The sequence below is a fragment of the Engraulis encrasicolus genome, chromosome 13 (genome assembly GCF_034702125.1).
Source record: "Engraulis encrasicolus isolate BLACKSEA-1 chromosome 13, IST_EnEncr_1.0, whole genome shotgun sequence".
NCBI lineage: Eukaryota > Metazoa > Chordata > Actinopteri > Clupeiformes > Engraulidae > Engraulis > Engraulis encrasicolus.
In genome coordinates, this window is record NC_085869.1 from 540289 (window position 1) to 612377 (window position 72089).

The 72089-nt window shown below is 41.3% G+C and overlaps 1 protein-coding gene and 2 long non-coding RNA genes across 4 annotated transcripts in view; all 3 read right to left on the bottom strand.

The window, feature by feature from the left end:
- Positions 1–3212, bottom strand: part of LOC134461450 (protein DR_1172-like) — a 3965-nt gene extending 753 nt beyond the window's left edge. The window contains exon 1 of the mRNA XM_063214380.1: positions 2985–3212. Within this exon, the coding sequence (XP_063070450.1) occupies positions 2985–3212 (228 nt within the window). The remainder of the gene's footprint in view (positions 1–2984) is intronic.
- Positions 3213–8382: 5170 nt separating this feature from the next.
- LOC134460609 (uncharacterized) lies at positions 8383–15292 on the bottom strand. Its single transcript, XR_010037117.1, has 3 exons — positions 15202–15292; positions 14049–14152; positions 8383–8476 (listed from the first exon to the last, which is right to left on the bottom strand). It is a non-coding gene; the product is annotated as an uncharacterized LOC134460609 (long non-coding RNA).
- A 17100-nt stretch (positions 15293–32392) lies between these two features.
- LOC134460605 (uncharacterized) lies at positions 32393–40337 on the bottom strand. 2 transcript variants are annotated; one of them, XR_010037112.1, is made up of 4 exons: positions 40245–40337; positions 38678–38747; positions 33160–33264; positions 32393–32561 (listed from the first exon to the last, which is right to left on the bottom strand). It is a non-coding gene; the product is annotated as an uncharacterized LOC134460605 (long non-coding RNA). The 2 variants fall into 2 exon arrangements; XR_010037111.1 differs by lacking the exon at positions 40245–40337 and having other exon boundaries at positions 38678–38813.
- Between the last annotated feature and the right edge of the window lie 31752 nt (positions 40338–72089).

The window sequence follows — 72089 nt, forward strand, 5'->3', positions numbered from 1 at the left end:
TGTGCATGGGCACAAAAGTGAATACACCCCTCACATTTCTGCAGTTTTTAAACTAGACTGCCTGTGCAGTCGCCTTCGACTGCTTAAGGTATATCCCCGAAACGCGACGCTTCCAGTCCCCCATCATTCCTACCACTCCCGTCCACCATTTCGTAAACGTATATACAGACGTGACATGACGCGCATAGGCTTAAAACCAAACGACTATTGTGAAAATGAAGCAAAAAATGGGGCAAATGGTAATACTGTTTTAATGGTTCAGTGGATATACCACATTAGGTACAGTGTAATAACCAGTGTAACAATATTTAATACAATGTAATTTTTTTACTTACATCATGTGTTTGTGCGTAAGTGGTATTACATGGTATTGCATATTGTTACACTGGTATTACACTATATTACATGGTATTGCATACTGTTACACTCGTTACTACACTGTACCTGATATTGCATATTGTTACACTGGTATTACACCAGTATTAAATGGTATTAAATATTGTTACATTGGTTATTACACTGTACCTAATATGGTAGATTCACTGAAATGGTGAACCATTAAAATAAGGTGTTACCGGGCAAATCAATCCACCCAGTCAGAAGTTATGGGCCAAATGAAAATTCCGCCATTTTGAAAGTGTTGTCTTCCAAACTCGAATCAGTTCCTCGAATCATGAACCTACCCTAGAGCATTCACACACCAAATCTGGGACAAATCCATCCACCAGGTCAGAAGTTATGGACCAAACAAAAATTCGGCCATCTTGAATTCAGCCATCTTGAAAGTGTTGACCTCCCAACTCGAATCAGTTCATGAACCTTCCCTAGAGCATTCACACACCAAATCTGGGACAAATCCATCCACCCGGTCAGAAGTTATGGACCAAACAAAAATTCGGCCATCTTGAATTCAGCCATCTTGAAAGTGTTGACCTCCAAACTCGAATCAGTTCATGAACCTGTCCTGGAGCATTCACCCAAAAAATCTGGGACAAATCCAAACATCCGTTCAAAAGTTATCGCGTTAACACGAAAGACCTTACGCGGCGGCGGCGGACGCGGCGGCGGCGGACGCGGCGGCGGACGCGGCGGCGGCGCACGCAAAACCATTACATCCCCGACGCTCCGCGTTTCGGGGATATAATAATTTACCTTAATCGTGAATAAAAACGTATTTCTGTCATTTTCAAAATATCAAATTTATTAATAGGCAACATGTCAGTTGTTAAAGCAAAGCAAAATCTATTGTGTACATGTGACAATGCGACCCGAGTACGCCTTGTCACGGTGTTTGAGGTGACAGCCGCCATCGTATATTACAGCTGAGTTCAAATCTTTCCTGCGGTGCTCCTGTTTGCTCAAGGATTCAATGAAACGTTAATGTGTAAGATTACACCTGTTGTGGGGAGGAGGGATTTGTACAGGAAGGTGTTACATCCTGCTGGGCATTGCAGCCTGTTGCACCTCCTCTGGTGCCCATGGGTCAGCTGCAGGGTCATCAGTCGGGAACCACCGTTTCATCAACGTTTTGGCCCTTTAATCCCGAAACGTCTCCGGTGGCGAGGCAGTGACAGGGACGTCTCCCTGTCACCCCCTGCAGCTGATAGATGTTATCCCTGCGGCTGTTTTCTGGGGGTTAGTTGTTATTCCCCCAGCTCCTGTCCTTCCTCCGCAGCCAGAGCCAAAAGCTACCTTTTTCTGCCTCCTCTGCCAGGGCCTTTGTTGTCTTCTTTAGCCTTCCTCCAGTGACTCCCACATCCTTCAGAAGGCGTATGGTCGACAGCCCCATAAAGCCTCGGCATCCAACTTCGACTGGATATATGGAAGTCTTCCAGCCCGCCTCCCGGCACTCCGCAGCCAGTTCGGTGTACTTGGCCTTTTTCCGTTCAAAGGCTGCCTCAATCCCTTCCTCCGATGGTACAGTGAGCTCTATGAGAGCTACCGCTCTTGCCTTTGCAGACCAAGCCACTATGTCTGGCCGGAGATATGTGGTGGTGATCTCTGTGGGAAAGTGAAGCTTTCTATCCAAGTCAACCTTCATGCTCCACTCCTGGCCAGGACTGAAGGGCCTTGATGTTTCTCTTTGCCTGATGCTTTCAATTCCTCCTTCCACAATAAAGATGGTAGAGTCCTCTGCAGGGGATGGTATTCTGCTACCCTGTCTGTACTCCTCCAATACCTCGGTTAGCTTTCTCAGGACCTGGTCATGGCGTCATCTGTAGTGGCCCTGAGAGAGCGCGATTTTGCAGCCTGACAGGATGTGCTGGAGGCTTGCGCTGGGAGCACTGCAGAGTGCACAACATTCCTCCTTTCCGAACCACTGGCTGAGGTTCCGAGGACAGGGAAGTGTGTCATACGTTGAGCGGATAAGGAAGCTGAGTCTTGCCTGTGGGATCTTCCATATGTCTGACCAACTGATGTTTCTGTTTGAGATTCCCTCCCAGGTTGTCCAGCTTCCTTGCCGACCTTGAGACACGGCCTTGATCTTGTAGCGGTCTTCCTCCATCCTTGTCACCTCCGCCACCACCATCTCCTTCCTTTCCTTGCGGTGGGCCTTGGACCAGAAGCGTGGTGCATCTCCCCATCCTAGGCCTGCTCTTCCTACCTGGACTCTTCCCACGATTTCCTTGTGTTGCAGCTGACTGACAGCTTGGTCGACCACTGTCTAGGCATTCCACTTGTGGCCAGTTAGGACCCTGGCATTGGCTTTCCTCACTGACTCATCTGTGGACTCCCGAAGCTTGAGCACCAACCTGGTCTTTTCTTGCCTGTAGCCCAGCTGCAGAGATTTCAATGGTAGCTGGAGCATGTTTCTCCCGAACAGGCCAGTGTCAGAGAGGCACCGTGGCAGCCCCAACCACTTTCGGATGAATGAGTTGGCTTTCCCATCCATCTTACTCACGGTCGATGAGGGGATCTCGCTCATTTTCAGGGGCCACATTACTCTCTGGTAGAGAGTGAATTGGTAGCACCAGACCTTGTACTTCCCCAGGAGTTAGCTTTGGTCGATCCTCGCCATCTGAGAGCTGCTTCATGACAGCTTTCCCCATCTGCTTATCGGAAAGCTCAGCAGTGTACTGCCTCCCCAGGCTTCTGATGGGTTGCTCTGCGAGTAGTGGGATCTTTTCTCCTCCGATGACAAAGGTGGTGCTGTCGTTCCTGACTCCTTTCCTGAGTGACAGGCTACGGGACTTGGAGGGCTTGATCTTCATTCTTGCCCATGACATCAGCTCATCAATCCTCTTCAGAAGCCTTGATGTACATGGCGCTGTCTGAAGAAGGGTGGTGACGTCGTCCATGTAGCTCCTTAGCGGGGGAAGCCTCTGGCCAGTTGGCAGTTTGATTCCTCCTGCGATTTGCCTAGCACAGATGAGAATGATATCAAATGCTGCGACAAAGAGTATCGGAGAAATGGCACACCCCATCGCTATTCCGACTTCAAGCCGCTGCCACCTCGTGGTGACGTCTTGGGTAGAGAAGCACATCTGCAGGTTGTTAAAATAGCATGCTATCATGTTCCTAATACAAGTGGGCATGTGGAAGAACTCCATGGCGTAAGTGATCAGCTGGTGTGGGACTGATCCATATGCGTTCGCCAGGTCAAGCCAGATGACGTGCAGATCTGTCTTGTCCCGCTTAGCTCTCTGGATCTGATCCCAGATCATTGTGGAGTGCTCAACACATCCTGGGAAACCTGGCACTCCTGCCTTCTGGCAGTTGGTGTCGATGTAGTTGTTTTGGAGCAGGTAGTTGGTCATCCTTCTGGCTAGCACTGAGAAGAAGATCTTTCCTTCTACGTTGAGGAGGGCGATGTTACGGAATTGGCCAATCTCTATGGAGTTTGCTTCCTTTGGGATGAACACTGTTACCGCTCTTTGCCACTCAGATGGAATGAGCTGTTTTTTCCAAATGGTTCTCATTAATTAATTGTAATTGTAATGTAATGTATTGTAATGTAATTGTGTTCTGTTTCCTTGCATTTTAGTTCATGGGTCGACACATGTCTAAATTGGCTAACAAACTAACCTTTTACATTACATACACAACTGCTAATTCTCACTGTAACAATTTGGCTTTTAAATGTTTAAGATCATTAATGAGTGTTCCTTTAGTGTTTTAAAACTGTGATCTACCAGTGTTGCAGCACTTACTTTGTTGACAAAAAGAGGTACAAGCCTGTAGTAAGAAGGCTTTAGTTTGGGGCAGGTTGGTGTATACACAACCTTGCACCCGGAGGAAATTGACCTAATTAATTGAATGATTGGTTAATTGGTTATGGTTATTGGTTAATTGGTTATTGGTCTTTGGTTATGTCTTTAATCAGCATAGTCTGTGTACGTGTTTGTGCACTACCATTTTGTGAGAGGCCTCAAATAATTTGTATGGTACCATTGTGTGGTACCAATTTACCACTGAGGACATCATGTTTAATGTCTGATTTCCTGTAGTCACCCCTGCTCTTTGTTAAAAATGGAATGGTCCAATTTCAGGGCGTGCCCAGGTGTCCTTTATAATGACTGATGTTTCTCAGTTAGGGAGAGCGCTTCTTGGTGAAAGGTGTGATCCTTTCTGCTCCTCCAATTCATACTCAGCTGTGTGAGGTTAGTCAGGCATCTTAGTCTGCACTTTGGGCCTTTGACTATGGGCCTTTTTTGTGTGTTTATTGTAAATAATATACAGTTTACTTCAATTTGGTTTGTGGAGTATGGCGTGCTCTTATCCAGATAGTTTGTTGGCTTCTTGGGTTTGGGTGCTCTTTAGTCCAAGGTATAGTACTTCCAGGATCAAAAATGAGAATAAATTCTCTGACTAAGGCACTCCAAATTAAAATGTCTTTATTAATATGACAGGTCCTACATGGACATATTAAAAACAAGGCCCACGCGTAGCGGCATGAGTGCCTTCTTCAGGACAGTGCCGAAGGGCAGAATGCACTCATGCCGCTACGCGTGGGCCTTGTTTTTAATATGTCCATGTAGGACTTGTCATATTAATAAAGACATTTTAATTTGGAGTGCCTTAGTCAGAGAATTTCTCAGAGGGTTTCTCTTGCTTTATTGTCACTTGTTCACCGTGGACTGAAAAATAACACAAAAATGACATCTTGTGCCTCTGTTGGAACTGCATTTTATCCTTTAGTAGAGCAAACATGTTGCCTTGGTACAAATGTGCCTTTTCGCATTCAAGAATTGCTGTTCAAGGCTAAGCGGAAGATTACTGGACTGTGCGAAGACTTTATCTGTACCAGAACGATGGAATGCCCAAACACAACAAAGTTACATCTACACATAGCAGGCCAAGGCCTGTGTGTTTGTGTGTTTGTGTGATTGTGTGTGTGTGTGTGTGAAACAAATCTCTATCCGGGTGATTGCCCCCCCTCCGTAGCGGGTAGAGACCAAATGTAAATCAGGGACAATCCTTCAATAAAAACGGCTTGGAATGCGGAGAGCAGTTAGAGCGACTGGGGAAAATTGTAGCTGACGGTTCTCCCTACTCGCTCTCCAAGCGAGCTTGAAACTTAATTAACGATTCTCTGTGTCCATTCATTTCAGGTGTTTCATATTACAAATGTTAAGGGTTTGAACCTAACAGCCTCTTGAATCTGTGTGTCACTGCTCTAAGACCCTCGACATTCTACTTTTTAACAGTACAGTATGTATGTCGAACATCGTCTTATAACCTTGGAGATCATTATGCAATTCTTTCTTTCTAGTTATTTTGTTTTTTCTTTTGTTTCTGTTTTCTTTTTTTCAGTTTTTTTTTTCAGGAGGTGCCATAATGATCTTTCATTGATGGAGTGTGAGAGCTCTAATCTTCTGGGCGCCACAATCAACTTTTGTCGACGAGATGCCGTATTGAATTATATATATCCATATATGTGCAGCGCAGCCATAGGAGAGCAGAGAGAATCATTAAAGACCCACTCCATCCAGCTAACTCTCTGCTCAAACACAAGAACTGCACATACAAACTGAGACACAGTAGAGCGGACAGCATTCCTACCAGAAAGGCAAGGTTTTTCAACAGTTTCTTCCCAGCAACAGTGAGACTGATGGCAAAATGAACATTTGATCCACCTTTTTTTTATTATTATTTTGATCTCTTTGATTTTTATCACTTTTTAATGTATTTTGTCTTCATATTTTTCTATTTAATTCTATTTATTGACTCAGAGGTGCTGCACAAGAGTTCCTATGTGCCTGAACTACAGGGCTAGTTCATGCACAAATGGCAAATAAAGAACTTTGCCTTTGAACTTTGACTTTGAATTGAATTTTCCAAATAGGATATCAAATGTAGTTCAGTTTGCACCGCATTAGGTTTTGAATACATTGGGCAGCCCCGATGTCGTCTGTGACTATAAATGGCAGCGTGCACCTACGCACATCCTCTTGGTACCACCATCCTGAGCTTTCGAGAAGGGCGAAGGAGAGGGACACTATCCCTCCATTCCTTTAGAGAACAGGGGACATATACAGTACATGTCCTAATGTTCTCTTTCAGTCACTCCATTCTAGTGTCCCTATGGGAGTTGTAAACTCTGTTCGAATCATCGGGTATGGGGACTGACCGGAGGTCAACCGCATAGAAGAACAACCCAGGAATAAGTGGAGACCCATAGGGCACAGCCAATAGCCTTCGGACATGTGTCAGACGCCTGGAGAATGGGGCAGTGGCCCCCTCACTGACACCCGCTCAGCCTTGAACGGGCCACACCATAGAGCCCACAGCTCTGGATGTGGGTGAAAGATTTCACCACAGTCCTGGAAGAGCAGGTCCCTCCTCAGAGGAATCTCCCAAGGGTCACCCATGAGCAGGCTAGCAATCTCCACTAGCAAGTGTTGCACCACCCATAAGCAGGGTCACTGGTGGAAAGGCGTACAGCCTCCCACTGGGCCACGAATAAGCCAACGGGAGGCGACTAGCAGCAGAGACCGACATTCTAGACAAACTTTGTGTGCCAGGGCAGCAGTGGCCAAGGCAGCATCACATGGGTCTTTAGAGAAAAACAACCTGCACTGGGTGTTTTCTGCAGACGCAAACAGGTCCACATCGGCCTCGCTGAAGCGGTCCCATATCAAGCTCACAGTCTCGGGATGGAGTCTCCACTCCGCCGAGCACGGGCCTTGTCTGGAGAGCATGTCAGCTCTGTTGTTCAGGGCTCCTGGCATATGCAAAACTCTAAGAGAGAGCAGTAGTCGCTTGGCTAAGGAGTGCACCTATCTAGACCGCAAGCCGCCTTGGTTGTTGATGTAGATCAGAGTCATATTGTCCGTCCGGACTAGTACGTGATGCCCGGTCAGAAGGAGGCAAAGATGCCTTGAGCCTAGGAACACCGTCAAGAGTTCCAGGAAGTTGATGTGACACACACGCCACTGCTGTCTAATAATGCTCCCCATCCAGTGAGAGATGTGTCCGTACGGAGAACTTTTCGAGAGGACACCGTCCCCACCGGGGACCCACTACTAAAGACATCCTGCTCCCTCCATTGCTCTTAGGAAGAGAGACAGCTATCGGACACTGTGACTGTACAGCGTCTGTAAAGGACTGGGCATAAATGCAGCGCATTAACCCACCGTTGCAAATCTCTCATGAAGAGATGGCCGAGGGGAACCACATGGATACTTGAAGCCATGAGTCCCAGCAGGCGTAATAAACGGCGTAAGAAATGGAAATCGCCGCGAGTGGTGAAATCGTGCCAAGCAGGCCCTGAAGGCTGTCACCCTCGCTGGGGGGATGAACTACAACCTTAGAGACGTGAACATCCGCACTCACAAGCTTAGTCTCGATTATTTATTCATCAAAAACCACCATGTCCACAAGCAGCGCTACGGCCCTTAAACCATCATCAGTGTATAGTAGGCTACCATGCAGATTTTCTCCTCTCCATTAACTCTTCACCAACTAAAAATGTTTTAAGTGTATTCTTTTTCCCTTCATAGACTACAGTAAATGGACAAGCACAACAATATTGTTATCCATCGTTACACTGTAACTTGACATATTCATAATCTTGCTTGTATGTTATCGTTTATATAACAACATACAGTCTGCAATACATCATGCATCAATATAAGACGCAATAAGTAAAGACGGCAGGCTGTCAGTTCTAAAAAGCCCCTGTTGGTGTCGCTGGCTAGCATTAGCATTATGGCTTATAGGCTTCAGCTTACCGTCATCGGTTCGCAAAAGTGAAGTGACGTACGGAAGAAATATTGCATTCAGGTTGAGAGTATTACTACAACACACATTAGATTTGACTGAATTAAATACATATAAACACATTCATAAGTACATTAATATCAAAAAGTGACCTCACCAGCAGTTGGTATCATACAAAACAATAATAAATAGACAATAGATTTGATGACTTACCTCGATGTTATCACGTCTCCAAGTTCAGCGTTTCTCTTCCTCGTCCTTGACGACCAGTTTGACTCGTTTGTCTTTCTCCTCCCAGCTGGCAGATCTCCACCTGTCTCACACACATGACAACAACAGGCTTTAGTTGTATAACCCTGATGTCTCACACAACAACAGGCTGTAGAGCATTATGATAGGTGATATCTAGCTGACGTTTTTTATCCAAAGCAGCTTACAGATATTACTAGTGGTGTGCATTGGCACTGCCCTTACGATTCAATTTGATTAAGATTCGGGACGTAACGATTCAATTCGAAACGATTCAGTCCGATTCTACGATGCATTGCAATAAATCAATCATGAGGCAATACAAGTAGTCAGATACTGGACAACATTTTATTGGCTGTTGTGTATCAATCCTGCAGCTTTCAATACTTTCAAGTGCTTTAATTTAATGTAAAGTTCATTTGCTCTGGAAATGCCCACGGAAGTAATTGAAACTCGATTATGGCATTTGCAGAATCGATTATTGAATTGCCCTGCCCCACATTGCGATGCGTTGCCAAATCGATTATTGTTGACAACACTAGATATTACAGGGTAGGCTATTGGTTACAGTCCATGGACTAGTGTGCTCAAGAGCACTTCAGCCATGGATAGAGGAATGATTTGAACCTGCAACCATGTGATGTATAGTTCATCTGCCTAATCACTACACCTTGGCTGCTCCAGACCAGCAAAGATGACCAAAGATTATGAGCATTCAGCTAGCGACCTATGGGCCAAATGCAGCCCACACGAACATGCTGCACCGAGTCCTCATACTCAACAACTGCAGCACTTTGCATGACACTGGAGTTATCATCTAACATGGGGCAGGTAACATGTTATTGGGAGCATTGACTGTATGTGGTGAGCAAAAAGTATTGCGAACCTGAAATCTCAGACACCTGCTGCAGCTGTGTAATGGAATAGATGTTTAATTCTCTTAGTCTTTTTTCTACTAGGTACAGATTGAATAATCTGGCAGGCCGCATGCGGCCCTTGTGCCTTATGTTTCACACCCTGCTGTTGAGCATAAAGATATTTGATATTGATTTGTATAACACACCAACAAAGATTATAGATGTGCATTCAGCAACTACCAGCTAGTTACTCCTTTTTTGTTCTCTTTTCTTTCTAGGTCTTTGTTTTTCATGAGGTACCTTTCAGTGTCCAGAATGATGGTGTGTGAGGGCTACAATGCCAAATGGAACACCCCTGCTTACTATTCAAACCAGAAACCGTGTAATACTGATGACGACACTTGAGAGCAGCAATGACTAACTGTCCACAATATATATGAATTCACTTTTCACCTGGTAGGGATGTAATCAATTTTGTTACTGGCTGTATATTGACTTAATTGCAGCTATGGCCTATTGCAGTGGGGTCATTCCAGCTAGAATCAGCAAATTTCTGAAAAATCTCCCACTCGACCCCATCGGATTTGCCTGAAAAAAATGTATGTGATGGCTTAAACATCCAATAGATCATGTCCACAATATCAGAACTCAGCTCTGGATACTTTTGGCACAAAAAATCTGTAAATAAGTACACCCCCTATGCTTATTTTAGCGACATTGCATGAGTGACCATGTTCAGACTCAATTATCTTCAGAGCTATTTGTGGCAGATTCATTATATTTTCAGGGCTAAGAGTCCCAGAGCTGAATATCATATATTACAATTTGCAGCACTGTAAGTCAAATCACACCGTAATAATGTGCCTCTACTTTTTGTAGATATCATATGTTCTAGGGTTTCCAAATGTCTGTAAAAACCTCAAAGTTCTACATGTAAGGTTCATCCTTGGTAAATGGTCTGATATGTACCATGACTTTCACATCATAGCATATCTAAGAAAATGGTCCAATGGTTGTTGAGATGCAGATGTCCAAAGATGGGAAAAAATTAATTCGCACCACAGTTTGGAGCAATATTTCCAATCTATGACACCAGTTAGGAACTTTCTGTTTGGTGTTTCTGAAAGAGAATGTTCTTTTTAACAACATATAAAAAAATTGGGATGGTGTTTTGCCTCATTCTTTTTATAACGGACTTCAAAATCTCAATTGGCTACAATTACTTGAAGCTATGAGGACCATGTCACCAACCGACTTGTCGCAACTCTCAAATCCATGGCTCTGATGTCACCTTAATAGTGAAAACAAGATGGCTACCCTGTGAATGACAAAGCAAATTCTAGGGAAACCATAACACTTGTAAATTAATTGATTGATGCCACACAGCAAGAATAGCACATTGCACATGGCTTTGATAGACATTCATTATTTTAATTGTAAAATCATAATAATCATCATCATCATCATTTTAGTAGTAGTAGTAGTAGTAGTAGTGGTAGTGGTAGCGGTAGTAGTAGTCTTGGAATAAAGTGATGAAATAGGAGAGGATTAAATAATTGTAGCACTCTTGTTTGCAACAAGGACTCCCATCCTAACTAGTCTTTCAATCAGCACCTGTAACTTTATATTTGATATGAAGCTTGTGTCTTACTCGTTAAGTTATCAGCTGTATTGCAAAATAACTTAATTCATACTGGCTAGAGATTCCCTCAGACTATTTTGACAGCATGGTCCTGGAGTTTTAGTTAGAAGAGTTTGCTTGCATGCAGTATTCAATACCAGTTGAATATTGAAGGCACAGAAGTTCATATTGGCACCAGACAACCATGTGGTTCTTGTCACATTGTTGCGATTTAATTCAGCTGCTTGCATCATTGTAATATTATTCCACTGCAATGCTGACAAGTAGATTGCAAGTTGGCAGCAGTGATTACAACAATAATGATTTGGATACTTGTAGACAATGTTCATTACTTGTAAAGTTCATCATCACATTGATCCAGTTGAGATGATGGAAGCCGAAAGGAAGCTTTGCAGCATGCAAAAGCGTTCAGATATGGTGGTGGATTGGGGGCGGGGCACAGTTCTACAGTCAGGGTACCTCTGTCGTGGTGACTATTGGCGGGGGTGGGACTGTTTTATGGTCGCATAGGAAAGTAAAAGTTGATTAGAAATGACACATAGAGACATGAGACAGTTTGTAAAGAGGTATTCTGATTGTAGAACTTCCCGCCCCCCATCATCCTTTTTTTGCTATGTTGTTAATAAAAAATATCCTCTTACAGACACAACAAAAAACAAGTTCACAGCTGGTGTCATACTTTGGAGGTATTGCTCTAAAAAATGGTGGGGTTTTTTTTCATGACGCCACTTTGGATGGATTTGAGGGATGCATGCCACACTGCATTGAGATTTGAAAAGGCATTATACAAATAAAGGGGCAAAACACCATCCCAATTTTTAGATATGTTGTTAATAAGAATATCCTCTTCGAGAAACAACAAACAGCAAGTTCACAACCGCTGTCATATATTGGAAATATTGCTCCAAACAATGGTGTTTTGTTTCCTTCCCTTGATGCTGACTTCCTGGAACTATTTTGGAACTATGCCATTGGCTCCATGAGCCGCCATCTTTGTGTGAAAATGGAACACAAAAATCAAGGGGATTGGCCACCTTCTTAGGATGGAATTGAGGGTTAAGTCAGATATACTGAAATACTGAGCTGAACAAGTATAAAATCACCTATTTGGTATCAGAGATTTTAGGTTTTAGTGTACACTGACTTGGGTATTCATTTTAGGTGTAGTAAACCCAATTTTTTTCTAAGGTAACAGGGCTCCTAAGGTACACCTGCATGTCACACAGGAATGAGTTTTTAAAATTCATTATAAAAATAATGGGGCAAAACACCATCCCAAATTTTAGATATGTTATGAATAATAATATTATCTTTCAGAGACACCAAACAGCAAGTTCACAACTGGTGTCATAGATTGGGAATATTGCTCCAAATAATGGTATAAATTAGTTTTTGCCCATTTTTGGACCTCTGCATCTCAACAACCATTGGACCCTTATATCAAATATGATGTGATGTGAAAGTCATGGCACATATCTGACCATGTACCAAGGATGAACCTTGAATGTTGAAATTTGAGGTTTTTGTGGTCATCTGAAAACCCTTGCAATTTTAATTTCAAAGAAAAGTAGAGGGCCAGTATTAAGGTGTAATTTGACATACAGTGCTGCAAATTGTAATGTATGCTCATCAGGTCTATGACTCTTAGCCCTGAAAAAATAATGGACCTACCACAAATAGTTTTGGAGATAATTAAGTCTGAATATGGTCACTCAGGCAGTGATGCCAAATCAGGGGGAGGGGGTGTCCTTATTTACAGATTTTTTGTGGAAAAAGTATACACTGCTGAAATCTGCAATGGTGGATATGTTCTATTGGATGTTGAAGCCATCACATATATTTTTTTCAAGCAAATCCGAGGGGGTCGAGTGGGGACCATTTGCTGATTCCAGCTGGAATGACCCAGTGGTTCCCAACCTTATTCTTCAGGGACCCATATTTTTACCATTGTAAGCTTTGCTGACCCGCGAACCATAGGTTGGGAACCACTGGCCTAGTGGGTGGCAGTCGTGGCCGAGTAGATCAGAGGGTGGCAGGTTCGAATCCTACCCTTACCACTCTCTACGGCACCCTATGACTGAGGTGCCCTTAAGCAATGTGCCTAACCCCACACTGCTCCATGGACTGTAGCCAATACCCTGCTCTTAAAATAACTAAGTCACTTTGGTCAGCTTAGTGTAAAGTAATATAATTTGTATTGAACAATACATTTTTCATTTTGTATCGGCTGTACACTCAGTACTTTTCATTGTGTTTTATTTCTTTAGTGGTGCCCCATGTGGGGTGTATTATTCACAGTGTTGATACACTGTACACACAGTACTGGCCTACTCTCTCATAGAAAGAGGGGATAGAGAGAGGGAGAGAGAGAGAGAGAGAGAGAGGGAGGGAGGGAGAGAGAGAGAGAGAGAGAGAGAGGGAGGGAGGGAGAGAGAGAGAGAACAAGCCTGTTTTCTTCCTTCATAAACACCCTGACTTTGGTGCCACAGGAATGCTCCAGGGCACATACTGCACATACTGTGTTTTCTTCCTTGAAGTGCAAGACGGTGTGTGTGTGTGTGTGTGTGTGTGTGTGTGTGTGTGTGTGTGTGTGTGTGTGTGTGTGTGTGTGTGTGTGTGGTTGCATGTGTGGGTGTTTGTCTTTGCGTCTGTGTCTTTGTTCCTAAAAGCTTTATAAAGTCCAATACCAGTCGCACAAAGGCCCAGGGAAATGTATTACCAACTGGAAATGATCATAACATATTCTTCTCCTCTACATAAACTACAATTTGTAATAATAAGTTACAACATCATTATCATCCATCATAATACTGTAAATTGACATTTCTTGTTTGTATATGATAATTAATATAACAACATACAGTACACATTACGTTATGTATCAATAAGACACAATACGTAAAGACGACAGGCTGTCAGTTCTAAAAAGCCCCTGTTGGTGCAGCTGGCTAGCATTAGCATTCTGCCAATCGGTTCACAAAGTGACGGACGGAAGGAATTACCCCTACACACATTAAAATTGACTGAAGTATACATCCAAGTACAGTAATAAGTACATTAATACAAATAAGTGACCTCTACTGCAGTTGAGTAAAACACAAAACTATAATAAATAGAAAATAGATGTGACAACTCACCTCGATGTTACCACGACTCCAAGTTCAGCGTTTTCTCTGCCTCCTCCTCCTTGACGACCAGTTTGACTCGTTTGTCTTTCTCCTCCCTGCAGGCAGATCTCTACCTGTCTCACAACAACAGGCTTTACCCGTATAACCCTGATGATGTGGTGTAATGGTTAGGGAGTTAGAGTGTAGATCACAGGGTTGCAGGTTCTATTCCCACCCTTTCCAACCCCTTCCACCATCCAATGCCAGAAGTTCCCTGGAGCACCTAACCTCGCACTACTCAGTGGGTTGTAAACAAAACCCTGTACCAAGACAACTGACCCCACACTGCTCCAGGGACTGTAATCAATACCCCACAACAGACTGTAGAAAGTTAGGATATTTGTCTTTTTTGGCTGTAACGAATACCCTGTAACCAGGCACCTAAATCCACACTGCTCCAGGGACTGTAACCAATACCCTGTACCAAGGTACTTAACCCCACACTGCTCCAGGGACTGTAACCAATACCCCACAACAGGCTGTAGAAAGTTAAGATATTTGTCTTTTTTTGGCTGTAACCAATACTCTGTACCAGGGCACCTAACCCCACACTGCTCCAGGGACTATAACCAATATTGCAAGTCACATATCAGGGCCATTGAAGGTAATGACCAACTGAAAATTTAATAAAACTGAAGATTTCATACATGTATTTTTTCCACCGTAAATATAAATACAACAGTGTTATCCATCGTAATCTGTAACTTGACATATACATGATCTTGCTTGTATATGATCATTTATACAACAACATACAGTTTACATTACGTTATGTATAGCCTATAAGACATTATGCATCAATATAAGACGCAATAGGTTAAGACGGTAGGCTGTCAGTTCTACAAAGCCCCTGCTGGTGCTAACAGGCTTTTTGGTGCAGCTGGCTAGCATTAGCATCATTGCTAATAGGCTCACCTTACCGTCATCAGTAAGCAAATTTAAAGTGACTGACAGAAGGCATGGTGCATTCTGGTTGAGAGTATTACTACAACACACATTATATTTTACTGAATTAAATACATATAAACACATTCATAAGTACATTCATACAAATAAGTGACCTCCTCAAAAGTTGAATATAATACAAAACAATAATGAATAGACAGTAGATTTGACGACTTACCTCAATGTTATCACGTCTCCAAGTTCAGCGTTTCTCTTCCTCCTCCTTGACGACCAGTTTGACTCGTTTGTCTTTCTCCTCCCAGCTGGCAGGTTTCCACCTGTCTCACACACACACGACAACAGGATTCAGTTTTATAACACTGACAGGGTGGCAATGGTTAGGGAGTTAGAGATTCACAGGGTTACAGGTTCAATTCCCGCCCTTTCCAACCCCTTCGGGGATTGGTATCTTGCTCAAGGGCACTTTAGCCATGGATGGAAGACAGGGTTGGTAATGGTGGGATTCGAACCTGCGACCCTGTGATGTATAGTTAGTCCATCTCCCTAATCATTACACCTCAGCTGCCCCAAAGACAACAACAAACGTGACAAAAGATTATGTGCACCTGGTCCAACTCAAACAGTAGGGCACTATATTGTTACAACAGGGATCCAGACTCGATTATGGCCTGAGGACATTTCCTCCCCGAAAAAAGTTTCGTCAACATTAGTCCGTACGCACACGTCTGTTTGTGTGATGTGATCGCTTACCCACAAGATGTACAACAACAAAAAATACATACAATTTACATGCATCCGAACGTGCACAAAATGTGCATACATATCCTGCAACAAGCAAGTACTGGGTCTCAAGCGTGTGTCAGACTTGGTGTTAAGGACCTAATTCATATGTTCATGTATGATATTGTGTGTGTGTATGAGTGTGTCTGTGTGTGTGTGTGTGTGTGTGTGTGTGTGTGTGTGTGTGTGTGTGTGTGTGTGTGTGTGTGTGTGTGTGTGTGTGTGTGTGTGTCTGTGTGTGTGTCTGTGTGTGTGTGTGTGTGTCTGTGTGTGTGTCAGAGAGAGAGAGAGAGAGAGAGAGAGAGAGAGAGAGAGAGAGAGAGAGAGAGAGAGAGAGAGATATGGAGAGATATATTATTGTCAATGTGTTATTAATATGTTTTGGTTAAACTGCACATAGGAGACTGGTCAAACACATTTTCAAACTTCTGTGCTAACTCTGTTACACAAATTGATTACATTAAAGTACACTTGACTTGACTTGACACTTGACGTGTTCACTGCAAAGTGCCGCTGGCATGTTCCACTGTAGCTATCACTGCAGGTGATCTACCTCTGTGCGGTAAACCGAGAGAATGCAGTCTCTCCACATATCAGGAACACACACACTGTGAGGATGTGAGCAGTCACCCCCATGAAGATGGGAGGAAAAACAGAAACGAGGGTCAGAAATCCAAAATATAGGTGGTATTTTATTTTTTACAGTGCAGTCTTAAATGTCCAAGTGCAAAAATTCACAGTCCAAAAATCCAACAAAAATATCCAACAAAAATGGCAAAAAATAATCTTCAGTTCAAAAAGGTGCAAATTGTCCATGTGAAAAATAATGCTAAATAAATACTACCAAAAATGCTAAGAGCTTTTGGGTCATTCCAGCTGGAATCAGCAAATTTCTGAAAAATCTCCCACTCGACCCACTCGGATTTGCCTGAAAAAAATGTATGTGATGGCTTAAACATCCAATAGATCATATCCACAATATCAGAACTCAGCTCTGGATACTTTTGGCACAAAAAATCTGTAAATAAGTACACCCCCTACGCTTGTTTTAGCGACATTGCATGAGTGACCATGTTCAGACTCAATTATCTCCAGAACTATTTGTGTCAGATTCATTATATTTTCAGGGCTAAGAGTCCCAGACCTGAATATCACAATTTGCAGCACTGTAAGTCAAATCACACCGTAATAATGTGCCTCTACTTTTTGTAGATATCATATGTTCTAGGGTTTCCAAATGTCTGTAAAAACCTCAAAGTTCTACATGTAAGGTTCATCCTTGGTAAATGGTCTGATATGATGACTTTCACATCATAGTATATCTAACAAAAGGCTCCAATGGTTGTTGAGATACAGAGGTCCAAAGATGGGAAAAAAATAATTTGCACCAATGTTTGGAGCAATATTTCCAATCTATGACACTAGTTAGGAACTTTCTGTTTGGTGTTTCTGAAAGAGGATGTTTTTTTTAACAACATATAAAAAAATTGGGATGGTGTTTTGCCTCATTCTTTTTATAACGGACTTCAAAATCTCAATTGGCTACAATTACTTGAAGCTATGAGGACCATGTCACCAACCGACTTGTCGCAACTCTCAAATCCATGGCTCTGATGTCACCTTAATAGTGAAAACAAGATGGCTACCCTGTGAATGACAAAGCAAATTCTAGGGAAACCATAACACTTGTAAATGAATTGATTGATGCCACACATCAAGAATAGCACATTGCACATGGCTTTAATAGACATTAATTATTTTAATTGTAAAATCATAATAATAACCATCATCATCATTTTAGTAGTAGTAGTAGTAGTACACAGTAAATTTGCCAGTGTTAATTTTGCAGTGTTAAGGCTTATTAACACTATTGGAGTAATTCCAACACCAAATGGAGTGAGATGCTCTCCAGTGTCAGTGACAAATGAAGTTGTTAAATTGTGTGGAGTTAGAAGTACTCCAGAGAGCCCCCGCCTCCTCGAGGTGATGGAGTTTGTCTGCGCCATTCCCTAGTAACACAGAACGTAAAGAGAACGTTTGACTTTTGGTTCTCTAAAGGTTGGGGTTATTACCAAACCAAAATTTACCACTTAGAAACGTTCCCTTTGGTTACAGTAAAAAACAAGCAGCCATTGGTTCCGGTTCGGTTCTGGATACGTTTCAGATACGTAATTTTTGGTTCTGTTTTGGTTCTCACTGGGTTGCCAGGAAAGTTTAATTTAAGTTCCCAGAACGATATATGTGTGGTTCCCATTCCATTCCCTTATTGTTCTCTCACCGTACCTTTATTGCTTTTCATGTTTGTTCCCTCATCGTTCCCATATGGTTCCCATAACCTTGATGGTTACATTATAGGTCTGGTCACGTCTGGTTCCCTAGACGTGCTCCTGATGTTCCCCCAACTTTGTTTATACTGTGTTGTTCAGAGCATAAGCAATGATGACTGTCCACCCGATTAAATCATATACGGCTACATATTAATAACAGTATTTCCTACAGATTTAATCATGTACACAATCTATTTTTTTTATTCCATTTCATTCATTTAACTCAACTTGGTTGGGTTGATCTAAGGTTTGGCTGTGCACACAACATCACACAAAAGATGTGGTGAGTGAAAGAAATAACTTGAGAACTTGTTACACCTTTGCCGGTAACAAGCAGGCCCTTCACAACCAATCTGTCCATCAGCGCCTGGCCAAACCTAATTACTTAGGGCTGGTATATCATGATTCAATTGCTTGCACCTGAAAAACTCCTAATCAATCTGGTCACATGGTACTCTTGAGCCTGTATATAAACCTGCTGTCAGAGTGCTTTAGTTATTTGCCTGCCTGCCTGCCTGCTGGCTGGTCAGCATGGCACAGCATAGCGCTTGTTTAACTGCTTTGCAAGCAAGCTAATAGCGCTTTTGGCTTATGGCATTTGTTAACTACATCTTGTGCCTTGCTTTGTGAGCTAGTCAGTAACAGCACATGTTACATTGCTTGCGCCATTGTGCACTTGATGTAGATGGTATGATTATCTTTAAACTTCATTAAGGAAAACATTTGGTATTAATCCCCACTAGATTGTGTTCATACATGCTCAGCTGATATTTCTCTCACATTGTGGTACAGTATGGCATAGTCTGATATTTAAATACAGACATTATACAAGTTTTCAGCAGTGTGAATCATCATTCTAAAATAGCAGTGTGCCAAACTGATGTCAGGCGCAGGGTGTTTCAGTGATGGTGGAGGATGGGAGGTCCTTAAGTACCATGATCAGGGTACCTCAAATATGGTGAGAGATAGTGGGGCAGGACCAAAACACATTCACAATAATAAACAAGGTTGGGGGAACATCAGGAGCATGTCTAAGGAACCAAATATGCAACCAACAAGGTTAAGGGAACCATATGGGAACGACAAGGGAACAAACATGACATGAACAGGAATAAAGTGACGGTGAGAGAACAATAAGGGAACGGAATGGGAACTACACATATAACATTCTAGGAACGAAAATTAAACTTTCCTGCCAACCAAGTGAGAATGGAAAAATAACCAAAAATGACTCTCTGGGGACGTACCCAGAACTAAACTGGAACCAAGGGCTTGTGTTCCAGGAACCTTCGTAGAACTAAAAATTGTTAGTAGGGAAGTAAATTGCACAGTTGAAGCAGGGCTACAACCCGATTTGACATTACACATACACAAATAGATAGGGCTCTGCGATTTGCACGTCCTTATCTCCACCTCAGATGCGCAAAGTGGGAGCATTCTGCCCGCATCCCACTGTCGGCTTGTATTGTGTGAGGACGTGAGTCGTGAACCTTTAAGTAACCTTTAACCTTTGCAGTGTGAGAAGGAGCTTAATACCCACTTGTAAGTAGTGCCATTGTCCGTAATGGAGTGATAGAAGTGCACAAGTGCGCCATTGAGATGCAGCATTGGTACAGCAGTGCACCTGTGAGGTGTGGAAAGGCAACATTCTCATCCTCTTGGCAGGAGGCCCAGAGAGTCCTGAGGCAAATTACAAAGTTATTCTACAGTAAATTACTTCACTTGGCCGCCATCTTGACGACGCCATCAGGCATCTATTCCGGATTAGCAAGAAGACCCCACGTGATGTGTGCTGCACTTGTAAAGGGCTTTGGCCGACATTTTGTAGATTGGGGCTACAGTAAGTCTCGACATGCGGTATCATGGCGGCCATTTTGTATATCTGGTCTGCGTCTTGACACAGTCGGTCTCGTTACCATGACTACGGCAGTGTGTCTGTGAGATGTGGATAGACAGCATTCTCCTCCTGTTGGCAGGTTGCTCCCCTGAGGTTGTACATCACCACACATGGCATCCAATGCCTATGGCAGAATGCCATTTTATACACTACAGTACATACAGTATATATATATATATATATTCGATCCACACTGAAGTGGCTACATCATTGTATTGTTGTTTTCCAAAATGTGATTGCAACTTTTCGTATTGTGCTGGCCTGTTCTGAAATATTAAACAGTGTTGCCGTTTGTAAAGCCTGATACAGTATTTCTCTATTAGGTCTAGACGTTTTATTCTGTAGCAGTTGCCTTTTGTCAAAATTACTTTTTTGACGCAAAAAAGTACCAAAGGACTGTCGTAGTTCTGACAGCATTTCTTCATTAATATTTACCATTAATTTATTGTAAAATGACATTATATCATATTCTGTAAAATGTTATAGTTTTTGCTAACTGTGTAGGCCTATTTGACAGCAAAAGGGTTTCGGTGTAGTTCTGGGGCCTAGAGTTGGGTGCTTAGGACAGCTGAAAAGAAGGAAGGTCCGCACACTGTTGCTGCTCCAGGTTTATTAACACAACGTTTCGACCATGCAGTCTGGTCTTCGTCAGGTGTATGTGAGTTTGTGTAACATGACAGTTCTTTTAAAGACTCTTGAAGGAAGAGGCGGGCGCAATGCGCCGTTGAGTGACATCTCCTCCAAGTGAGGTCATAGTTCAAAACACAAACAGAAAAAAAGGGAATTACACAGAAACCCACATGTAAATAAAGAAAATTACATAAAGAGAAAATAACACCACTCAATAGAAACAAAAATGACAAGTGCCCAAATGTACAGTGCAATCCATCACCATGTCTCATCTCAAGTTATTCAATAGTTATGTACAAAACAAAGGGGGATAATCCATAATATACCAAAGTCAGGATAAGTAGCCTATACAAAAGGTTTTATCCTAATTAAATTGTGTGAGAACACCTCCAGGAAGTAGGAAGAGTCATAATAATAACTAGATTGCATTTCCTCACAGAAAATGCTGGAGTATGCTTGCCCTCCATGCATTCGCTGCCCCTCATGCATGCGTTGCCCTTCATGCATTGCTCTTCATCCATGTTCACACACACACACACACACACACACACACACACACACACACACACACACACACACACACACACCACACACACACACACACACACACACACACACACACACACACACACACACACGCACAAACACACACACACACACACACACACACACACACACACACACACACACACACACACACACACACACACACACACACACACACACACACACACACACACACACACACACACACACACACACACACACACACACACACAAACACACACACTAATACGTCTAAGTCAAAAACATGTTTTTTTGGTGTACCACCCCCTGGACACCATATTGTACATTTGCATATTCTTTGTTGTGCATCCTTTGTTTTTGTTCCAGGGCCAATACATTGAGGCCATTCGCCCATAGTGTAAATGGGGCAGATATTGACCTGAAACAATTTTCACAAAAATCGGTATGTAGCCTTTGTCTATAGTGAAGATAATGTCTACTCATTTTTGTTGTGATACGAGTAGCCGTTGCTGAGATATGAGCTCACTTCCTGTTTGGCGTCTTCGCCGCCAAATTTGATTGGCTCCTGTTCAAAGACGGTTCAAGAAATCAGTCCGTAACTTTCAGGGTAGCTGTATCTCAGTCGGAACATGATCTGATGAATTTTTCGGGACACTCTCACAAAAAATGTGGGAGGGGCGTCATTTTTATTGATTTTTACAACATTCAAAATTGCGGGAAAACTTTCCGAGGTCCAAAATTTTGTCAAAGGGTGCGTTGGATTCGGCTTGGTCCAAGGATAATGTGAATACCATTTTGGTTGTAATACATATGGGCGTTTCCGAAATATGAGCTAACTTCCTGTTTTACCTCTTCAATATGGCCAAAACATTTTTGTTTTAATACATATGGGCGTTTCCGAAATATGAGCTAACTTCCTGTTTTGCCTCTTCAATATCGTCGGCTTGCTACCAAAACCGCCTAAGTCCGATTTTGGGGTTTTCGGAAAACAGGGAAAAACTAGGCACCAAAGGGGGCGCCAAACATCAGTGGCGGTTCTAGGAAATCTGAGACCCTGGGCAAAGAGCAATTGTGAGTCCCCCCTAATAATTTTGGTCAAAGGAGATTTTTGCAGAACTCCCCTTTTTTACTCCCCTACCACATCTGCATCATCCTGTCATCATGTCTGTGTAATTGGTCCACTACAAACAGTACCAAGATGTTAATTTATTTTCTTTATTTATTTTGAGTGAAGCTGCAAGTCAAACATGAAATGGCTCCTAAGGAAAACTTAATTATTAAATAAATTATTTGAAGCAGCAAAACAAGAACAATTCACTGCACATTATTTTGATAGTTATACTATTCTTTTTTATTTTTATTCCAAACTTTAATCCTGGATATGGTGAATGATTGAAATATTTTTGTAGACCTTGTAACAATCTAGCATGCTATGTATTAAGCTCATTATGTCTAACTGTTTAACTTAAACACTTAGGGGATTCTTTTGCCTTAAGACATGTACATCTTGCATGCTGGTAAATCTCATGTCGACCCTGTCAACAGATTTTCACAGATTTCTTTTACTTTCTAGCACTTTCAGTCATATTAGCTTTAAATGAAACATTATTTGCATTCTCATTCAAAGTATAACTCTTATTGTCATTGTGCCAGAGCAATTGCCACAATGGTCATGCATATATTGCTCATATTAGGGAAGCTCCCAACTGCAGTGCCACACAGAGGAATCCATGCAGTGATGCCCAATCTCCATGTTGAGGTCCCATCAGTCATGGAGGAGGATGAAGGGGTGGGGCACTTCTTTGGTCCTTGTACCTCCTCACGAGCTGTCTCCTCCTTGTTTATCATCTTTGCTTAACTTCTGCTCTTCTCCATGCTCATAGAACTGCCCCACCCTCCCAACCTTGTCCATGACCGAGGTAACCTGGTCATAGAACTGTGCCCCGCCCACTTCAACACCATGACCGTGGCATTCAGAATATGATATAGAACCACTACTGGATACTTTACACATTGGAATTGGTCATCCTACTGCGTATGCAATAATGCATTGCACTAGTGACATCAACCCAATGCTGTTCAAAGTCTACATTATGAAAAATTACTAGAAGACAGGACACAGTCTATGGCAGTCACCTATAAATCTGTGATGACATCAAAGAAAGTACATGATTAATAATTGCCGAATTCGTTTCAAGGCTACAACTATTAATTAATGTAGGGCTACAACCATTGTTTGAGAAGATTATCTCAGACAGATGTCTAAGGATGAAGTTTTAAAACATGGCCATTGTCTTTGAAGAGAGAGAGAGAGAGAGAGAGAGAGAGAGAGAGAGAGAGAGAGAGAGAGAGAGAGAGAGAGAGAGAGAGAGAGAGAGAGAGAAACTCTCAACAGATGTAAATAAACGGCTTCTTGCATCAAAAATGGCTAAGTCAAGTTACCCAAGTCATTCACATTGGCAGAACAATTGTGCACAGGGCCCCAGGATGAATAGATAGGGCCCCCATACCACCTGCCAAGATCATAATAGGGCCCCTACCCCTGCCACCTGCAGGAGGGCCCTAGGCCTACAGGCAAAGGCCCTCCTTGTCCTCCCTATAGCTACGCCCCTGGTCATTCATTTTCTCATAGGCAGTGTGTGACTTTATGCATACAGATTTTTTTACTCTGGTGACTTTTGTGATTGATCTATGACCCTGGCGGAAAGGCAGGGTGATGCAGCTGTGGTAGGGGAGTAAGTTTATGTAAAAATCTCATTTCGACCAAATTCGGACTTAGGCGGTTTTGGTAGCAAGCCGACGATATGGCCAAAACACAGTTTCGTCAATTGTGGCGCCCCCCAGTGGCCAATTATCCTCCAATTTGTCATTTGACCTCTAGGGGTGATGTCAGTCATGTGTATCCAATTAAGTTGTGATCTGACGTGTTTTTACCGAGATATGAGCTAACTTCCTGTTTGGCGACTTTAATATGAGCTAAAACACATTTTCACTAATTGTGGCGCCCCCCATGTTCCAATTTTCACGGAAATTGGTATGTAAGCCCTGGCTATAGTGAGGGTAATGTGTATACATTTTTGTTGTGATACGAATAGGCGTTGCCCAGATATGAGCTCACTTCCTGTTTGGCGTCCTCGCCGGCAAATTCGATTGGTTCCTGTTCGGAGACGGTTCAATCAATCGCTCCGCAACTTTTAGGGTAGATGTATCTTGTTCGGAACATGCTTTGTGTAAAATTTCGGGACGATCGGTCAAAAATTGTGGGCAGGGCGCCGTTTTTATGGATTTTTACAAAATTCAAAATGGCGGGAAAACTGTCCTGACAGAAGATGACGTCATACGCATTGGGTTCGTCTTGGTCCAAGGATTCCAGGGATACCAAGTTTTTGAAAATTGGACCTACGGTTCAAAAGTTACCGTTTTCCTGATGGTGGCGCTAGAGAGTTCGAGGTACCCCCGTGAAAAATACAAAACCTGGTCGTCTGACCGAGCCAAACGTTTCGGTCTTTGAAAGGATTTTCTATCTTGAGCGGTTCTTCAAAACGAATGGTTCGTAGACGGAATAATAAAATTAAAAATAGAAAGAAACGGAAGAATAACAATAGTATGCTTGCCGCATGGCAAGCATACTAATAAATAGCCAAATGAATTTTCTTTTTTTTTTTAAAGATGATCGGATGAATTGCCATTAATGTGCAAGCTCTGACAAAATTGAGTGTAGCCACAAGCCCCTATACCGATTCTCGCATCGCAAGATTTGAAACGTCTAATATTGCAACTTCAAACTTGTTTTCTGGATGTGGATACTTTTTTCGTTTGGTAAAAATTACGGAGAGTGCAATAGGGGGTCTAAACCTCACCGCAGTAACCTACAGCGCCGCGTTTAAGTGTTTGAGCATTTAAGCGTTGGCTATTTATCTTACATCGCCAACAGCTGGGGCGATAACCTAACATACACTTCCCTAATGAATTTAATGTTGTCACATTGGCAAAAATTAGCAAGCGATTGATATTGCTGTTTTCGTGCTCAAATTAAGTGTAAGCAACTGTCGGGTGTGAGAGAAGGACAGGCGCACACATGCGGAACTCTGGTAGCCATAACCAACAGAACAGATGTCACGTGTCAGATGTCACATCCCCACCTGCATTTTTTTTGCTGTTTGCTATGACTAATCAATGCACCGAGTGTAGTGTAGGCCTATGCCATTAAATTATGCCCAAAAAGTACACAGTAAAAACTTACAAGGATTTCAGAGTAATTTATTGTGAAATCTCACAGTTAATTACTCTGATGTTCTGGTACACTATGCTACTGTGATGGTCACACGGCACACAGCAAATTAGTTTGAAATCATTGTATCACTTGCCATTTCTCACCTAACTTGCACATCACAGTATTGTACTGTGCTCTTCAAGGATAACCAGCATGCCAAAGTGATAAAGTAGGAAACATCACAGTAAACTACTGTGTGGGCGGAGTATCTATTGAATTAATAGTGCATTGGGGCACAACTTCAGTCATAGACAGGTTGGGCTCTTCATTACAATCACACCTTTCATTGACATTTTCAGCAAATTATTTCATTCTTATTGTCTTGTGGTATACATGTATACACCCATCATCAGTTGACTACGTGTTCCCCACTCTCTGTCAAATAACAGGAGAATGAGCTTTTATATATTGGGAGATATACATGACCATCTTCATGACTGTGGGAATATGGTCATTTTTCTTGTGTACCACTTTAAATAGTACAACCCCTACAATAAACACAGAATATAACAAGGAGTAATATTTTGAAGCACACTTAAGATATTCCATCCAGATAAATGGCTCTCCATAAGTGCATTGCATGATGATACACGATCTGAAGCCCATATGTCCTAAGCCCCTCCCCCTCAGGTTGTACATATTGCCATGAGGAAGTGAGAAAAAAGGAGATGACCAAGCATGGGAAGACATGTAGCAAACAAGAAGTTGATGACTAAATAGTTAGCTGTAAATGTCGATGAACTCTCTGAAGGCCCAGGTTGTGCTATGTGGCAGCCTTGGCCTAATGGTTAGGGAGGTGGACTTAAGTTCAGTGAGTTGCAAGTTCAAATCCCTCCAAACCCTACATTGCCCTAGGGGCAGCAACCAACATTGTATATTTGTGTATCACTTTGAGTAAAGGCGTCAGCCCTCAACCCAACTGACATGCCTTCCCATTGAACTTTCGCCCACTTCAAGTGTGTAACAATATCTTACTGTGAACTCACAGGGAGTTACTGGCTACTAATTGCATTCATTTCACAGTAACATACTGTGAATTCGTCGTATCACAGTTAACTACTGTAAAGGCGCCAGCCTTCAACCCAACTGACATGCCTCCCCATTGAACTTTCGCCCACTTCAAGTGTGTAACAATATTTTACTGTGAACTCACAGGGAGTTACGGGCTACTAATTGCATTCATTTCACAGTAACATACTGTGATATTCTGCCATAATTTGTTACTGTGAAATCAACACAGTAAAAAATATTCCCGTGATGTCACAGGGAATTACTGGCTACTAATTGCATTCATTTCACAGTAGTTTACTGTGGCCATCCTCACAGTTTACTGTGATCTTCTCACAGTAGTTTACACACACACACACACACACACACACACACACACACACACACACACACACACACACACACACACACACACACACACACACACACACACACACACACACACACACACACACACACACACACACACACACACTCTCTCTCTGTTTGGAGAGCACGCAATTAAACTGTTACAGTTTAGGCAGTAGGCCTATTTAAGCATAGGCTACACACATTTCAACTTTCACGTTGTGCGATGGGTGGGGGACAAGTGGGGGAAAAGTTCTTTCTCTCGCTCTCTCTCTCTCCCTCTCTCGCCCACACACACACGCGACGTAGCCTGTATTTTCCACTCTTCGCAAGACCTAATTCCAATTGACTCGTCTTGTTGAATACCAGCCAAACTCACAAGCTAGATAGCCAATAGTTTCGATTGTGCTGCTTGGAGATGAGGCATTTAAACTGTTACAATTTAGACAACAAAGAGAAGACGGCGGTCTTCCCGGTGTAACAACCCAGCAGTTTTTTTAATGGGAGCTTTTGAGATGACTATGATCCAACTTGTCTTGAGCACCGTCATAGCGCAACAAATCGTTATCGTAAACATAGCCTAGATAATTGGAAATTACAAAAAATAGGCTACATTTTATAGACTTTGGCTAGAGGCTAAGCTGACTTCTCTACCTGTTTGAATTAGTGCAGCCTTACAGGGAGGACGTTAATTTGGCATAGGGTCATTCCAGCTAGAATCAGCAAATTTTGGAAAAAAACTCCCACTCAACCCCCTCAGATTTGCCTGAATAAACATGTATGTGATGGCTTAAACATCCAATAGATCATATCCACAATATCAGAACTCAGCTCTGGATACTTTTGGCACAAAAAATCTGTAAATAAGTACACCCCCTACGCTTGTTTTAGCGACATTGAATGAGTGACCATGTTCAGACTCAATTATCTCCAGAACTATTTGTGTCAGATTCATTATATTTTCAGGGCTAAGAGTCCTGAGATTTCAGCTGTGAATGAATATCATATATTACAATTTGCAGCACTGTAAGTCAAATCACACCGTAATAATGTGCCTCTACTTTTTGTAGATATCATATGTTCTAGGGTTTCCAAATGTCTGTAAAAACCTCAAAGTTCTACATGTAAGGTTCATCCTTGGTAAATGGTCTGATATGTACCATGACTTTCACATCATAGTATGGGTCATTCCACACCAAATCTCCGAATCATCCCGCACGACCATCTCAGATTTGGCAGAAAAAAATCAAGGAGGTTCACAAACGTCCCAATAGGAAAAGTGCAAAATTATAGCTCTCAACTCCTCATAGTTTTGTCATTAAAAATGTTTTTGTCAGGTACCCCCCTGACTCATTTGGAACAGACTTCTCAGAGAGCCCACTTTCAGAGTGTTGTATCTAAAAAACTACTTTAAGTAGGTCCTTGTGAATTTCAAGGGGTAACATTTGGAACATGTACTTGTGAAATGTGGATTTTCACACATCCTCTTGTCATTTACCACCGTTTTCTGGGGGCTTAAAGTTGCTTGAAAAATTCTCACCTTTGAATTTGTGGGCATCTTTGAAGGACTCTGGTAAGTGCAGTTTTAAAGACAGAGGTTTGATATGGACAATGTATGTTCCCAACCATTCTGTGCATGTTGTGTTGAAAGACTGATCTTCTGCGATGAACAGTTTAGAAGATATGAAGTCTTTAAAATGGAAAAACTGAAACTTGGTGTCATCTTTGACACGTTATTTAAAAAAAATGTCACGACTCACCACCGTATTATCAACAGTTTTGGAAAGATTAGATGTCTGTTCTTAACATATCCAAAAACTGGGATGGTATTCTGCCTCATTTGGTCACAATGATTTTTTTAAAACCCACTGTTGTGTGACTTCCACTGCTCCTATGAAAACCTGATATTGGGGGGCAACTTTGCCATGCTATACCAAAACAATGACAGCAATCACCACAATTAACTGAACAGTTTTGGAAAGATAGGATGTCTGTTTGTAACATATCCAAAAACTGGGATGGTGTTCTGCATCAATGTCTTGTAATGACTCTTGAAAAACCAGTTTGCTGTTACATCAGCAGCTCCTGTGAAAATGCCTAAGTCGCATGAATTACCAGGGGCGGAGCTATAGGGGGACAAGCAGAGCATTTGTCCAGGGCCCTCCTGCATTTGTGGTAGGGGCCATAATCATGACCTTTGCAGACTTTTGGGTGCCAATCTATTTGGGCTGACACAGTGAATGACAGGCAGTTTGACTTGGGCATTTTTGATACAAGAAATGTGACTTGAGTATTTTTGAAGCACACAATAAGAAACAGTTGAGTGATTTATATACCATTATTATTTTTCTTTTTCTATTTATTTCTATTTCTATTTCTATTTTTCTATTATTTTTCTTTTTGGTAACTAAATGTTTGTGAATTAAAGGTTATGGCCATGTGTTTAAACCTCAACACTGTAGGAGTTAACATTTTGCTATTATACCATAAAGTAAGTCTTGAATTGCAGTAGTGATAAATTAATTGAATCATTCTGATTGGTAAAGTAGCATTGTTAAGACATTGTCTTGATACAGGATGTTTGCCAAACTTTATTTCAGGATATGATTATTTTAAACAAATTTCTTTTAGCTGTGAAGATGTCTTGATAAAGAAATAATGAAAAAAGAAACGCAATATCGATGCCCTCATTTACTTTGTTATAATCTTGTGACGTTTCAGGCAACTCTGGCCCTTACTCAGACATAAATATTTCACTTCAATACATTTCAAATTTCACATGACTTCTGTAATTTTGCTCTGTGAATAGAGGTGCATATCAATTATTTCCTCATGCAGACCTTTGCCATGGACCAATACAATGCGATAGGTTCCTCGGTCATGGTTAGGACTGGGGCGGGGCCAAGTTCTATGAACAGGTCACCTTTGTCATGGTTTTTTTGGGGGGGTGGGACACTTTTATTATCATGGAGAAGAGGAAAAAAAACAGTGATGGTGCAAAAGGAGGAGACTGTTCATAAGGAGGTATCCTGACTAAACAGCTGTCCTGCCCCTCCAATCACCATGACTGAGCTACGCTGAGCATGGTGCTAGACCACTGCAATACCAACAGAATGCTCATCAAGGGTCAATTCTGTCACAGAGCTTAGCAATGCAAGCATCAGTGTATGATGTTCTACATTAACCCTGATGAATTTGCACAAATGGACATACATGTGTACATGACGGAAAACACAAATCATATGTAGAAAGAATAATCACATGAGAGGTAATATCTCTACACAATCCAAAGTAATCCACAGCAGACCTCAGAACTGCATGAAAGTTGGTAAACAAGTTAATAAAGATTGTTATGAATTGTAATAAAAAGCATTAAGTTGTGGTGATAGTCAGGATGTACTTGTTTCAAGATCTATGGGGATGTTTCAGTGATTCAACATTTCATCACTTTATTCCGGTATTTGGTTTTCAGTGCCTAAAGATGAAGTTTACGCACGTCTATAACCTTTGAATTACTGAAATGTAGTTTCAGAAAAAGCTGAAGAAAAACTCTGTCAACAGCCACTTTTACTTTTTTGCCGTATTATATTGAGTGTGTCGAAAATGCTCAAGTCAAATATCTTGTATCAAAAATGTCTGACTCAAATTGCTCAAGTCATTCACAGTGGCGGAACAATTGTACATAGGGCCTCATGGCAAATACTGGTAGATAGGGCCCCCGTGTAGCCTGCAAAGATCAGAGCAGGGGCCCCACCTCAATAGAGCAGAAAGCTGAAGATGTCACACAGCCGTTTTTACAAGTCCATTCTTAAAAAATGAGACAGAGCACCACCTCAGTTTTTGGATATGTTAAAAACAGACATTGAGTCTTTCTAAAACTGTAAATGTCATAGTGGTGAGTTCTGTCATTTCTTTTGTATAACATGGAGAAGATGCCACTAATATCAATGTTTCATAGGAGCTATGGAAGTCACCCAACAGTGGGTTTTTGAAAAATCATTGTGACCAAATGAGGCAGAATACCATCACAGTTTTTGGAAATGTTAAGAACAGACATCTAATCTTTCCAAAACTGTTGATAATATGGTGGTGAGTCGTGACATTTTTTTTAATGACATGGCAAAGATGGCACCAAGTTTCAGTTTTTCCATTTTAAAGACTTCATATAATCTAAACTGTTCATCGCAGAAGATCAGTCTTTCAACACAACATGCACAGAATGGTTGGGAACATACAGTGTCCATATCAAACCTCTGTCTTTAAAACTGTGCTTACCACAGTCCTTCAAAGATGCCCACAAATTCAAAGGTGAGAATTTTTCAAGCAACTTTAGGCCCCCAGAAAACGGTGGTAAATGACAAGAGGATAAGTGAAAATCGACATTTCACAAGTACATGTTCCAAATGTTACCCCTTGAAATTTGTAAGGACCTACTTAAAGCAGTTTTTTGGATACGGCAATCTGAAAGTGGGCTCTCTGAGAACTCTGTTCCGAACGAGTCAGGGGGGTACCTGACAAAAACATTTTTAATGAAAAAACTATGAGGAATTGAGAGCTATAATTTTGCACTTTTCCTATTGGGACGTTTGTGAACCTCCTTGATTTTTTTCTGCCAAATCTGAGATGGTCGTGCGGGATGATTCGGAGATTTGGCGTGGAATGACCCATTAGTAATATACCTAGGTTGATTTTACTTTGTATATTCACATCATTATATTCACATCATTATAGGCTGCACTGTGATGGGGCTTTAGCATGCATGATGTGAATTTATTGATAAAATGAAAATGAATGAAATGAAAATGATTTTTTTAAAAACGCTTTTAATATCACACCAAACAATGTACACACACTTTGACAAGAACCATGCAACTACACACATACCCTGCAGACAATATACTATATATGCAGTGATGTACACAGCACTCATGTCACAAATGTACAACTAGGAAACATTTCAAGTTAAGTTTGGGCAGGCTGTCATCATGCTTTAGCGTACGTATCGCACGCTAGTGCATGGTGCGACGCATTTTGACTAGTGACGAGGTTTGCGCAGTTTTCCCGCCGTGTCGGCGATTTTGTTTTGTCACAGCGCATTTCTGTTACTAAACGCAAATATGTTTTGCTCTGCCCTAACCAAAACCACCCCTAAACCTAACCTGTCAGTGAAGTAATGTTTCTGCTGCTTTACTTTTGCCAAGAACAGCGAGATTAGGCGAATTTCTACCTAAATTGTGCCTAAACCAAAACCATCCCTAAACCTAACCTGTCACAGGGCGTTGTGGAGCACGACTTAACTTGAAAATGCGTATTGGACACACGCGATAGTGAGTTCAAATCAGCGTGTCATAGATACGCTTAGCCTATGCATGATGTTTGGGAAGGGCACAATTCATAAAACTCAGAAACATACAATGCTTTTTCAAAAAAGGGTTCTATGTTCCCCGCTGCATCCAAGTAGACTGCTGCCACATTGCTAAGAGCAGGTTGTTGTTACATCTCTGACAGGTTAGGTTTAAGGATAGTTTTAGTAAGGGCACATACAAAAATGGATTTTAGTAAAAGTTGTCAATTCATAGTAAATATGTGGTAAATATGAAAGTAAGAGGAAAAATACTACAGGTACTGCCTTTTAATACAGACTATACAGGTATGTACAACATTATAAACATTGCTGTTGATTTCATGTTCTTCAGACGCCAATCATGCCAGCAGGGTCTACTGAAGGTCTCTGGTCACTGCGTCCTCGTCATACTGCAACAGGCACTCAGTCTCACTTCTGGGAGCTGTAGAAACAACCAACAAATTTATACTTCACCATGCACCTCATATTGACATAGCAAATATATTAATAAGGAAGTCATATTGAGCCCAACAGGGATAATCTCCTATTTCAGTCTTCTATGGTCTCATGCACTATGTCTCCCTGCCAGGATATGTAGGATATAAGAAAATAAATCAAAACATAGCAATGCACAGCATTGAGAACTTATCTATAAAGTAGCACAAGTCATATTGCCAATGTAGGCCAGGGGTGGGGAACCTATGTCTTGAGTGCCGTTTGCGACCCTTGAGGCCGGTTTATCTGGTCCCCGATATAATTTTAATGTTATTCAGCTTCACATAAAATATGACATATTTTGTAAAGGAACCTTAGAAAATACATTTGCAATACAATTAAGTTATATTCAGGGAAGCTGAAGAAGGTGGTGTTTGTTTAAATGTGGCTGCCTTCAATATAGGTCTAAAGTGAAGGGGGAAATCCTGGTATGTGTTCACAGTATGGCCCTTGGAGAACTTTTACGGCCCCTCGGGTGAATTTGAATTGGCCCTTTGAATGAGAAAGGTTCCCCACCACTGACGTAGGCTATAGGTTAAGCTTACCCTCTTTCACTCTTCTGTGGTGAGACTGTGCCCATTTTGGGTTGACCTCCACACGCGTCTGTAGCACAGCACACAGGATTGCAGGACACAGCATCCTGCAGGACACTACAAAAAAAACAAAAAAAAAACAAGGGGAATGAATAAATTACCTGACCAGTTATTAAACAAATGAAAATTAATGTGCCAGAGCTGTGGTAAAAGTAACCTCGGGTCCAAATCATCTATGCCTACACTGTAAAAAATGCCCGTTGAAATTACGGCAAAAAACTGTCAAATTGCAACAGTCAGTGACCGTAAAATGTAAAACAGTTTGTCTCTGTACTAAATACAGCAAGCTACTATTAAGTCAAAAAGCACTACATGACTTTATTTTTGACAGGTGTCATATGTAGAAAATACTGGACTGTTATCTGTAAACGAAAAAATATTGGAAAATACCATTAAGTGAAGATGAAATAGTCAAGAAACGATACATAACTTTATTTTTCACTGGTGTCTTATGTAGAAAATACTTAACTGTTCACTGAAAAGGAAATATTTGAAAATACTGTTAAGTGAAGATGAAGTAGTCAAGAAACGGTACATGACTTTATTTTTCACTGGTGTCATATATACACAGCAAATTTGTCAGAGTTAGATTGATCAGACTGGTTAGACTGTGTTCAGCCAAAATCTAAACACCAAGAGTTGCAGCAAGACTACACAGTGTTATTGGACTCCTCTGGATCGGAGTTGTTGAGCTAAGAGAGCTAGAGAGTTAATGTTTAATTCCCCAGAGAGTTATGAAAACCATGCCTCCTCAAATGTCAAATGTTTTGGCAACATGAGCAGCCATTTTTGTTGAGTCCCCTATAAGTGAACCAAACTCAATCCTCTGTAAGTGAACCAAATTGTGAACCAACAGACAAAGAACTCTGTTCTGCTTTTCTTCACATTGTGTATACTACAAAAAGTAGGTGCACTTTCTGGTCGTGTTAGGCTTTTTGAGTCCTCTTTTTGTTCCAGGTGCAACTTGTCAAACCACTGATAGGCTGGTTGTAGCAGGCAGAGTTTGATGTCAACATGCTATTAGCCATCAATTAACTTAGATTACAACCCTCTGCATGTGTTCAAGTTCATCCTGCGCAACATTTCCCTTATTGGACTTGGAGGCTTTGCCATCAGAGTTTTCGAGTGAGAGGCAAATTGACAAAATAAACCTCTATAAAATTCAGAATATCCTTATTTACATTCCTCCTACCCAACAGAAAGCAATGGAGGTTATAATGAATTAAATATTAATTACTCCACAGAAAATAGATTGCCTGTCTGCTTGGCTCCAGGTGCCTCCACGTTGTAGATTTGACAACAGTGAAGCTGGCAACTGAATAAACTGTGCAACAGTTAAGGACATTTTGCAATAATTCACTGTAACTTATATATTTCTCCGGTAACAGCCTATAGTTTAGCCTCATTTAATGTGTAAAATATACCTATAGGCTAGTATAATCTGAAAAAGTCTACCTGGGACAGTAATCCCTTGATTCAGTCTCTTAGAAACAGCCCAGTCTATTTTAAACTGTCATTCTACCCCATCCAAATCAATCTATCAATCAATTCCTGACCTCACCTGAGTGCTAAGGGCTGTCATGTAATGATTAACTTACTGCCTGCACCTGCGAAATGCCTCATCACTCGATTCACATGGTTCACTTGAACATGTATTTAAACCGGGACTGTTGCATTGTGCTACTCACTGGTTGGCAGCTAGCTAGCTAGCTGGCTGACTGGCTGTAAGGCCGGCCGGCCGACCGGCCTGCCCTCACCTGGCCGGCCCGGCTAGCAGGTCACGTTGTAAGGGTGGCTGTATGGCTGGCTAACTAGCTTGTTTGTTAGCGTGCTTGCCCCGCTAGCTGTGGCCTTCATTTTACTCAAGGTTATTTTCAGGCCTTTTTCAAAAAAGGAATGCATTTTCATACCCTTCAGTGAGTAGAATCAGTCCAATCAGTTGTCTGATTGTAACTCTATAGGACTCACCTATTATGTGAAATGTATGGGAATTCCACTTAAATGCAACACATATAAACTTTGAATCCTACGCCTGAGCAACACAATTGTGCTGCTGGTTTAGCAATAAATTCTGTGGAATGAATAGAGACTCACCTTAAAAAGAAATGCTTTATACTGTAAATTGAACAGTCATACCGTCAAGGCATGAATAATTTCTGTTGTTTTAACAGAAATTGACAGTAAAATAGGCAAATGAATGCTGTGGAATGGTTAGTATTTCACTTAACCCTTTAAGCGCCACAATTTATTTTTCAAAAAAGCTGAATGTTGGCATGATAAATTCAAATGACTGTGGCTTGACACTGGTAACAGATAGAGCTTGACTGTCAATTAGACAAATATTGGGGATGACCCCAAGATTATTTTGGGAGTAAATATGCATACCTAATTTGCATATTATGACGTCATATTGTGGCGGCCATTTTGAATTTTTAATAATTTTTGGAAAATATTGATAATTTTCAATAGATTATTGAATTTATTTAGCAATATTTGACATTCCATTACTATCACGTAGTGCACATACACTATGGTCAAGGAAATAAATAGTTTTAGGCAGAATATATATATTATATATTGTAATATTGCAATAATATAATGCAATAATATTGAAATATATAATGCAACAATTACTACTTTTGCCTGGAGGGCCGAACATGTTTGTATCTGTAACCTGTACCTTTTTAGCTTGTGAAACTTTCACAGAAAGGGTCAGCACACACATATTCAATTCATATGTATGCCTATTTTTACATCTGTATAGCCTACTATGGCCTTTGGAGCAGGCGCTGTATAGGCAGTAAAATGGTTGATCATGGCACACTCTAGCTCAGTGACTTCTACAGTTTGTCACTTACATTTCACAAAACTAATGGGCAAACTGTCAACATAATGGGTATGAAATCACAAGTATTATGTCCATAGTATTGTGTCCAACGTAATTAGGCTACGTTATAGCCTGACACCTGAAGCCGATCAGGAACACAATCCCCGCCCCCTCGCATGGAGAGCGCAGCGCCCTTCCACCCTCTCCCCCGTTTGAGAGAAATATATCGCCACCTCTTTCGTCTTTATTTGCTGTTTTACTGATTTGTATAACTCTTACAAAGACAGTCAAAACGCTGTGACCAGTCTGATTGTCAACAACGAGTCTAAAACATTCATGTTTTTAGGGTTGCCTATGCGTCTTCTCTTCACCGTGCGTTCTATTACCAAAACCTCTCCATACGGAGATATGGCCACGTTAGCCGCTGCCATCCACCCAGTAGAAGTCAGAAAGAGGGACAGAATGAGTGCGTGTGTGCTGCTTGGTGAACAGTGTTTGTCTGATCCCAGGATTATTGCGTTTGCGTCCGGATAGGTGGCTACCCGCATCACCCGGGGCTGAATGGAGTGAGCGCAAGCTAACATACCAGACCCACTTCTCTCACCCCTAATTCCTCCACCAATACCTGTATGGACACTACGACTGCATTCGCCACTACCACCGACTCACTTGAGATCGGATAAAGTCACCGAATGAGTTTCAATGTGTGTGTGTGTGTGCTTAGAGAACATCCTTGCTTCGCATGTCGGCATCACTGCCTTCAGAGTTTCGCCACGGTAAACAAAGAGTGCTCGTCCGATCATTATCCTCCTCGTGAGATAAAAACTGTCCTTCGGAGTCAGAATAGGCAAATAACATGCTCAGAACTTCATCACGATTCAACTTCTCACTAGCCATGATGAAATAGCTCGCTGATAGTTCACTGATAACAACACAAACCCAACTCGCACGCCTCGAGTCACAGACGCAAAGTGGCTACTTCCGCATTTTGTGGTCGCGTCACAGGTCGCGTCTTTTACTGCTTCACCAAAGACTCTGTGAACTACAAAATGACGCAATCGTAGTCTTGTTTGAAAGGGTAGCATGTCTGCCAACTACTGGTAGGGAGGATGAACACTATTAAGACCGCTGGTTTGATCTACATGCGCTTTTGTTCATGATGACGTACCATCGCAATTCTGCGACTTTGGCGCTTAAAAGGTTAACAACAACAGGGTTGCATTGTTAATTATACAGCTGTATACCAAGAGCCTACATGAGTGTCACTGTTATTTAAACAGTAACTCCCCTTTATTGTAACATCTTGAAAATGTTGATTCTACAAGTCTTAATTTACCTTACCGTAAATCCATATACAAGATCTCTGTGTTTTATACGGTGAAAAAATGGCAACCACAGCTGCCAGTTTTTCACCGTAATTTTGACAAGATTTTTTTTTACAGTGTAGGGTGTGTGTGTGTGTGTGTGTGTGTGTGTGTGTGTGTGTGTGTGTGTGTGTGTGTGTGTGTGTGTGTGTGTGTGTGTGTGTGTGTGTGTGTGGTAAATCCAGTGTTCACATTATTCAGATATGAGAATTAATTCATTCATTCATTCATTTTAACTGACATTAGTACATACCCATATCAGTGCCATTTCACCCTGCCAAGACACTGGACCTGGGTCTATTGGAGCTCTCTGCTCAGGGTGTCCTCGTTATACTGCAGCAGGCACTGTTGTTTCTATAGTTCCTAGAAGCGAGACAAATAAATAAATACTTTGCCATGCACCTCATATTGACATAGCAAATGTCAATAAGCAAGACCTATTGAGCCCAACAGGGATAATCTTACACTATATCAGTTTTCTGTGGTCTCTTGTAAGATTGGCCCATCACCATTCTGCAGGACACTACCGTCTCCCTGCCAGGATCTGTAGGATGTAAGAAAATAAATCAAAACATAGCAATGCACAGCATTGATTACTTATCTATAAAGTAGCACAAGTCATATTGACAATGTAGGCCAGGGGTGGGGAACCTATGTCTCTAGGGCCGTTTGCGACCCTTGAGGCAGTTTTATCTGGCCCCCCGATATAATTTTAATGTTATTCAGCTTCACATAAAATATGACATATTTTGTAAAGGAACCTTAGAAAATACATTTGCAATACAATTAAGTTATATTCAGGGAAGCTGAAGAAGGTGGTGTTTGTTTAAATGTGGCTGCCTTCAATATAGGTCTAAAGTGAAGGGGAAAATCCTGGTTTGTGTTCATAGTACGGCCCTTGGAGGACTTTTACGGCCCCTCGGATGAATTTGAAGTGGCCCTTCGAATGAGAAACGTTCCCCGACCCTGACGTAGGCTATAGGTTAAGCTTACCCTCTTTCACTCTGAGACTGTGCCCATTTCGGGTTGACCTCCACACGCGTCTGTAGCACAGGATTGCAGGACACAGCATCCTGCAGGACACTTCAAAAAACAAGGGGAACGAATAAATGACCTGTCCAGTTCTATAAAAAAGAATACCCTGAAAAAGAACACCCTGTTGTTTCTACAGCTCCTAGAAGCGAGACAAATAAATTAAATACTTTGCCATGCACCTCATATTGACATAGCAAATGTATCAATGAGCAAGTCATATTGGTCACAAAGAAGTTAATCTTACATTCTTTCAGTCTTCTATGGCGAGTTAGGCCTTCAGGTGACTCGTCTTCGCCATATTATGAGACAGCAGCCTGTGAAAACATGGTAAATAGAATAACCCATTAACCTTGGGTCCTAATATAATACATGGACATAAACTAGCCTACATTATTTAGACAAGGTCCTCCACGTGAAACAATAAGAAAAAGTGACCATACATAATTTCAATTTCTTGAAGAGGCCATCTACACTTATTTGTGCAACAAGTGCTGTTTTGAGGACCCATACTTTTAAAGGACAGGTTGCCTACTGTTGCAAATGGCAGGGTATTTCACATTGATTTCGGGGTGGCGTGCTCAACTTGACCACTCTGGTCGACACTGAGCTCGCGCTGATACATTGGGCTCGCGTTACTGAGAGCTGCCGCCAGAACTACTCACGGTTAGCTTTCATAATATAGAACGCAACAAGGAAGAATCGGTCGGTTTGGTGAAAGGGCAAGGTGTTTCAAAGGATTCCCTGATTGACGCTCCCAACGCAGGACGCTCCCCTGTCGGCTCGCTCCCACTAGCCAGACTATCGGTCCCACCGCCATATAACGGAGCTAGTTATCTTTTTGATGTTAGTTTTTTGTTTCTAGCCCTAACCCTAACCTTGACCCTAAACCTAACCCTAACCCTAAATTGCTTGTATGTGGCAGTGTATGATAATACGTGAAATATAATCGGGTGGGACTACACGTCCGGGAGTGATAGAAACACCTGGGACTGCACGTCCGGGAGCGATCTCAGTTGGGAGTGTCCATCTACCACCGTTTCAAAGTAGCATGGAACTAAATTATATCCCACCTTTGACTTGATTTTACGCAGGTGGGTCTTGGAACCCCTGTGTGACTGCCTAGGTTTCAGGATAGAGAAAGTAAAACAAAAATCATTGAGTAAAATCGATGGGGGACAAATTGTAGCTTTTGTAGACTACGTCGCTACTTGAGGAAAAATAGCTTAACTACAGGGATGTTAGCTACTCGATAGTGACGCTACGACCAAGCTACTAGAGAATGTAATTAAACTAGTCGCTTCGCTACTGCCCAGCACTGAAAACCAACATACCCAGACGGCACACCAGTCTTTCCAACGTCACCTAGATGCTTTTTTGCCGCTGTAAAATACATTGGCAAGGCGTCTAAGCGTTAGTTCATCAGCGAAATGCCGGGCAGACGTGAAAAATGAGCAGTGTCCAGCATCTAGTTGATGAGCTAACGCAATAGCATGCTAACGGTAGCCTTTGTCTATCTTTAGGCAGGGAAAAGGCAACTGAGAATGAGCAATGTCAAACAATTTACCATCAACAAGTATAGTTAACATATTCACTGTTTCACCACAGCATTTTGTCATTACGATGCTCGCAAGTCATCAGAATTTCCTAGCGTACAGCAGCAACTAGTGTAGTCACATTGAGGGGACTTGAGCTACCAGCTATGTAAAGCGGCTGTGCCATAACTTAGCAATGGCGGATCTGTGTTCAGAGGAGCTATTCAATCGCTCTTGAGTACTGAAACTTTAAACCACAGTTGAGTAAAATGTACTTACATGTATATGAAGCCCATTTTCCGTTGGTATGTGAGGAACTTCCCCCCATATCGCCAAGAAACTTGTAAACCACACAGACAACGCGTGGTTCTGTTCAAACAGGAAGGTGCTGTTGACCGCGGCTGATGGCTTCTTTGTGGCTTGTGTGTGGAATTCGCATTGTTTTCGTTTTACTACCACCTAAAGGCTTGGTGTAGAACTAATTTAACCAGAGACGGTCTATTTTCAACTAACTTGAACAATCCTTGCTTTAGTTCAGAATACCATTTAAAAACCAGAGTGGCCAAGCACATTGATGTTTTTCCTCAAAAGCAGCTGAGGAACCTTTTTAATTCGAAGGGTCACTTCAAAATGTATGTCCAAGAAAGATCATTCAGATGATTCTATTTTGATAGCCTATTCTGTAGGTTCATTTAAATGTTTATAGCACAGATCAAATTGTTTGATCAACTTAATTTCTGAGCTTATAGTATCATAATAAAATGTACTGGCAGCAAAGCTGTGGCTAGTAGAAATGTTTAATGCAGGGGTGGGGAACCTTTTTCATTCGAGGGGCCACTTCAAATTCCTACCATGGTCATAAAATCCTCCGGGGGCCGTACTATGAACACAAATCAGGATTTCCCCATAAAATTTAGGCCTATATAGACACCTTTAGGCCTATATAGACATATAGACATCTTTAAGGTAGACACCTTTAACCCTATCGCGCCGGATGCATCATCTATGATGCATCAAATTCAAAGCCCTCTCCACGCTGACACAAAAAAAAATCCATCTCAAAAACATCCTGCGTGTCATTTCCAAACGTCCTGCAGTACGCGGAAACCGCCACAAGAGAGCAGCGGTCAACAACAAGTTGATCACAGCTCGGCGAAAAATGCAAAAATGGAGTAGAAGCGGTTTCCCTGACCGACGCTGAGATATCGACAAATTGCAAAAGGTTTGTGTACAAATTTCCGAAATATAACTCTACATCCTTTAATTTGAACACTTGCTTTGTGCAATTAATCAAGGAAGAGTTTATATTTTTACACCGTGTTGCAGAGAGATCGTGCTAAAACTGATGAGACATATAAGCACCATCCGGCGGTGGCAGGAAGTCAGCCATCAATGCATTTGCTCCATAGGGAAACTTACAAAGCATAACACGACGATCGCTTAACAAAACACACAAGTTGTTTTACTTCAAGACAAAGATATTGCCTTAAGAAACACGTTTTACTTGCGATTTTGAAAATGTAATGCAAAATGTTGAAATTATGATCTCGTAAAAAATGCATTGAAGTGAATGGAGAAATGGTCCAATTGTAGTAATGGACCCATATATTCAAATTACACATCAAAAATGAATAATGATCTATATTACACTCATAAATAGGTTGTTAAGCATTCGATCAGCTATGTTTTTACATAGATTTTAAAAAATTACCCAACCAGGCTGTGGGAAATGTAAAATATGGTCCTGCTAAAACAAGGATAGGCTTACAAAAATGGCAGGATCTCACTAAATATTTAAAGATAATCCTCAAATTAAATTGTCTGACAACTTTTTTAAATAAAAAAAAAGATGCAAATGCATTAAAAGTCATTTTTCAATGGTCATGAAATTGGAATTTTCATTCCCTTTAAAGCCTGATGCATCATATATGATGCATCAAATATCTCAGTGACCTTAACAAAATTTTGAATTTTTTTTTTACATTTCTTATAAGGGACCAATATTGAAGCAAATTCCAAAAAAATATAATTTTCTCTCATTGCTTTCATGGTTCAGGTTTCACAGGGTTAAAACAGTCCCCACCTTTTCTAGGTCCCCTGAATATAACTTAATTGCATTGGAAATGTAATTTCTAAGATTCCTGTGAAGTTGCAAAACATTATAATGATATCAGGGGCCGGATAAAACGGCCTCAAGGGCCCTCGAGACATAGGTTCCCTACCCCTGGTTTAATGGTTAGTGATTCTGAAAAACACCACTGGGCAGCGTGAAAAAACATAGCCTACACACACACACACATTTTAGTAAAAGGCCAAAAAATGCCCTAGGGCCCCCAACAATCCCGTTGCCTAGGGACCCCAAAATCCTAGAAACAGGCCTGCCGACCCCCCACTCCCTCCCACCCATCTGACCTCACCCCACCCCACCCCACTTGAAATTGACTGGGGCAGCTCCCGACCTGATCACTGGCATTTACATATTAAAGACTCTCCTAAGAAGGGGATAGGAGGGGGGCATGGGGGAGCCGCAAATGCTGTGGCTTGAGGTATGAGGCAATTTAAGGTGCAAAACTCATCCACAAATTCCTCTTTTCATGCAGTGTTGTAAAGTTCATCATCACATTGATCCAGGTGAGATGACAGAAGCCGAAAGGAAGCTTTGCAGCATGCAAAAGCGTTCAGATATGGTGGTGGATTGGGGGCGGGGCACAGTTCTACAGTCAGGGTACCTCTGTCGTGGTGACTGTTGGCGGGGGTGGGACTGTTTTATGGTCGCATAGGAAAGTAAAAGTTGATTAGAGATGACACATAGGAGGAGACAGTTTGTAAAGAGGTATCCTGATTGTAGAACTTCCCGCCCCCCATCATCCTCCCCTGACCGAAGTGCCCTGAGCATGGTAGTGGTATCCTTACTGAAACCAATACCTATGTTGTCATTGTCCTTCAAGGTACCAATTCCATTGTACCTGTACAATGACAATGAAGTATCATTTGAAAGTTTCATTCAGGTGTTCCTCATTGAATTACCAATGACGGATGGTTGCACACAACAATATGAATGCAGATACCTAATGCACCATCAATGACAATGGCAAGCTACCTTATGAAGTCAACTCATAAGATGCAGCTGGTGATTGAAAGTTAAGTGTGTATAAAATAATTTGTCACAGGCCAGAGCATTAAAAATTCCTGACTTGTTTAATACATGGTTTTTTTTCAAATATTAAATCACCATCAAGGAAGTCAAGGTTGCATCAAGGAAATCATATCAACACCTTGTTTTATTTCCAGAGGTTGTTTTTTTATGACTTCTCTCAAAACGGTACTTCTCTCAACCATCTTGAATTTATTGCTAACGTAGCGGCAGTGAGAACATGTTGCGTAGTCACTTGATCATCTGGCCGATAGTACACTTAAAAAGATAAGGCCAGAATCCCAGAAACAAAATCAGAAATACTGAGCTGGACAAGCAGGGGTGTTAACTGCTTTGGCTGGGCCCGGGATAAAGTCGTCTGAAGAGACCCTTTCCCAATGCATTCAATGTAATGAGTACCCAATCTTTATTCACCCATGTCCTTGGCCCAGAACAAATCCCCACTTCTGCTTCCCTCTGCACTATTTGATCACAGGCTTATGTCACACCGCAATGCGCTTTACGATCATTAAAAGGAATGAGGCAAAACACCATTCTATTTTTTTGCTATGTTGTTAATAAAAATATCCTCTTCCAGACACAACAAAAAACAAGTTCACAGCTGGTGTCATACTTTGGAGGTATTGCTCTAAAAAATTGTGTTTTTTTTTCATGACGCCACTTTGGATGGATTTGAGGGGATGCATGCCACACTGCATTGAGATTTGAAAAGGCATTATACAAATGAAGGGGCAAAACACCATCCCAATTTTTAGATATGTTGTTAATAAGAATATCCTCTTCGAGAAACAACGAACAGAAAGTTCACAACCGCTGTCATATATTGGAAATATTGTTTCCTTCCCATGATGCTGACTTCCTGGAACTATTTTGGAACTATGCCATTGGCTCCATGAGCCGCCATCTTTGTGTGAAAATGGAACACAAAGATCAAGGGGATTGGCCACCTTCTATGGCTGGAATTGAGGGTTAAGTCAGAAATACTGAAATACTGAGCTGAACAAGTATAAAATCACCTATTTGGGATCAGAGATTTTAGGTTTTAGTGTACACTGACTTGGCTATTCGTTTTAGGTGTAGTAAACCCAATCTTTCTAAGGTAACAGGGCTTCTAAGGTACACCTGTATGTCTCACAGGAATGAGTATTTAAAATTCATTATAAAATAATAAGGCAAAACACTATCCCAATTTTTAGATATGTTAATAATAATAATATTCTCTTTCAGACACCAAACAGCAAGTTCACAACTGGTGTCATAGATTGGGAATATTGCTCCAAATAATGGTATAAATTAGTTTTTGCCCATCTTTGGACCTCTGCATCTCAACAACCATTGGACCCTTATATTAAATATGATGTGATGTGAAAGTCGTGGAACATATCTGACCATGTACCAAGGATGAACCTTGAATGTTGAAATTTGAGGTTTTTATGGACATCTGAAAACCCTTGCAATTTTAATTTCAAAGAAAAGTAGAGGGTCAGCATTTAGGTGTAATTTGACATACAGTGCCGCAAATTGTAATGTATGCTTGTCAGGTCTATGACTCTTAGCCCTGAAAAAATAATGGACCCACCACAAATAGTTTTGGAGATAATTGATTCTGAACATGGTCACTCAGGCAGTGACACCAAAACAGGCGGAGGGGGTGTCCTTATTGACAGATTTTTTTTGTGGAAAAAGAATGCACAGCTGAAATCTGCAATGGTGGATATGTTCTATTGGATGTTTAAGCCATCACATATATTTTATTCAAGCAAATCCGAGGGGGTCGAGTGGGGACCATTTGCTGATTCCAGCTGGAATGACCTCATAGGTCAACTGCAAGAGACTACTAATTTGTGACTTGACGTGATGTGTGAATAATTAGGCTACGCTATGCATCACAGGCATATTTAGCCGCACTCAGTCATTTGCTCATGGTATTGGGTGAATGTCCCGACCCTGTGTGTCCGCGTGCATGCATGCAGGGGGGGAAATACATCAAGCGTGCCATCACCACCCATCCCCCCGGACCCACGAAACCCACTGAAGATCCAAGCAATTGTAGTCTGTCAGTATTTTAGTGTGTGCCCAGGTAGTTGAATTCCTGGCATGGCCTGGTTATCTCAATCGTGATGTTTGCCCTCAGGCTAGTGTGTTCATAAAGCGCATGTTCGATTTGCTGTAATAGGCTACGATCAGTAAGCCTCAACTTGTCTGTCTTTTCTTTTCCTTCTTTGGATAGGCCTATTTTGTAAAATAGGCCTACGTTAAAGCCTAAATACGATAATAGGCCTAAATAATGCTAATAAAGTAAGCTAAATAAGTCAGGCCTAAATAAAGTTGTTTTAGCCTATGAACTCAGGCAATGCAGAAATTTGCGGAGGGATTTTTGATATCTTAGCCTATAATAGGCTACCGATATTATGGCTTTATGAACTTCATGAATACTAGGCTACAAGATCGGGTAAACAAGGATTGACTTGTAGACCACCAACATCTGATGCTGAAGTGGGGGAGGGTTGTTTTTTCACTTCAAATGTTCCCCGACACACACACACACACACACACACACACACACACTACACACACACACAGAGATACGCCGCTAATCGCTCTCTCTCTCCGTCTCTCCCTCTCTTTCTCATTGTTGCTATACGTGCATCTGGATAGGCCTAGGCAGTGGTCACCCAGCACATTTTCATACAAATGCTGTGTTTTTGTTTAAAATGAAATCTTTATTCAGTTATTTGTGAACAGTCTCTGCTTTTCTCTTTCGATGTTGCGTCACCGTGGACAAGTGTCTGGACAACTTAATGCAAAGCGGATAAAATGTTCAGAACGTGTTGAACTTTTCAGAACAGGAATGTTTGTCTGTGGGTGAGGGGGTGCGTTACAGCAGTGCAGTGCACGGGACTCACTGCACAGCCTTTTGTGACATGTGTGGCGCGACAGGTTATCCAGCCTCCGAAGGAGTCATAGTTCCTCCATAATCAACCTCACATTTTCCTAAGTTGCAATATCTACTCTGGCCACAAGTGCCTTGCATAGTTGCAATAACTTCTCTGGCCACAATCGCTTTGCAGAGTTGCAATACTCACTGTGGCCACAATCGCCTTGCATAGTTCCAATACCTCCTCTGGCCACAATCTCCATACTCAACCTTTAGAGTGTTTTTTCTCAGGATTCCTCCGAACGACTAAGTTGACTTTGGGTAAGTATAACATTTGGTAGAGACAAGATATGAAAATAACGAAAATACCTTGAAATTGAAAGAGCTTCAAATTGACTTTCAAATGGTAACAATATCTCAAAAATGTAAAATCCCACCATGTGAAGGGTTTTCCCAGATTGCATCACATATGCTTGGACTTGAGATTAAAAATAACTTAATGGTGGTGTGTCCTTAATGGTAACACACTGCCCCTGTAACCCTGTAACCCTGTACCTGCGTCTGGGACACATTCAGTTTGTTAATTTGTTTGTTTGCTTCATGTCAGCCAGAGCAGGTATAGCAATTATTCTACTCATTGAAACAGTGCTGGTAATTACTAAATGTTATGTTTCCATGAATGTTTACTAAATAATGATCTAATATCTATTTGTGTGACCAACCTACAGTAAAATTTGCTGCTAAAAATATATGTTTCTTGAAATTGAAAATGACGACCATGGAGAAGAATCACCTTAATAAGTGAAAGCGAAAGTGAAAGCCCATTGGGAAACTCCAACTCCCATTGTCATTGTGACACAGCACTCCACAGCACACAAGTGAACACTGCACACTGCACACAACGAAATTGCATTTATGCCTCACCCGTGTAAGGGGGCAGCCCTCAGTGGCGCCCCATGGGGAGCAGTGCGGTGGAACGGTACCATGCTCAGGGTACCTCAGTCATGGAGGAGGATGGGGAAGAGCACTGGTTGATTACTCCCCCCACCAACCTGGCGGGTCGGGAGTCGAACCGGCAACCTCTGGGATGCAAGTCTGACGCCCTAACCACTCACCCATGACTGCCACCTTTCTATGTATGGAAAGTGCAATTTCCCCAGTCATGATGAATACTGGAAATTTTGTGGTGGTGGTAGGTATTCATGAAAAAGGTAAAAAGGAGGAAGTAAAATACTAAAATAGTACACAGTGCTCCTTTAATGAACATAAAGTCTCACATGAATGCCCAGAGAAAATCTGATGAATACATAGAGAAGATAATGTACACGCCAAAGCAGACACAGTGGCACAGACTGCTAATATACAGAATTAAGCAATGCAACCTATATTATACCCATATTGGCATTGAATGGCAAGAATGACATTGCTGAGCGTGTCGTTGCTGCTATGGGTGATGTTGATTAGGTCTGATGAGTAGTGCCAACCAGAATGTCCTCATTTTTGCAGCTGTTCAGTCTCCTCAAGATGGTGATACATGAGTATGGAAGGTAATTTGGAAAAATACTCTTTGCATTTCCACTTCCAACGGACATCAAGTAGCGGTGTAAGCACTGATTCATCTGTATTACCATGCACAAATTACACACAGGGGATATTCAGTTCATCAATAGGGAAATGAATATTGAGATTGTTGTAGATCAGCTCTGCCCTGCTAAGGCAAAAGGCAGTAACTTCAAATTTTTCAAAAATGAGTTTTTGTCATATTTGCAATAATAAGCATCAGTTTTATCATGTGAACAAACATGGAGTTTGAAATCAGTTGTTTTGAGGGTAAAAAAGGTGTAAAGTAAAACAAGCTGGAAATCCTTTGGCTAAACTAAGGCAGAACACAGTAACTTCAGTTAGTGCATTTTGCCTTCTGCTCTGGACCTGCAGAATTCCGGAGCTCTGATGTTCCAAACTGAGGCAGAACACAGTAACTTCAGTTAACAGTTAAAACTCCTTCTTTAGATTTCAGTCATGTCAATAATAATTAAAAAAAATGAAATGAAACTATGAAATTATGAAATACGATCAGCCTGATTGGAAATGTGTGTAACCACTATTTGCGGTAGTATGAAATACAAATACACACACAAAACCCATTTATAATTATATTATTATTATTATTATTAACAATTTATATGTTAATAAACATGACATTTTGTCATAATGACTCCAATAGTGTGTATACTGCTTAAATTATATGTGAAAGTTGTATTTGTTGCTTATTATTCAGATTTAAAATGGAAGTTACTGTCTTCTGCCTTAGTATGACTAATTGTCATTCCGGGGGCAATGCTAAGGCAGAACACAGTAACTTCCAAAAAAGGGTCAAAGGTTAAGTATTTGTAAAATTATTTTTTATGAATAGATGTAGGCAGGCATACACTACAAACTGTGAAAATTACAGCTTTGTAGCTATAACCAGATTGTGGTGACATTAATTTATTTTAAGATAACTTTAACATCATTTTTCTCAGTTTCACACTCTGGTGAGTTACTGTCTTTTGCCTTAGTAGGGCAGAGCTGTGACCGTGTGTTTTAATTGGGGATTTCTTCATATTTGTCCATAGCGATTTCCCCCATCCATGTCACCCTTTGTAAGACATTTTGTGGTGGGCTAGAGCATTTAAGCATTATTAAAGCGTTACCAATACAACATGGTGGGCCAGTCATGAGTGCTTTTCATGCGTTTGATATTTAACATAACTTTCAGAGGACATCAATGCAAAATATGTCCCGCTCCCTGATGGGCCTAAAAAGAAAGATCTAAAAAGAAATATGAATGGGTGTCAAAGAGGGTCAGATTGGACCAGCTAGGGGCTCCCAAGCAAAAACACAAAGGAATTAACATTTTGGCACTACTGTACTAAAGTGTGAACTCAATTGTTATTCACCATCTAGGATCTCTTCTTTATGTCTAAAGAGGGCATGGCTTGGAGACTTATGTCATACTGATTCCGAAAGAAACTCCTTAAGAAACATCTCCTCTGTGTTTATCGTCAATGTGCCTGTTGCAATTGTATCCTGGTCCTCCCCTGTGTAATACCCTACTCCATTCTTTTGCACCATCTTCTCTATGGTGTCAAACAGCTTCTCTATCTGCCCTCTGTTGCTGTATTCACCCTCCTGTTTCTCCTTCCAGTAATAATTGTCTATGACATGGAAGCGACCTTCACATTTATCAATGAGATCCATCAGAGGAGTTTTTCTTTTCACGTTTTCTCTCTGACTTGGCTTGGCTTGGCTACGTCTTCCTGCCACAAACTGCTGAATAGTCTGTCCCCAAACATTCAGCTGTTCCCCATGCGTAAACACTATCACTGCATGTTTAAAAGCCTTTGATTTGAACAATTCCACAGTCTGTTTTATAACTTCTATTTTCCCTGCTGTCATTCTGGCAACCTGTAGAACAATGATGAAGGCGTGAGGCCCTGGGGAACACAATGTCAGACATTTCCCTGTCTCATCCTTAAGGTTTGAGTCATCCTCATCTGGGTCGAGGAATCCGGGAGTATCTATCAGGGTGATCTTCCTGCCGTTGACAGTTCTGCTGCATGACTGACACTGTTTAGTTCCTGAAAATGGGGACTTCTGCACTTCAAAGACCTCTTCCCCCAGGATGGTGTTGCCAGTGCTGCTTTTCCCTTCTCCTGATTTCCCGAGAAACACCATCCTCCACTCACCTGAAAACATGATCATATTTGGTAAAGGAATATGGCGTACCCTGCTCATTAAAGGACCAGTTCAGTCGCTTTCAATATGCTGTTGTATTGCTCACGCTACCCTTGACTTGTCAGTACCCGGTGATGCCACATTTTTCGGTGAAACCCTTTTCAATGAACCTCAGGTACTGACAAGTCCAGAGTAGTCAGAGCATTACAACGGCATGTTGAAAATGACTGAACTGGTCCTTTAACATGTTGGAGGTACATTTTAAAGGGTATGCCACTATTTTGGGGCTTAATACAGTTAAAATTGTTGGCTGGAATTTATAAAGGTGGTAAAGTGTCTTGTTTTACATGTTAAGCATTGTCTTGCTTTAAGACAAGTTAAAAGAGGGAGTGTGTCGCTAAGCTAGTAAAAGTCAAGGGATCCGTGTATTGCTACATGCTACACGGATCCATTGACTTTCACTGGCTTAGCGACATTAACTTCTCTTAAAACAAGACAACAGCATACATGAAAAATAAGACACTTTACCACCTTTATAAACCCTGGCCAACGATTTTAACTGTATTAAGCCCCAAAATAGTGGCATACCCCTTTGAGGTTGTTTTACATTACCCTGAGGGTACACTGTAAAAAATGCCTGTTGAAATTACGGCAAAAAACTGTCAAATTGCAACAGTCAGTGACCGTAAAATGTAAAACGGTTTATCTCTGTACTAAATATGGCAAGCCACTATTTAGTCAAAAAGCGGTACATAACTTTATTTTTGACAGGTGTCATATGTAGAAAATACTGGACTGTTCTCTGTAAACAAAGATATTGGAAAATACCGTTAAGTGAAGATGAAGTAGTCAAGAAACGGTACATGACTTTATTTTTCACTGGTGTACACATATGTACACAGCAAATTTGCCAGAGTTCGATTGATCAGAGTTAGACTGGTGTTCAGCCAAAATCTAAACATCAAGAGTTGCAGCAACACTACAGAGTGTTATTTGACTCCTCTGGATCCGAGTTGTTGAGCTAAGAGAGCTAGAGAGTTAATGTTTAACTCCCTTGAGAGTTATGAAAAACATGCCTCCCCAATTTTCAAATGTTTTGGCAACATGAGCAGCCATTTTTGTTGAGTCCCCTATAAGTGAACCAAACTCAATCCTCTGTTAGTGAACCAAATTGTGAACCAACAGACAAAGAACTCTGTTCTGCTTTTCTTCACATTGTGTATACTACAAAAAGTAGGTGCTCTGTCTGGTCGTGTTAGGCTTTTTGTCCTCTTTAATCCAATAGATCTCTTGTGATTGCACTTGTTCCAGGTGTAACTTGTCAAACCACTGATAGGCTGGTTGTAACAGGCAGAGTTTGATGTCAACACGCTATTTGATTAGTAGCCATCAATGAGTATTAACTTAGAGTACAACCCTCTGCATGTGTTGTAGTTCATCCTGCGAAAAATTCTCCACCGCAATAATGTTTTCCCTTATTGGACTTTGAGGCTTTGCCATCAGAGTTTTCGATTGAGAGGCAAATTGACACGGTAAACCTCTTCAAAATTCAGAATATCTTTTTTTGCATTCCTCCTATCCAACAGAAAGCAATGGAGGTTATAATGAATTGAATATTAATTACTCCACAGAAAACATATTGCCTGTCTGCTTGGCTCCAGGTGCCTCCACGTTGTAGATTTGACAACAATGAAGCTGGCAACTGAATAAACTGTGCAACAGTTAAGGACTGCAAATGGCAACAGTTTGCACATTTTGCAGTAATTCACTGTAACTTATTATTTCTCCGGTAACAGCCTACAGTTTAGCCTCATTTAATGTGTAAAATATACCTATAGGCTAGAATAATCTGAAAAGGTCTACCTGGGACAGTAATCCCTTGAGCTCTTAGAAGTAGCCCAGTCTATTTGAAACTGTCATTCTACCCCATCCAAATCAATCTATCAATCAATTCCTGACCTCACCTGAGTGCTAACCCTACTAACAATTTTTAGTTCTACGAAGGTTCCTGGAACACAAGCCCTTGGTTCCAGTTTAGTTCTGGGTACGTCCCCAGAGAGTCATTTTTGGTTATTTTTCCATTCTCACTTGGTTGGCAGGAAAGTTTAACTTTCGTTCCTAGAATGTTATATGTGTAGTTCCCATTCCGTTCCCTTATTGTTCTCTCACCGTCACTTTATTCCTGTTCATGTCATGTTTGTTCCCTTGCCGTTCCCATATGGTTCCCTTAACCTTGTTGGTTGCATATTTGGTTCCTTAGACATGCTCCTGATGTTCCCCCAACCTTGTTTATTATTGTGAATGTGCTTTGGTCCTGCCCCACTATCTCTCACCATAGTTGAGGTACCCTGATCATTGTACTTAAGGACCTCCCATCCTCCACCATCACTGAAACACCCTGCGCCTGGCATCAGCTTGGCACACTGCTGTCTTAGAATGATGATTAAAGTTGCTGAAAACATGTATGATGTCTATATTTTATATATCAGTCTATGCCGTACTGTACCACAATGTGAGAGAAATATCAGCTGAGCATGTATGAACACAATCTAGTGGGGATTAGTATCAAATGTTTTCCTTAATGAAGTTTAAAGATAATCATACCATCTACATCAAGTGCACAATGGCGCAAGCAATGTAACATGTGCTGTTACTGACTAGCTCACAAAGCAAGGCACAAGATGTAGCTAACAAATGCCATAAGCCAAAAGCGCTATTAGCTTGCTTGCAAAGCAGTTAAACAAGCGCTATGCTGTGCCATGCTGACCAGCCAGCAGGCAGGCAGGCAGGCAAATAACTAAAGCACTCTGACAGCAGGTTTATATACAGGCTCAAGAGTACCATGTGACCAGATTGATTAGGAGTTTTTCAGGTGCAAGCAATTGAATCATGATATACCAGCCCTAAGTAATTAGGTTTGGCCAGGCGCTGATGGACAGATTGGTTGTGAAGGGCCTGCTTGTTACTGGCAAAGGTGTAACAAGTTCTCAAGTTATTTCTTTCACTCACCACATCTTTTGTGTGATGTTGTGTGCACAGCCAAACCTTAGATCAACCCAACCAAGTTGAGTTAAATTAATGAAATGGAGTTAAAAAATATATTATGTACATGATTAAATCTGGAGGAAATACTGTTACTAATATGTAGACGTATATGATTTAATCGGGTGGACAGTCATCATTGCTTATGCTCTGAACAACACAGTATAAACAAAGTTGGGGGAACATCAGGAGCACGTCTAGGGAACCAGACGTGACCAGACCTATAATGTAACCATCAAGGTTATGGTAACCATATGGGAACGATGAGGGAACAAACATGAAAAGCAATAAAGGTACGGTGAGAGAACGGCGAGGGAATGGAATGGGAACCACACATATATCGTTCTGGGAACTTAAATTAAACTTTCCTGGCAACCCAGTGAGAACCAGAACAGAACCAAAAATTACGTATCTGAAACGTATCCAGAACCGAACCGGAACCAATGGCTGCTTGTTTTTTACTGTAACCAAAGGGAACGTTTCTAAGTGGTAAATTTTGGTTTGGTAATAACCCCAACCTTTAGAGAACCAAAAGTCAAACGTTCTCTTTACGTTCTGTGTTACTAGGGAAGGGCTGTCATGCAATGATTAACTTACTGCCTGCACCTGCCAAATGCTTCATCACTCGGGTCACATGGTTCACTTGAACATGTATTTAAACAGGGACTGTTGTATTGTACTGCTCACTGGTTGCTACCTAGCTAGGTGGCTGGCTGGCTTTGGCCTTCATTTTCCTTAAGGTTATTTTCAGGCCTTTTTAAAAAAAGAATGGATTTGCATACCCTTCATTGATGATACTAGACTGGTCCACCTGCCTGCACTAGACAATCTGGCAATTGGGCATTTATTTAGGTATCTAATTAAGTTGATGTTTATTGGACTCCAATGAGTAGAATCAGTCCAAACAGTTGTATGTGATTGCAACTCTATAATTGGACTCACCTGAGTATAATCAGTCCAATCAGTTGTCTGATTGTAACTCTATAATTGAACTCACCTGAGTATAATCTGTCCAATCTGTTTTGGCAACCACTGCTGCCATAATTTTACCGTAAAATGTAAAAAAAAATAATACCGTTATTTATTTAACGGTAGGCTTTGGCAACCACTGCTGCCATAATCTTACCGTAAAATGTAAAAAGGAAATATACCGTTATTTGTTTAAAGGTAGACTTTGGCAACCACTGCTGCCAGCAATTTTCCGTAAAAACAACAGTTCTTTTTTTACTGTGTAGGTTGCATGTTGAGTTACGTCACATATTTCACTAATGTGATTTTGGAGTTTGATTTTTGTCCTTAGTGTCAGTCATCTGTCTTTGTATTTTCTTTTAACTTAAAACTTGCTGGCCAAGAGCGGTAGGCTTGTAGATCAATGGGAATTTTCCTAGTTTAACAAGAGTTAAATAAAATATATAAACATGTCACCCTCCTCTGGGCCTGGTTGCACCAAATGGTCTTTGCCAACTGCCATAGTGGTTTTGGAATCGATTTTGCAATCTGATGAAGACTGTTGAAGTCAAAACGTAATCCAGCCATGAAATAACAAAAGACAACAAAAATGGATTTTAAGTGTGTGGACTTCTCACTTTTGAAAACTAGAGTTGGCCTTTGTCCTGCACCTTTTCCTGGGATGTGCACAATCTTCTTCTCCAACTGAATATAGGGTCATTCCACGCCAAATCTCCGAATCATCCCGCACGACCATCTCAGATTTGGCAGAAAAAAATCAAGGAGGTTCACAAACGTCCCAATAGGAAAAGTGCAAAATTATAGCTCTCAATTCCTCATAGTTTTGTCATTAAAAATGTTTTTGTCAGGTACCCCCCTGACTCATTTGGAACAGACTTCTCAGAGAGCCCACTTTCAGAGTGTTGTATCTAAAAAACTACTTTAAGTAGGTCTTTGTGAATTTCAAGGGGTAACATTTGGAACATGTACTTGTGAAATGTGGATTTTCACATATCCTATGGTCATTTACCACCATTTTCTGGGGGCTTAAAGTTGCTTGAAAAATTCTCACCTTTGAATTTGTGGGCATCTTTGAAGGACTGTGGTAAGCACAGTTTTAAAGACAGAGGTTTGATATGGACACTGTATGTTCCCAACCATTCTGTGCATGTTGTGTTGAAAGACTGATCTTCTGCGATGAACAGTTTAGAAGATATGAAGTCTTTAAAATGGAAAAACTGAAACTTGGTGCCATCTTTGCCACGTTATTTAAAAAAAATGTCACGACTCACCACCGTATTATCAACAGTTTTGGAAAGATTAGATGTCTGTTCTTAACATATCCAAAAACTGGGATGGTATTCTGCCTCATTTGGTCACAATGATTTTTTAAAAACCCACTGTTGTGTGACTTCCACTGCTCCTATGAAAATCTGATATTGGGGGGCAACTTTGCCATGCTATACAAAAACAATGACAGCAATCACCACAATGAACTGAACAGTTTTGGAAAGATAGGATGTCTGTTTGTAAGATATCCAAAAACTGGGATGGTGTTTTGCATCAATGTCTTGTAATGACTCTTGAAAAACCCTTTGCTGTTACATCAGCAGCTCCTGTGAAAATGCCCAAGTCACATGAATTACCAGGGGCGGAGCTATAGGGGGACAAGCAGGGCATTTGTCCAGGGCCCTCCTGAATTTGTGGTAGGGGCCATATCATGACCTTTGCAGACTTTTGGGTGCTTATCTATTTGGGCTGACACAGTGAATGACAGGCAGTTTGACTTGGGCATTTTTGATACAAGAAATGTGACTTGAGTATTTTTGAAGCACACAATAAGAAACAGTTGAGTGATTTATATACCATTATTATTTTTCTTTTAGTTTTTAGGTAACAACATTTTTGGTAACTAAATGTTCGTGAATTAAAAGTTATGGCCATGTGTTTAAACCTCAACCCTGTAGGAGTTAACATTTTGCTATTATACCATAAAGTAAGTCTTGAATTGCAGTAGTGATAAATTCATTGAATCATTCTGATTGGTAAAGTAGCATTGTTAAGACATAGTCTTGATACAGGATGTTTGCCAAACTTTATTTCAGGATACGTTTTTTTAAAATAAATTTCTTTTAGCTCGAAAGTTATACTGGTAAAAATGTAATGAAAAAGGAAACACAACACCAACGTTCCCATTTTCTTTATTTTAATCTTGTGACATTTCAGGCATCCTTAGTCCTTCCTCAGACATAAATGATTTACTTCAATACATTTCAAATTTCACATGACTTCTGCAACTTTGCTCTGTTGATAGAGTTGCACATCAAATGATTCAGCACACAGACCTTTGCCATGAACCAATACAATGCGCTAGGTTCCTCGGTCATGGTTAGGACTGGGGCGGGGCCAAGTTCTATGAACAGGTCACCTTTGTCATGGTTTTTTTTGGGGGGTGGGACACTTTTATTATCATGGAGAAGAGAAAAAAACAGTGATGATGCAAAAGGAGGAGACTGTTCGTAAGGAGGTAACCTGACTAAACAGCTGTCCTGCCCCTCCAATCACCATGACTGAGCTACCCTGAGCATGGTGCTAGACCACTGCAATACTGACTAAATGCTCACTGAGGGACAATTCTGTCACAGAGCTAAGCAATGCAAGCATCATTGTATGATGTTCTACATTAACTCTGATGAGTTTGCACAAATGGACATACACGTGTACATGGAGTGCAATACAAACCAAATGTGGAAAAAAATAATTATATGATAAAAGATAATATCTCAAACACAATCCAAAATAATCCACAGCAGACCTTAGAACTTCACCAAAGTTGGTAAATAAGTTATTAAAGATTGATGTGAATTGTAATAAAAAGCATTGAGATGTAGTGATAGTCAGGATGTACTTGTTTCAAGATCTACGGGGATGTTTCAGTGATTCAACATTTCATCACTTTATTCCGGTATTTGGTTTTCAGTGCCTAAAGATGAAGTTTACACACGTCTATAACCTTTGATTTACTGAAATGTAGTTTCAGGAAAAAGCTGAAAAAAAACTCTGTCAACAGCCACTTTTACTTTTTTGCCGTATTATATTGAGTGTGTCGAAAATGCTCAAGTCAAATATCTTGTATCAAAAATGTCTGACTCAAATTGCTCAAGTCATTCACAGTGGCGGAACAATTGTACATAGGGCCTTATGGCAAATACTGGTAGATAGGGCCCCCGTGTAGTCTGCAAAGATCAGAGCAGGGGCCCCACCTCAATAGAGCAGCAAGCTGAAGATGTCACACAGCCGTTTTTACAGGTCCATTCTTAAAAAATGAGACAGAGCACCACCCCAGTTTTTGGATATGTTAAAAACAGACATTGAGTCTTTCTAAAACTGTAAATGTCATAGTGGTGAGTTCTGTCATTTCTTTTGTATAACATGGAGAAGATGCTTCTAATATCAATGTTTCATAGGAGCTATGGAAGTCACCCAACAGTGGGTTTTTGAAAAATCATTGTGACCAAATGAGGCAGAATACCATCACAGTTTTTGGATATCGTCGGCTTGCTACCAAAACTGCCTAAGTCCGATTTTGGGGTTTTCGGAAAACAGGGAAAAACTAGTCGCCAAAGGGGGCGCCAAACATCAGTGGCGGTTCTAGGAAATCTGAGACCCTGGGCAAAGAGCAATTGTGAGTCCCCCCTAATCATTTTGGTCAAAGGAGATGTTTGTAGAACTTTACTCCCCTACCACATCTGCATCATCCTGTCATCCTGTCTGTGTCATTGGTCCACTACAAACAGTACCTGTCTAAGACGTTAATTTATTTTCTTTACTTATTTTGAGTGAAGCTGCAAGTCAAACATGAAATGGCTCCTAAGGAAAACAAAACACTTTAAAATAAATTATTTGATGCAGGACAACAAGAACAATGCACTGCACATTATTTTGATAGTTATACTCTTCTGTTTTATTTTTATTCCAAACTTAAATCCTGGAAATGGTGAATGATTGAAATATTGTTGGAGACCTTGTATTAGTCTAGCATGCTGGTGAATATCATGGCTACCAATGGACTTCCACAGTTTTCTTTTATTTATCACCACCTACAGACATGTTAGTTTTTAAAATCATCCATTTTTTTCATCCACCGTAAAGCACTTTTATTCATTGTGCCAGAGCAACTGTGAGAATAGTCAGACATTCACTGCTCATGCCAGGAGAGATCTAGCTTGCAGTCACACAGGGAAAGCATTGCAGTGGCGTCCAATCTCTATGTTGAGGGTCCATCAGTCATGGTGGAGGATGAAGGGGTGGGGCACTTATTTGGTCCTTGTACCTCCTCACGAACTGTCTCCTCCTTGTTTATCATCTTTGGTTAACTTCTGCTCTTCTCCATGCTCATAGAACTGCCCCACCCCCCTAACCTTGCCCATGACAGAGGTAGCCTGGTCCTAGAACTGTCCCCCGCCCACTTCAACACCATGACCGTGGCTTTCAGTACATGGTATAGAACCACTACTGGGTTATTTACCCATTGCACTTTGACAACCCACTGAGTCTTCAAGAATGTAATATATTTACTCACTACTGTTCAAAGTAAAAATTATAAGATAATGGATAAATATATTGTCAAATAGACTTCCATAGGACAGTGATGTCTATAGTAGTCTACTACAAACCTGTGATGATATCAAATAAAGCACTTGATTAACAATATCTCAAATCATTTCCTACAGGTTGTCTTAAGGCTATAACCATTATGTCGTCGGCTTGCTACCAAAACCGCCTAAGTCCGATTTTGGGGTTTTCGGAAAACAGGGAAAAACTAATCGCCAAAGGGGGCGTCAAACATCAGTGGTGGTTGTAGGAAATCTGAGACCCTGGGCAAAGAGCAATTGTTAGTCCCCCCTAATAATTTTGGTCAAAGGAGATTTTTGCAGAACTTTACTCCCTACCACATCTGCATCATCCTGTCATCCTGTCTGTGTCATTGGTCCACTACAAACAGTACCTGTCTAAGATGTTAATTTATTTTCTTTATTTATTTTGAGTGAAGCTTCAAGTCAAACATGAAATGGTTCCTAATATAAGGAAAACAAAACACTTTAAAATAAATTATTTGATGCAGCACAACAAGAACAATGCACTGCATATTATTTTGATAGTTATACTATTCTTTTAATTTTTATTCCAAACTTTAATCCTGAATGACAAAAGACCAACAAAGGTCTTAACACCAGTGTATTGCATGGTGCTGGCATTCCCAAAAAGTAGTAATTACTCAAAATAATGGAAAGGAACTTTAATCCTGGAAATGGTGAATAATTGAAATATTTTTGTAGACCTTGTAACAATCTAGCATGCTGGTAAATCTCATGTCCAACAGAGTTTCACAGATTTATTTTACTTTCTAACACTTTCAGTCATATTAGCTTTCAATGAAATCATTATTTTCATCCAAAGTAAAACTCTTTTCGCCATTATGCCAGAGAAGTTGCTACAGTGGTAATACATTTATTTCTCATATCAGGAGAGATCCAGTGACACACACATTAAGCCATGCAATGGCCTCCAATCTCCATGTTGAGGTCCCATCAGTCATGGAGGAGGATGAAGGGGTGGGGCACTTCTTTTGGTACTTGTACCTCCTCACGAACTGTCTCCTCCTTGTGTATCATCTTTGATTAACTTCTGCTATTTTCCATGCTCATAGAACTGCCCCACCCTCTCAACCTTGCCCATGACCGAGGTAACCTGGTCATAGAACTGTGCCCCGCCCACTTCAACACCATGACCGTGGCATTCAGAATATGGTATAGAACCATTACTGGATCCTCAACACTCATTCTACTGTGTATGCAATAATGTATTGCACTAATGACATCAACCAACTGCTGTTTGAAATCTGCATAATGAATTATTAGGTAAATGTATGAAATAACAGATTGTCATAAGAGAATATAGTCTATGGCAGTCTTTTGTACACCTGTGATAACATCAAATAAAGCACATGATTAATAATTGCAAATTTCGTTTTAAGGCTACAATCATAAATTAATGTAAGCCTACAACCATTGTGTGGTAACAAGATCATCTCAGACAGATGTCTAAGAATGAGAATTTTGAAACATGGCCATTGTCTTTGAAGAGGGAGAGAGAGAGAGAGAGAGAGAGAGAGAGAGAGAGAGAGAGAGAGAGAGAGAGAGAGAGAGAGAACTCTTAACAGATGTAAATAAACTGTTTCTTGCATCAAAATGGCTAAGTAAAGTTACCCAAGTCATTCACCTTGGCAGAACAATTGTGCACAGGGCCCCAGGATGAATAGATAGGGCCCCCATACCACATGCCAAGATCATAATAGGGCCCCTACCCCTGCCACCTGCAGGAGGGCCCTAGGTCTACAGGCAAAGGCCCTCCTTGTCTTCCCTATAGCTACGTCCCTGGTCATTCATTTTCTCATAGGCAGTGTGTGACTTTATGCATACAGATTTTTTACTCTGGTGACTTTTGTGATTGATCTATGACCCTGGTGGAAAGGCAGGGTGATGCAGCTGTGGTAGAGGAGTAAGTTCAAAAATCTCATTTCGACCAAATTCGGACTTGGGCGGTTTTGGTAGCAAGCCGACGATGTGGTAATACGATTATCTCAGACAGTGATCTCTATGGATGAAGTTTTGAAATATGGCCATTGTCTTTGAAGAGGGAAAAAGACCTCTTAACAGATGTAAATAAACTGCTTCTTGCATCAAAAATGGCTAAGTCAAGTTACCCAAGTCATTCACATTGGCAGAACAATTGTGCACAGGGCCCCAGGATGAATAGATATGGCCCCCATACCACCTGTCAATATCATAATAGGGCCCCTACGCCTGCCACCTGCAGGAGGGCCCTAGGCCTACAGGCAAATGCCCTCCTTGTCCTCCCTATAGCTACGTCCCTGGTCATTCATTTTCTCATAGGCAGTGTGTGACTTTATACTTACAGATTTTTGTCTCTGGTGACTCTTGTGATTGATCAATGACCCTGGCAGAAGGGCAGGGTGATGCAGCTGTGGTAGGGGTGTAAGTTTATGCAAAAATCTCATTTCGACCAAATTCGGACTTAGGCGGTTTTGGTAGCAAGCCGACGATATGTTAAGAACAGACATCTAATCTTTCCAAAACTGTTGATAATATGGTGGTGAGTCGTGACATTTTTTTTTAATGACATGGCAAAGATGGCACCAAGTTTCAGTTTTTCCATTTTAAAGACTTCATATCTTCTAAACTGCTCATCGCAGAAGATCAGTCTTTCAACACAACATGCACAGAATGGTTGGGAACATACAGTGTCCATATCAAACCTCTGTCTTTAAAACTGTGCTTACCACAGTCCTTCAAAGATGCCCACAAATTCAAAGGTGAGAATTTTTCAAGCAACTTTAAGCCCCCAGAAAACGGTGGTAAATGACAGGAGGATAAGTGAAAATCGACATTTCACAAGTACATGTTCCAAATGTTACCCCTTGAAATTTGTAAGGACCTACTTAAAGCAGTTTTTTTGATACGGCAATCTGAAAGTGGGCTCTCTGAGAACTCTGTTCCGAACGAGTCAGGGGGGTACCTGACAAAAACATTTTTAATGACAAAACTATGAGGAATTGAGAGCTATAATTTTGCACTTTTCCTATTGGGACGTTTGTGAACCTCCTTGATTTTTTTCTGCCAAATCTGAGATGGTCGTGCGGGATGATTCGGAGATTTGGCGTGGAATGACCCTATAATAAAAACAACATCCCCCAGACTACTACAAGCTTGGTGACATTTTGTCATTACATGTTACAATTTAACAGCATTTGTAACATTTGGGTTTTTTTCCGGGACACCATGTCAAACAATTCGCTGTATGCTTTTCCAATAGAATGACACTAACTTGTGTGGAAGGTGGTAGATACAGTCTCCGTCTTGTCTCCCCTCTGTGTCTCGGAGCAGATGCTGGCAGTGTACTGAGTGTCTGGATGCAGGTCTGTAAGAGTTGCGCTGCAGGACTCTGTGGAGATGGTCTGGGGATCAGTCCGTTCACTGAAGTAAGAGATCAGGAACTTGTGAGGACCTTGTTCCATCCCCTGCTCTAGGCTCCAGCTGAGATCCGCCTTCCACTGGTCACCTGATTCTGCTCGATCCACAGCCACAGACAAGTCCTTCGGAGCAACACTACCTGTATTGGATTAGAAACACATTAACCCGGTTTACACATACTAGCCATTTTTATGGGTCATTCCACGCCAAATCTCCGAATCATCCCGCACGACCATCTCAGATTTGGCAGAAAAAAATCAAGGAGGTTCACAAACGTCCCAATAGGAAAAGTGCAAAATGATAGCTCTCAACTCCTCATAGTTTTGTCATTAAAAATGTTTTTGTCAGGTACCCCCCTGACTCGTTTGGAACAGACTTCTCAGAGAGCCCACTTTCAGAGTGTTGTATCTAAAAAAACACTTGAAGTAGGTCCTTATGAATTTCAAGGGGTAACATTTGGAACATGTACTTGTGAAATGTGGATTTTCACACATCCTCTTGTCATTTACCACCGTTTTCTGGGGGCTTAAAGTTGCTTGAAAAATTCTCACCTTTGAATTTTTGGGCATCTTTGGAGGACTGTGGCAAGTGCAGTTTTAAAGTCAGAGGTTTGATATGGACAATGTATGTTCCCAACCATTCTGTGCATGTTGTGTTGAAAGACTGATCTTCTGCGATGAACAGTTTAGAAGATATGAAGTCTTTAAAATGGAAAAACTGAAACTTGGTGCCATCTTTGCCACGTTATTTAAAAAAAAAAATGTCACGACTCACCACCATATTATCAACAGTTTTGGAAAGATTAGATGTCTGTTCTTAACATATCCAAAAACTGGGATGGTATTCTGCCTCATTTGGTCACAATGATTTTTTACAAACCCACCGTTGTGTGACTTCCACTGCTCCTATGAAAACCTGATATTGGGGGGCAACTTTGCCATGCTATACCAAAACAATGACAGCAATCACCACAATGAACTGAACAGTTTTGGAAAGATAGGATGTCTGTTTGTAACATATCCAAAAACTGGGATGGTGTTCTGCATCAATGTCTGGTAATGACTCTTGAAAAACCCTTTGCTGTTACATCAGCAGCTCCTGTGGAAATGCCACATAAGTCACATGAATTACCGGGGGCGGAGCTATAGGGGGACAAGCAGGGCATTTGGCCATGGCCCTCCCTCCTGAATTTGTGGTAGGGGCTAAAATCTTGACCTTTGCAGACTTTTGGGTGCCAATCTATTTGGGCTGACACAATGAATGACAGGCAGTTTGACTTGGGCATTTTTGATACAAGAAATGTGACGAGAGTATTTTTGAAGCACACAATAAGAAACAGTTGAGTGATTTATATACCATTTTTATTTTTATTTTTATTTTAGCTTTTAGGTAACTAAATTTTTTGGTAACTAAATGTTCGTGAATTAAAGGTTATGGCCATGTGTTTAAACCTCAACACTGTAGGAGTTAACATTTTGCTATTATACCGTAAAGTAAGTCTTGAATTGCAGTAGTGATACATTTATTGAATCATTCTGATTGATAAAGTAGCATTGTTAACACATAGTCTTGATACAGGATGTTTGCCAAACTTTATTGCCACATATGATTTTTTTTAAACATGTCTTTTAGCTGTAAAGATATTTTGATATAATTAATGGAGAAAGGACCGCAACACAGATGCTCCCATTTCCTTCATTTCAAACTTATGACATTTCAGGTCGCCCTGGCCCTTCCTCAGACATGGATATTTTACTTTTATACATTTCAAATTTCCCATGACTTCTGCAACTTTGCTCTGTCAATAGAGGTGAATATCTTATGATTAAGCAAACAGACTTTTGCCATGAACCAATACAATGCGCTAGGTTCCTCGGTCATGGTTAGGACTGGGGCGGGGCCAAGTTCTATGAACAGGTCACCTTTGTCATGGTTTTTTTGGGGGGGTGGGACACTTTTATTATCATGGAGAAGAGAAAAAACAGTGATGATACAAAAGGAGGAGACTGTTCGTAAGGAGGTAACCTGACTAAACAGCTGTCCTGCCCCTCCAATCACCATGACTGAGCTACCCTGAGCATGGTGCTAGACCACTGCAATACTGATCCAATCCTCATCAAGGGCCAACTCAGTCACAGAGTTGAGCAGTGTTAGCATTAATGTTTGATGTTCTACGTTAACCCTGATGAGTTTGCACAACTGGACATACATGTAAACATGGAGTGAAATTCAAATCAAATATAGAATTAATAATTGCATGATAAAAGTTAATATTTCATACACAATCCAAAATAATTCAAAGCAGACTTCAGAACTGAATCAAAATTGGTAAACAAGTTATTAAAGATTGTGATGAATTGTAATAAAAAGCATTGAGATATGGTGACAGTCAGGATATACTTGTTTCAAGATCTACGGGGATGTTTCAGTGATTCAACATTTCATCACTTTATTCCGGTATTTGGTTTTCAGTGCCTAAAGATGAAGTTTACACACATCCATAACCTTTGATTTACTGAAATGTAGTTTCAAAAAAAAAATCTGTCAACAGCCACTTTTACTTTTTTGCCGTATTATATTGAGTGTCGAAAATGCTCAAGTCAAATATCTTGTATCAAAAATGTCTGACTCAAATTGCTCAAGTCATTCACAGTGGCGGAACAATAGGCACATAGGGCCTCATGGCAAATACTGGTAAATAGGGCCCCTGTGTAGCCTGCAAAGATCAGAGCAGGGGCCTCACCTCAATGGAACAGCAAGCTGCAGATGTCACACAGCCGTTTTTACAAGTCCATTCTTAAAAAATGAGACAGAGCACCACCCCAGTTTTTGGATATGTTAAAAACAGACATTGAGTCTTTCTAAAACTGTAAATGTCATAATGGTGAGTTCTGTCATTTCTTTTGTATAACATGGAGAAGATGCCACTAATATCAATTTTTCATAGGAGCTATGGAAGTCACCCAACAGTGGGTTTTTGAAAAATCATTGTGACCAAATGAGGCAGAATACCATCACAGTTTTTGGATATGTTAAGAACAGACATCTAATCTTTCCAAAACTGTTGATAATATGATGGTGAGTTGTGACATTTTTTTTTAATGACATGGCAAAGATGGCACCAAGTTTCAGTTTTTCCATTTTAAAGACTTCATATCTTCTAAACTGTTCATCGCAGAAGATCAGTCTTTCAACACAACATGCACAGAATGGTTGGGAACATACAGTGTCCATATCAAACCTCTGTCTTTAAAACTACGCTTACCACGGTCCTTCAAAGATGCCCAGAAATTCAAAGGTGAGAATTTTTCAAGCAACTTTAAGCCCCCCGAAAACGGTGGTAAGTGACAAGAGGATGTGTGAAAATCCACATTTCACAAGTACATGTTCCAAATGTTACCCCTTGAAATTCATAAGGACCTACTTAAAGTAGTTTCTTGGATACAACACTCTGAAAGTGGGCTCTCTGAGAACTCTGTTCCGAACGAGTCAGGGGGGTACCTGACAAAAACATTTTTAATGACAAAACTATGAGGAGTTGAGAGCTATAATTTTGCACTTTTCCTATTGGGACGTTTGTGAAACTCCTTGATTTTTTTCTGCCAAATCTGAGATGGTCGTGCGGGATGATTCGGAGATTTGGCGTGGAATGACCCAGGAGCTATGGAAGTCACCCAACAGTGGGTTTTTGAAAAATCATTGTGACCAAATGAGGCAGAATACCATCACAGTTTTTGGATATGTTAAGAACAGACATCTAATCTTTCCAAAACTGTTGATAATATGGTGGTGAGTCGTGACATTTTTTTTAAATGACATGGCAAAGATGGCACCAAGTTTCAGTTTTTCCATTTTAAAGACTTCATATCTAAACTGTTCATCGCAGAAGATCAGCCTTTCAACACAACATGCACAGAATGGTTGGGAACATACATTGTCCATATCAAACCTCTGTCTTTAAAACTGTTCTTACAATGGTCCTTCAAAGATGCCCACAAATTCAAAGGTGATAATTTTTCAAGCAACTTTAAGCCCCCAGAAAACGGTGGTAAATGACAAGAGGATGTGTGAAAATCCACATTTCACAAGTACATGTTCCAAATGTTACCCCTTGAAATTTGTAAGGACCTACTTAAAGCAGTTTTTTGGATACGGCAATCTGAAAGTGGGCTCTCTGAGAAGTCTGTTCCAAACGAGTCAGGGGGGTACCTGACAAAAACATTTTTAATGACAAAACTATGAGGAGTTGAGAGCTATAATTTTGCACTTTTCCTATTGGGACGTTTGTGAACCTCCTTGATTTTTTTCTGCCAAATCTGAGATGGTCGTGCGGGATGATTCGGAGATTTGGCGTGGAATGACCCTTATACTGTGTGCCATTGGTCCAGGCGCTGAAGCTCATATTACCGTAAGCCAAATGAAATTTTTCATTTGAATGGTAACTGTGGTAACACATTTAAAAATTCCTGATTGCTTTGGCAGTTGAGGCCCAGTTCTGGCCTAGCCCATTCAATATGAATCCCTTTAGGCCTTGAATTCAAATCACTCGATTTATACTGTGGAACTTAAAGTTAAAATTGTCTGCATTCAACACTCACCTGTGTCAATAACGACTAATGTGGCTTCACCTATTCTCCCATCTTCAAGCTGACAGTAGACACTGGCAGCGTACCGAGTGTCTGGTTGCAGGCCTGTAAGAGTTGCGCTGCAGGTTTCAGTAGAGATGATTTGTGGCTCAGTCCCTTTACAGCAGTAGTAGAGGAGGAACTTGTGTGGAATCTGCTGCATCCCCTGCTGTAGGCTCCAGCTGAGATCAGCAGATGTTGGAGACACTGAGCCCACAGTAACGCCCTCTGGTACTGGAAAAGCTGCAGTGAATTATGGTCAGACGGACGGTTTCTCTTCCAGACTAGACACACACATCTCTGTGAAATATGTATTCAAATGAACACCAAAACCACAAAACAAAGCAACAAAAGAACAAATGTGCATGTGAGCTTGTCAGTGTGCTGATCTATGTACTTCTGTTTTCCTGACTAAAAATACATTTTCTGTCCTTTAAGTCACAATATTATGAAAATAACTTTTGACCTACCATAGCCTTAATGATGGAGAAACTTACCAGCTGCTACGACTGTATCTTTAAGTCTCCAAACCTTTAAGAAGACATTTCTCATTCATAATATACTTTAACTTAATCTGCTGTTCTGTCCAAATCTTTTTTTGCCTGTGAACTCTTATTTTTCCCACACATTGTATGCTGCTGATCATGTCCTCCAATCACTTTGAATAGTTTGTCTGATGACTTACGCGTAGTGAAGACGGTATAGACAGGGGAACTGTGTCCATCTTGCAGTGTTGTGGAGACACTCATTGTGTACTCCCTCCCAATGTCCAACCCGCAGAAGCTGTGCTGGAGGGAACTGACACCTGTTACCCGAAGACATATTCCATCCTGGCAGAGCATCAGTAGGTATGAGGCCTGGTCAACTCCAACTGGTCCCCTCCACGACACCGACAGCGATGTCAGATCCCTCTCAACACAACTCAGATCCTCAGGAGCAGGAATGACGGACTTGACACAAAGGTCAGTCACAGCAGGGTGAGCATCTGACATAAGAAAAGACACCAATCACCATCTGATCTAAACAATGGATGGAAATACATCTTTTGCTGCAATGTTGTTTTGTACTGATTAGAACATCCTTTACCTGAGGTGTGCTTCACGTCTTGTCCTTTGATTTGCTTTTCCTAATGATACAAGATTGAATAGAATACCACATGTATATTCAACCCATTTAACCCATTTAACATTATTTTTTGTATCATAATGACTGTAAAGATAAATGCCTGAACACTGCTCCCATGTTCCTTTTCTTTTATTTAAGAAAAGCAACATGGGAGCAGTGTGCAGACGTTCATGTTTATGTTCATAGTTTAGATTTTTTGTCCCGCACCTCCGTCTTGGATGTGCGCACCACCAATTCACTTGACTATCATAATAACCGTGAAATGTGTCTGTACCTGGCGTTTTCCCAGATCTGTAATATTGTGTAGCCTATGCTTCGTCAGCCCACATAGGGCACATATAGCAGTCTGGTCAGTGTTGCAGTACAGCTCCAGTTCTTTGTTGTGGCGTTTGCACAGCCTCTGCTCCAGGTCTTCAATGACCTCCACCAGCCTGTGCCTCTGCAATGTTGGGGCTGTGTAGTGGGGCTTCACATGGTCCCCACAGTAGGAGGCAACGCAGGTAAGACAGGATTTATATGCTCTCTTTGGGCAAACAGCACAGAGAACTGCTGCAGACTCTGCAGTCTGGGATCTATATACCAAAAATATGCAAATTATTTAAACTAGCCTACTCATACTTCACATGGACCTTTGCCGACTCTAAAGTTAACAGCTATCTCTTAACTCAATACCCATTCATTGAAGTTTCAGGTTTAACACACAATGACCACATAATTTGAATATTTGGTATCATTGGTAGCTTTGTCCATAGCCATTTAACAACACTGGAACAAGAAAAAAAACATCATTACCCTCTGGGGGAAAAACAAACATACAGGTACTGATCACTCTTCATGGACACAGCACAGATAAATGCCTAAAGTAAGTGATTGCACTGCACCTGCATTGTGTTTGCTGTTCTTCTTCAATTGTCAATGGAGGTTCCATGGACTGGCTACTCTTCAGGGATACTGCACTACTTACTGGTGAATGCCTGCCATGGACAACACTGGAACAAGAAAACAACACCATTACAAAGCTGAAAAAGAGAATCACAATAGTCACTCAGTAAATTTCATAGACATTTTCTACTTGCAGTCAGTGTTGAACTGGTGTTTCCAAACTGTGGGTCGGGGCCCTGTGGAGGGCCGTGAATGTTTTCAAAGCGGGCTGTGTAATCATTTTCTAAAATACACTATCCTGTAACCCTTTTAAGACAGTCTAATATTTGTATTTTTAAATTGATATTCATACTTAAGCAGAATCACACCCACCACCTTTTTCCACCGACAGCAAGGCAACAATCCAATCTCCTGTGGAATTATTGCCTACCAGGCTCGCAAAAATGTTGCAACTTTAAATAGCTAATGAATGAAAATAATTGCAATCAAAATGTCCAGTGAAGAAACAAATCATAGCATAATCAGTAGTAACCCCAAAATCAAAGGAATGCTGACATAAATTCTAGCCAAGTGACCTGCCTCCAACATTGTTGCTTGAAAGATAGGATGTGCTACTCATAGTGTTACGTCCTGACCCAAAGTCCAACGCACCAGAAATGGAAGACCACATAAACGGAATCAAGTTTTACTTATATTTATTATTTAAATGTAAATATAGCATAATGTAAAGGAATGAAATAAGTAGGGGAGAAATAAAAGTGTGTGTAAAGTAAGTGTGTGGATGCGTAAGTGAAAATCAAAGTATAAAAAGGTGCAGGAGAGGAGGAGAGGTGGCGGCCTCCATCGCTGCTTCTAGCATGCTTTTAACTCCTGTCAATCAACGGCATAACTCCGCCATAGACGGTCCCAAGCCCGGTTGAGAAAGGAGGAGGGTTGGGCGAGGGGTTAGCGACCCCTCACCGTAAAAACCCTTACTGCTACAAAATCGCCAACAAGGAAAAACCAAGACACCCTGGTCCTGGCAGAAGATGGACTTCCAGAAAGGCAAATGACGCGGAGTGGTGAAAGCCAGCAACACCTGGAAGCGACTCCGCTGACTACCATCCTCTCCCCCAGGACCATCACCAGAATCAGGACATGGAACGTGAGGACCATGTTCGATTTAGGGAAGGCAGCTCAAGTGGCTGCAGAAATGAGAAAGTACAGGATGTCCATCTTAGGAATTAGTGAGGCAAGATGGAACGGCATAGGACAGGTCAGACTGACAACAGGAGAACTGGTGCTCTACTCGGGAAATGAGGGAGATGGGGCACCGCATACACATGGAGTGGCCTTCATGCTATCCAGGGGGTCGTTTCTCGACAGTGCCTTTGCTAACAACTTTAGCCATTTTGTTCGTTCTTAAGACCAACGTTGTAACCAAGGTCTTGAGTTGGTCTTAAGTTGTTCTTAAGTTGTTCTTAAGTTGTTCTTAAGTTGGTCTTGCGTCTAAAGACCAACTTAAGACCAACTTAAGACCAACTTAAGACCAACTCAAGAGCAACTTACGACCAACTCAAGACCGACTTAAGGCGGTTAGCAACGACAAGAATCGAGAAACGGACTCCTGAACAGCCCAGAGAGCACTTACTGGATGGGAGGCCCATGGACCACGCATCATAACAGCATCCTTTAGGACCAAAAAGAGGAAAATTAATATGAACATCATACAGTGCTATGCTCCAACCAACGACAGTACAGAGGAGAACAAGGATGAATTCTATGACCAGCTACAAACAATTGTACAGAGACTTCCAGAGAAAGACATCACAATCCTAATGGGGGACCTCAATGCGAAGATTGGCAGAGACAACACAGGCTTTGAGGAAGTAATGGGAAGGCAGGGCATAGGTGAGATGAATGACAATGGGGAAAGATTTGTCAACATGTGCGCCACAGGAAATCTGGTAATTGGCGGCAGCATCTTCGCCCATCGTAAAATCCATAAAGCAACCTGGGTATCACCGGATTTAACTACCGAAAACCAAATTGATCACATGTGCATCTCACGCAAATTCAGAAGATCCCTGCAAGATGTTTGCGTCAGGAGAGGGGCCGATGTTGCCTCAGACCACCACCTCGTCCTGGCCCTCCTTAAACTTAAGCTGAAGAAGACCTGGACAGGAAAAGCAGGACAACGTCAAAAGTTCAACACAACACTTCTCAAGGAACCAGCCAAACAGGAAGAGTTCAAACTTGCCCTCAGCAACAAATACCAAGTTTTGCAGGAGTTGCTAGAAGAAGAATCTATTGATGAGAACTGGAAAAGAATAAAGGACACCATGACGAAAACATGCCAAGAAGTGTTAGGCAACAGGAAGCTGAATCACAAGGACTGGATATCAGCAGACACCCTGAAGAAAATTCAAATCCGCAGAGAAAGAAAGGCAACCTTTAACAACAGCCGAACCAGAGCAGAAAAAACAAAAGCACAGGAGGCATACCGTGAGGCAAACAGGTCTGCAAAAGCAAGCATCAAGGCAGACAAACAGAAGTTCATCGACTCAGTGGCAGCTGAGGCAGAGGAAGCAGCTCAACGAGGCAATATGAAAGCACTATACAGCACGACAAGGAAGCTGACAGGAAAATTTAGCAGACCAGAGAGACCTGTGAAAGACAAACAAGGAAATAGCATAGCAGGAGAAGAAGGTCAAAGAAGGAGATGGTTCGAACACTTTGAAGAACTGTTAAATAGGCCCATACCCCAGAACCCACCGGAAATTCCTCCTTCAGCAAATGACCTACCTATAGACTGCAACGAGCCCACCAAAGATGAGATCTACAAGGCCATTAGACAGTTGAAGGGTGGGAAAGCAGCAGGACCAGACAATATTCCTGCAGAGGCGCTAAAAGCAGATGCGGAAACCACAACTAACATACTTCAACCACTCTTCAAGAAAATTTGGGAAGAAGAACAGATACCAACAGAATGGAAGGAAGGCTACCTCATCAAGTTACCGAAGAAAGGAGACCTCAGCAACTGTAACAACTATCGTGGGATAACACTGCTGTCTATTCCAAGCAAGGTGTTCTACAGAATCATCCTAAATAAGATCAAAGACTCAATAGACACACAGCTCCGTGACCAACAGGCCGGCTTCAGAAAAGAACGATCTTGCACAGACCAAATCGCTACACTCAGAATCATTTTAGAACAATCAGTGGAATGGAATGCACCCCTATACATCAACTTCGTCGACTATGAGAAGGCATTCGACAGCGTGGACAGAGGGACCCTGTGGAAGCTACTTAATCACTATGGAATTCCAAGGAAGATTACCAACATCATCAAAAACTCCTACGAAGACATGACATGCAGAGTAGTAGTTCATGGCCAAGGACAACACCTCACAGAAGCCTTCCAGGTTAGGACAGGGGTTAGACAGGGATGCTTGTTGTCACCTACTCTGTTCCTGATGGTAATGGACTGGGTGATGAAGACCTCAACAGCAGATCGACGAAATGGGATACAGTGGACTCTATGGAAACAGCTGGAAGACCTGGACTTCGCCGACGACCTTGCACTACTTTCCCACACTCACCAGCAAATGCAAGATAAGACCACTGCAGTAGCCGAGAACTCAGTAAAGGTTGGCCTTAACATCCACAAAGGAAAGACGAAGACCCTGAGAATAAACTCCAACAACCAAACACCCATTC